The sequence below is a fragment of the Bidens hawaiensis genome, unplaced genomic scaffold (assembly GCF_021521415.1).
Source record: "Bidens hawaiensis isolate Kalapana, Puna unplaced genomic scaffold, B.hawaiensis_p1.1 tig00028978_1, whole genome shotgun sequence".
NCBI lineage: Eukaryota > Viridiplantae > Streptophyta > Magnoliopsida > Asterales > Asteraceae > Bidens > Bidens hawaiensis.
The window spans coordinates 10,810-71,757 of record NW_027494755.1 but is presented as its reverse complement, the minus strand read 5'-3'; the positions used below and the strand labels follow the sequence as shown (position 1 = coordinate 71,757).

Here is a 60,948-nt window from a genome sequence, read left to right as displayed (position 1 = left end):
TGAGAATTACTTGGAGTGTTGAAGACTTGTTAGTTTCGAGTTCGAAATTCCGGTGGTGATTGTTGGGAATTTCGCTTTAGTGGGTTACTTGGCATGCAAGGTTAAGTAACGGGTTTTAAGGAGTGGATAATTAATTATTAAATATGATTAGATCTAATTGCATCATGTGGCGTCCCGTCACTATAGAGACCTTCGGTTAAAATAGGTGTAGTGAATGGAGACTCCTCTAATCATTAGTTCATTATTATTTTTATTTAAAAAACAAATAAGTAAATAAATCAACCACCAATCATTCACCACCAAACTTCCCCCATCTGACGCTTTGTGGGAAGCGATCTCCACCATCAAAGAGCCCAAAACGCCTCGGGGGTGGTGTTCCTGGGCGCTTTGGGGCTTTTTGGGTGGCAAAGCGCCCCACTAAACCTTGTCTTATGTCATATTATTTATCAATCATAATTGTAGTCTAACATGTATAGATTAGATTATAAATATTGCGGTAAGGTCATTGATTGTAACCGAGTGTTTGTGAAACTTTTCAATGAAAACGTGTTTGGGTGTTTTCCTATATACGTGTTCATGTTTGATCAATACTACTTGGTACCAATTACATTATTACGTACTTTTGACAATAACCTTTTTCGTTTCATAAAAGCGTTATAGTTATATTTCACGAGTTTATACACGCGACAAGTGTGGAAACAAAAATAAACCCGTGAATCAATGGAATTTGTGCCCGTAACAACACGTGTTATTCTTGTACATAATACATGTTACCTAGATGTATTTAAGCCTTGAAAAGAGGATGATAGATCTGACATGCATGATAATTTATTAATGTTGTACCATCCGTTCAAAAATTAATGTTGTACAACTAGTGTTTTATCGGCGGGACAGGTCAGTAAAACACAGACAGTGGTAAAACCCAAGCGTCGAGACGGTAAGTCTATTCGAATTTTGTTGGTTTCAGTTATGTACGTTATGAGATCAAAACTAAAACAAAAAATATACATAATAATTGAGGTGGACCAATAGGGTTGCGTCGTGCGGTAAAACTCACATCAGTAAAACCCGAGCGTTGTCAATCACGACCATTCAGGCGTTGTGTCAACACAAATTCGGTCGGTCTTCATCACGTTTGTTACGATACTGAAACTAAAACAAAAACAAATTTGGCATTCGGTCGGTTTTCGCTATGTCGTTACAGTACCGGAACTAAAACAAAATACAGTGAGTTTACATGAATTTGATCGGCTTGCATCACATTCGTTATAGTATTGAAACTAAAAAAAATTGATATTCGGCCAATTTTCGCTATGTCGTTACAGTATCGGAACTAAAACAAAATACAGTGAGTTTACATGAATTTGATCGGCTTGCATCACGTTCGTTATAGTATTAAAACTAAAAAATTGGTATTCGGTCGATTTACGTTATATTCGTTATTGTACGATAACTAAACAAAAAAAATGTCGGCAACCACTAAGGTGCCACCAAATAACCCAATAGGGGTCTTATGACACCAAAGTTGTCTTTTATACCCTATAATAATTCCCTTCAAAAAAATATCAATGTTATACGACATAAATAGTTTTGATACACATTTCAAAGCTTCTTGAAGAGCTAAAATGAAATTTGTTTCCGCTAATAACAAATTTTTTTACAATAAAGGAAAATATATCACTTGTAAACTCATTTAAAATTATGCGAATTAATTTGAAAGATATCTATTTAACGACATATACATTTTATTAACATGCAATATATGTAAGTTACATCTACGAAAAATATACATGATTGATTACAAACGAATTTTCATGTAAATAGACGATTACATAAATTGGGATACTATCTTATCGATGAGATCTACCCTCCTTGGTCGACGTTTATGAAAACGTTTTCATTTCCCATCGAGACGAATAAAAAGATGTTCAAGAAAGCTCAAGAGTTGGAAAGAATGGATGTGAAGCAAGCTTTCAATGTTCTAAATGGAAAATGTGGTATTCTAACGCATGCGGGATATGAATGTATAGAGTGAATTTTGTGTGCGTTTTGTTGCAAAACATGAATAGGATATGAGGTACCACCCGTATACATAAGAGATCATTCGATCGAGCTCATTCTTGACGATACCTTCCTTCCGAAGTTGATGGATGAAAAAATACATTATCGACGTCAATTTGATCTTGTGGATCATCTTGCAACTTTAAATCTGGCGCGTCTCGACTCGGGCGAGGAGTAGTTTAGTTTTATATCTATGTATTTTTTTTAATTATGTTTTCCTATTTTGTTGCATGTGATTAATGTGCTTTAAGGTAGTTAAGAGCATAAATGACATAAAAATGCTTGATCAATAGAACTTAGGATATGTACGTGAAAGGAGCATCCCTCTGGCCCTCTCTAAGCACCTTACTAAAAAATCAAAATAGTAGGTTAATTTTAGTTTATCAAAAATACTTTCATGAAGAAATAATAAAGAAACAATTATTTAAAAAGTTATTACAATTTTCATAAAAACAACACTATATATATAGTAGTAAATGGGATAGTGAAGGCACTACAGCATCGACCGCTGTTCCACACCAAGTGGAAGAGACTAGAGATCTCCATCTTACACGTATGTTTCTCTTCCTTAACTTCTTCCAACTTTTTAATGATATAAAAAAACAAACTTCTGGGTATTATAAAATTTCGATATTTACTATGATTCATTGATACATACTAATGTAGGAATTATAACTTATCATTCTTTTTTTTTTGTTGGTTGATAAGGATACTTCTCTTTTACTATTTTCTTTTTAACATACTTGCCGTTATAGAATTACTTCATGAGTACGGGTGTAAACTCAAGTCGCTTATATACTCATGATCGACTTCTTAAAGTCGATCTCAAACATAAATTGAAGCTCGTGTAATGAACAAGCTTCGTATATCGAGCTTGATTCCATGAACAAAGCTTTATTCCAAGAATATAAATAAATCATAAAAGCACAAGTGAATAACTTGTAGACAGTTTTAAGTTAGATTTCGGTTGCACCACGCCACCACCTATTCCTTGTTGCTACAAAGATTCATGTTGCATGTACAATATTCTGGTAACATTGCAATGAAACTCTATAAAAAGTCTTATGGACAAAGGGTAGTTGACACTTTGGTGATCAAGCAAGTATATGCTTATGAGATGTGTTAAATATGCATCCTTAAATCATGATCAGTAAAAGCTAATGTAAATGTATATGAAGATGGGGAGAGAAGGGCTCCTAGAATGAGGGGATAATTTCCCTTTGTTATATACAAAATAAGTCAAATCTAATGGTCTAATGTGACGTGGCTACAATATTAGAGAGACCATTATAGTTGTGTTTATGTTACGTAATTGGCTTTTTGGTTCAATAATGGCATGGGTGATTGTTTTGAGGCTTTTGATTGCTATGTTTAAGTTTAAAACATGACCTAAGAGGGTTTGGTTTTTCATAAGTGGTGGATGTCTTGCTTGATAGTAGGGATGAGCATTTTGTCCCAAATACCCGTACCTGTACTCTACCGTACCTATAATCTACCGTACCCGTACACGTACTCGTACCCGTACCGATTTAGCTTATTCGATACGGGTATTGGTACTCATTTTTGTTGAATTATGGTATGGGTACAATCGGGTACAGGTCCGGTACGGGTACATTTGGTATTTTGTACTTGTTTGGATTATATAAGGGTTTAACTGAGATTATTCATATTTAATATATTAAATAAATTCTCCAACTATATTATTATTGAACAAGTACCAAACGTTTCTTTAAAACTAAATAATATAACATCCAAGACATGAGCCAACAAACAAATCACTTAAAATCGGCGACCGAGTTAGGGTTCTTCAATACTATCTTATCATTAAACAAATGGCCAATTTGGTACTTGTACTAATTTGGTACCCGTCATGTACCTGCGTAAGTACCGATACCCGGACTAATTCAGGGTGTTTGTTACTTGTACCGGTACCGGTTTCAAGATTGTCGAAAATTTGGAAATAAAAAAGTAAAGTGGTACAAAAACGGGTATTGTACCAAAATACCCGTACCAATACCCGTACCCGTACTCGTACCATACCAAAAAATTTGGTACGAGTATTGATACGTGTTTTTATTGATTTTTGGTACGAGTGCAAACGGGTACGGATACAGGTACTGTCCCACACTCATCCCTACTTGATGGTATTCCAGGTGAGTCATGTATGAATAATCAATCATTATTAATAGTTGACATTCCATCTTAGAAAATTTAAGATAGTTCCAAACTAATGTTAATGCTAATTTTTTTCTATACTAAGTTGGTTTTGTTTTACAATGTTTCTGAATTAAAAGAAATCATATTTATACATTATTCACTACTTACTGTTTTGAGTTCATGAAACCCAATTTTATACTTTATTTAATAGATTATTTATATTTACTAAACTCGAAGTCGAACTTCAAGAGAGAAAATTTTGATGATATTGTAAATCTGGGGGCACTTGTATCGGCCATGCATTAACTCGAAACACTTGTCCTATATATGAGTTAGGACCTTCAGAAAATGACAAGTGTTCTAAATCACACAGGAATATACCTTTTTTGACATTTTATAACGCTAGCTAGAATATTCCATTCCAATTTATGAACCAAAATCGAATTTCTTTTTCAGTTCGAGTAATTGATCAAGCCGAATAAGAATTGTACTTTTATCTTTTACATGTATAATAAGTTACATTAAAAAACCAAAAATATTTAATAATTATTTTATTCACGAACAAATACGCATATTCACTTGTGAATGCGCTATAATATGTAATCAACGTAGAAATTGTTAAGCGCTAGTCGAGCGACAGAGGTCAAACAGGGCTAGCAGTTCGTCGCGATTTAATCAGATTGAAATTTATATGTAAATTTTCAAATACACACATATATATATATATATTTCAGTTTTGACCGACTTTGACCAAATAACAATTAATCATCCACTAGTCGATAGGCACATCCTAGCGATTGATTAGGATTAATCAGCGTCAAGATAGGATTTTTACAACCATGCATACAAGGAAATAATATTAGTGTAATTTTTAATAGTTTAACACATATATTCACTTGTAAATACAAGTATTCATCTGAAAAGTAGTTATTGTTTGCTTTTTCTAAACTTCAAATTTGCTTCATTTTTTATTTTTATTTTATTTTTGGTTTAGTTATTCGATCGAATGCGAATTTGTTTCGTCATAAAAGAACCATAAATCAAAGAAAATAAAAAAAAAACTGTAAACCATATATAATTTCTTATTTTTTACATAAAAACTTTCCTAATGTATTAAACAATTGTTATTATTGTTATATATATGAATTTATGTCAACTTTACAGTTTGTACGATAAATCTATCTTTCTGCTATGGAAGTGGACGGTATTTCAACTTCGACAGTCGCAAAATGGAACTTTCCGATCCTTGTTTTCTTCAAAGATTCTAGGTACTAATTATGTTCTAGCATTTTACCAAACAGCCATTTGTGTAGTGTAACATGCATGTTATTCAAGTAGTTATGTTCTTTTTCTATATGACTCGTTTTCATAGGATTGCACTCAAGTTGGACAAACTCGGTCGTGAAATACTTTCGGTTGCTATACCCGTGACCATGGCGTTAGCTGCCGATCCTGTTGCTTCTTTGATCGACACGATTTACATTGGTCGCATAGGTATGCTTTTTCGTAGCTCATGCAATTGACCCATAAATTGTCACAAACTATTATTTTCTTATAACACATCCACTACTTTTATTGGTAAACTAATAACGTACACAATTGTTCAATATGAGACTTGAACCATCAGCTTTATGAAAAATGATAACATTATATACATATTTTGGTACCATCCTATTAAAAGTTCACAAACTAAAAGTTTATGGTTATATACGTACAGGACCGGTGGAGATTGCGGCTGTTGGAATATCGGTCGCGCTTTTTAATCAAGTTTCAAAAGTCGCAATATTCCCACTTGTTAGTATTACAACGTCCTTTGTTGCTGAGGAGGAGACGATAGATAAAATCAACGCAGAGGCAATGGAGGCTGAGGACATGAAGAACGGTTATGTTGATAAAGTTGACACCAAAGGAGAAACGCTAGAGATTGTGCAAGCTGTAAAAGAGGAAAATGGATCGACAGAAAAGGACGAAGAAAAAGAGTCTGCTACGCTTGAAGACGGTACGCCTTTGTAGTTGATTATGCATGATCTAGACCATTGTCCCATTGTTGGTTTGTTTTAGTAGAGGTGGTAAACTCTTTATATAAGTTAGATGGAGTTTATTAAACTTCAATTTGTGATCCGTGTGCATTAGTCACTTACTTTTATCATTAATCAGATTCCAAAACGAGCCCAGCCAAGCCTACCACTAATACGGATGGTGTCACAAACGCACCAAACGCCAAGCTAGCGAAAAGAAATATTCCTTCGGCTTCAACCGCGTTGTTGTTCGGTTTGGCGCTTGGTGTTCTCGAAACACTCTTCCTAGCACTTCTTGCCAAACCACTTTTAAGTTTGACAGGCGTTAAACCCGTAAGTAAATTCTATTCACTCCTACAAATACGGGAAATGTGAAATATAAATCTATTTTCCCTCCACATTCAAATTTTGTAAGGGTTCTCCAATGTTAAAACCGGCATACAAGTATTTGACTCTCCGATCACTTGGAGCTCCCGCGGTTCTTATTTCTTTGGCTACTCAAGGAATCTTTCGCGGTTTCAAAGATACTAGAACTCCTTTATATGCCACGGGTATACCCTTACATCCTTTTCTTTCTTTCAGGGACAAAACCAAGGGGGGCAAGAGGGTCTGCCCCTCATTCACATGATTTTGTCGGATATATATATATATATATATATATATATATATATATATGAGTTTTTATAAGAAAAACATGAGTTGTACCCCTAGTTCTGATAGTCAGAAAAGATAATCATATGAGTTATGATGACTAAAAAGTTCTAGTTCTGCCGCCACCACTACGGACAAACCTTTTTTTTACAAAAATGGATTCTTTTAAAATGAGTTGAAGTTAGAAGGGTGGTTTCTTTTTGTTGGATTTTAAATAAGCGGCGACTTTAAATGAGAAGAAAACGAGTTAAATTCGTTTTTTGAGTTAGCAACCTTAATAATGTCATCATGTAAATTTGTAAAAATTTTTTTATTGAAAATTCAGTTGTGCTTGATCTCTACTGATTAATATTCCAATACACGTTGTGTTATCCTTCAGTTGCAGGCGATGTTGCGAATGTAATCTTGGATCCGCTTCTTATATTCACTTGCAAATTGGGTGTTAGCGGTGCAGCCATTGCACATGTTCTTTCCCAGTAACCACTCTATAAGATTCATATACTATATGGTGTCACACCTTGATCATGTGTCTAAACACCTTTTATCTTTCACAGATACTTGATATCATTAATTATGCTAGTCAGGCTGATGCAAAAAGTTAATCTACTGCCTCTGAGTCTTAAATCTTTGCAGTTCAGCAAGTTTCTTAAAAGCGGTACACTCAAAAACTTGATTCAGTACATTTATAGTTGTTGTCACCATAAAATTAACTAATACTTTTGTGCTTTGTAGGTTCCTTATTGTTGTTTCGAGTCATAGCAGCAACCATCCCCGTGACACTCGCTGCATCGTTGGCTACAAGATTGGGTGCAACAACTATGGCTGCATTCCAAATTTGCTTGCAGGTTTGGTTGACCTCTTCGCTTCTTTCAGACGGTTTAGCCGTTGCTGGACAGGTTAACACCCTACGTGTTACTTTTCTAAAGGGATGTTTTTGGCAGAAGTAGGTTGTTTAGGACTAGGGGTGTAAGAGCATGGAATTTACTAGGCTTGAGTTCAACTCATTTAACTTACAAAAGCTCGAGCTTGGCTTGTGAGAATTTATTCATGCTTTAGCTCAACTCGTGTATTGATTTAATAAACTTATATTCAATTATAATAATTTTTGCACATACTTTAATTTTAACAGAATACATACTATTTAGTTATTTTTGTCATAACTTTATATTATAATTATTATTATATAAGAATATATTTAATATAATAAGTAAAAATTTTAAAAATAAGAGGCTCGTTTAGGCTAGGTTCGATTCAAGCTTTTAGCGAGCCAAACTCGTGTTTACACCCCTAATTAGGAATGTGACTGATACTTGTAGGTGTTTTTTTAGAACTTCTACTTCTAGACAATTCGCTGGGGTTGCAAACGAACTCAACAAGTTCACTATTGTGGCAAGCTAATTTTTGTAAACTTAATTAATTTCCACAGTAGCAAACTGCACGGAGTATTGGAGTTCGCTTGTCTCATTAGCGAACTACCTAAAAGTACCATAATATAAAAAAGAAAGAAAAAAAAATACACCCTAGAAGTATCTTGATCCTAAACAACTTACTTCCACAAAAAAAAATTCCAAAAAAAAACCTACACTCACTGGCTCGAACTCTGTAGGCCATAATCGCTTCATCGTTTGCTGAAAAGAACTACAAAAAGGCGACATCAGCCGCAACCCGAGTATTGCAAGTACATGTCCAGTTTACGTACAGTTATCATCTTTTACCTACCACAATGATGATTCTAGTTATTTCTTGACGGAAAAAATGCTTTTGCAGATGGGAGTTGTTATGGGACTTGCAGTCACACTTTTAATAGGACTTGGTCTACAATTTGGTTCAGGTGTTTTCACCAAAGACATAAATGTTAAACACATCATAAGTATAGGTGTCCCGGTAAATATTCTTTCGATTCGTGTTTCTATTATTTTGATTATGATTATCAGGGGTTCATTTGATTTTGTTGTTTAGTTTGTTGCTGGCACACAAACAATCAATTCAATAGCATTCATATTTGATGGAGTTAATTTTGGAGCATCTGATTTCGCTTATTCTGCGTACTCTATGGTTCAAAATCTTGTCCTTTTAGTTCAAAAACAATGCCCCGAGTCTTATAACACGATTTCAATTATATTACTTTTCTTTGTTAGATCCTAGTTTCAATGGCGAGCATCGGATCATTATTTGGTTTGTACAAAGTTGCGGGTTTTGTTGGAATATGGGTCACGCTGTCCATTTTCATGGGGTTACGTGCTATAGCAGGCATATGGAGGTAACACTATGACTAGGACTATGACTATTATTATTATTGATTGATTGATTAATATTTTGGTTTGCAGGATGGGAACAGGAACAGGTCCATGGTCTTTTCTTAGGAAGTAGAAAGATAGTTTGTGATTGTAGGATTTTGATAATAAAGGAACAAGTTATAAACTGAGGTAGAATAATCTGGTTTGCCACTTTTTGTTTGTTATATTAAATAAAGATATATGACATTGTGTGTTATTAGTTAAATAATGATGGTAACATCCAGGAAACCTTGAGTTTTAAAGCCTTGTGTTTATACAAGAAGTTAAGTTTTTAAAGCCGGAAGTGAATTAATCACACACCAAGTCTTTATTAACCCAACTAGACTATTGACGCGTGTGTCATACGCGCACTAGGGCATGACAAAAAAACATATGAGCAGTGTTTGATAAATTATGTTACATCATACGAGTAGATTTTAAAACTTATTGATAATTTACATTAAGACTATGGAAATGAGATATTAAAGTTAATTATAAAGATATGCATAACTGGTTGAGGGTCCACTTGCAAATCCCCATAAAACTCCCTTATTTTGGGTACTCGTTACCCGATAAGGGTACGTTACCCTCAAACACTACCCGCATTACACCCCTCTCACCCTAAACGAACAGCGGTGTGAATTAAACATTAAAGTAGTGGGCCCAGTTTGGTCTGCTGCCTTTAGGTCTCATTAAACACATTAAATGTTCGGTTCAATCAATCCATTTTAATTCTAATTTGATCGGGGTCTACCGTTCAAGGTAAATATAATAATCCATTAAGAATTATGTGTATGAATTGAATTTGATTCATTGTTGCAATTGTACATTTATTTTACCAAAAACATTAGTTTTGCATAAGAGACTACAAAATTGTTGTTACTACCAGTTCAAATAAATACAACCAATACTTCAAAAGGTGTTCTCGTAGCTGCATCGTTTATAGACCATCGAAGCACTGTTGATTTAACAAAGTGTTCCTTAATTGTGTATGAATGATTCAGGCATGGGACTGGTTAGGTGGTTGAACCAATTACCCCGTTCGGTGGTCGGATCAGCCCGACTAGTCAACCAAATTAATAATGACGCCATCCGGTTCTTGAATATAATATTCAAATTTTAAGTAATTTGAATATTTTTATTTAAAATGACGTCATCGGTCATTGAATCAAGGATCTTAACAAAAAACCAATAAGGTGCTTGGTTTGTTGTTCAGTCTAGTTATGAAAACATTGGATACAACTATTGGGTTTGTGTCAACTTTCAGCAATTGTAGTGTAAGGAAAGACAATTAACAATGATTCTTAAATTCTCTTCCAATGATTATTACGCAACGATGGATAGAATGGACTCACATGGTTTGTGACCCGTTGGATGAAATGGATGGAGTTACATGGTTATTCCCAAGACTCGTTCTTGTGGGTGATGAAACATACTCGAGCAACACTGTTAAACTTGCCTCTTCACCAAATCCGAACTTTAACCTCTTTGCTTTCGATCCTATTATCTTATCTAACCTTGTTGGCACACTACAACACATGACATTCAAATGTTCCGATATTGTCTACATTTTTTCAAAAAAGGTTTTCTTTTCTTGTACTATCCTACGTTTTCTAAAAAGGTGTTTTATTTTCATGTGCGATCCTTCTGAATCTCATTTTCATGAAATGAAGTATGTTCTTCGACATTTCATGGTACCATTGATCAAGGTCTCGGTTTTTCCACATCTTCTATCCGGTAGACAGTTCCATCTATTGACGTAGATTGGTTTTGTTACCCTGATACTCTGTTCTATCTCCACGTGCCAGCTTCATGGTTCTCAAAACACCAGCACGCCGTGTCTCGTTAACCTTATTATTGTGGAATAAAGTTGCTTATTATGTTGTTGGATCATCATTGTTTCAAAATCTTCTTCTTGAATCATCATATTCTCTAACTTTTAAGATAATGTCATAATAATTTACTTGTCAAGTAACTTTGTTATAAACCCATCAAACATGTCCCGTCCCGCCATTTTTTGTAGTTGTATCTTCGCCATTTGCCACGATCTAATAATCCATAACCCTAAGAAAGCCACTTGCAGAGAAGATAAAGAAGAAAAGGTTCAACTGCCAACCTTGAAACTCGTATCACTTTGTAACGTGTGAAAATATAACTGGCTTATGTTATGAATAATGTTTTTATGTGAGACAAACTTAGTATTTAGTGTGTGTGTGTGTGTAATTTATCATAGGAAAATTTGCTATAAAACATATGAGTGACACCACACGTGCATACTTCACTTGTTTGTTATACTTTCACCCAATTTAAGTACTATTAGTTACACAAGTATGTTAATGGAATTAAACCAATTATATAATTTTATACCTTCTTAAGCTAAACATACATAAATCACTTATACATCATTTTTATACACTTTAACATGCCTACGAGGGTGACACTTACGTATATCACTTCTTTGTTATACTTTTACCCAATTGAAGTGTTATGATTACACAAGTTAACATATGAAATTAAGCTAATTACATCATTTTATACCATCTTAAGCTAAACATACTTAAATCACTTAAACACCATTTTTATACATTTCTTTAACGTTTCACACACACTATACTTTACCGCCTTCAATTCCTCTCATAATCACAATGCTGCATGATGGACACCAAGAATACGTTGTGGCGTGTCTGAAGATCGCACATTCATGCACTAATAACTCCAGTCGATGCGAATTCAAAACCCAAGGTACTACTCCATTACTTTTTGCAACAAAAGTTGTTCTAGGTGCAATGGTTACTTTAACTACACGATTGATCGACACTTGGCAATCTCAAAGATGAACAGAATTCTAGGATTAGTTTAACAAAAACTTTGTTTGAGTCCGATGTTATGTTTATGTTACTTTCATTTGAAGTTACATTGATTGATTATTTAAATTCAAGTTGAGGGTTACTTGAACCGGGGGTTATCTGGGGAAGAATTTATATGCATGTGACCATTTGTTTATGATTTGAGTACTAGGGTCCGATTTTCAGGCAGGCCCATCCATTTCTGACAGTTTCGCATAATCCATGAATTGAAACATTGTTTTGTATTGTAAGAAGTTGTTAATTAGTTAGTATTTTGGGGAATGTTGACTGAGGGAGGTGTATTGATTAAGGCTATTAGTTTAATTAAGAACTTGTGACATATCAGTCTGTTTTCATAATTAATCACACGTCTTTATACGAGTATTTTAATTGCATATGTGGTGAATTTAGACCCATATAAGACAAATGTCAGGCACTCCTAACTCTAAATATATAATATTGTTATAGCTTTCTAGAAATCTTCTTAACCGTGTTTGCGTTTTAACTTTTTATAAGTGAGCCATTTCATGTTTAAACTATGCAAATTGTTTATTAGTGGGATATAACATTACTCATTAACTAATCTTTTAGCAGGCGGTGTAGTAGTAAGCGTCTGGTTTTGTCTACCTCGTGTGTTTTTGGGTTAGAAAATTAAGGTTTGTAGGAGACTAATATGTAAAAACAACCAAAGTGATGAAGATATGTAAAAACAACCAAAGTGATGAAGATATTATGAAAGTTTTTCAATTTTTTTTCTTGAGAGAGAGGTTGGTGTGTAAAACAGATAAGAGAGACGCGACTTATGGTTGTAAATAAACCAAGTTTGATTAATTGTACATAGAGTAACGCCTCATGTACACGATGCACGTACACACATCTTGCGACTCAGGTTTTAGGACCTAAACGACTCAGAGCGTCTCATACTTTTTCAAACAAAGCACATGACTCAATTTGAATCCAGTTTGCATTGAAGGTGTGTCCTTTAAGGGTATTAGCATTGGTTATCAGTGTATTAGTGACAAATAAAAATAGAGTTAATTTATCACAAGTACCCCATACGGCATGTCGTATGCTTCCCACCTTTCTAAAATTACACCTATGCACCCTGATATTCACTCAACGGTAATACAAATGGTCATTGGAGTGAATAAAGGTTGGTCATTATGTTAATTTTTTTAGTGACCATAAACAATATCCTTATGCGGTGGTTTATTACTAGAATTTCACATTTGTTCGATCATATGTTTTTCATTGTTTTCACTATCAGTGTAACTAAGGTAGTAATGAATTTGTAACTTATGTTAAACATGATTAAAGTTTCATATTATAGTTATGTGAGTTTCACATAATGATATGTGCACGAGAGCGTATGAAAACCGAAATGTGGCCATGTATGGAGATCATAAAGGAACCTTCATGGGAAATTTCGCGTTGGTACCGCCAGTCAACAGGAGACTATGGTTGTACCTATATAACTTAAATGGTACTTTGACTAGGGGAGGTATTATGTGCTTTTACAACTTTTTAAATTCATGTAAATTTGTCATTAAGCAGTGTCCCCTCTTTCCGCTGTTACTTCTTGGCTGGTTTGTCATTGCTGTGATTCCTTTTTAATATTCCATAAAGGCTTATAATTCTAGTAAGTCCATATGCGAGTTGATCTATGTTGACATTTGTTGTGTTTTTTTCTTTTTGAAGCGTTTACATGAAACTTTAGCACTTTAACTTCTTGTGGATTGTCCGATTTAGAGCCGTTTGTATGATTTATTAATCCATTCTACTACAATATCTATAGCTGCATTGTAAAAATAAATGCTTAACACACACTCATGTATGCATTTTACAGGTTTTAGTTCTTCTAGAAGCTTCCACTGTTAATCCTTGTTGCTATTATGGCTGAGGATGGTAGTGTCGCTCCCATGGAGCGAAAATGGAAACATCCGGTTTTTGTTTTTTTCAAAGATATTAGGTACGTATTTTGTTATTTTAAAGATAATTCTTCTAGTCATGAGATCTCATACTTTGAGGCACAAATTTGTTAACTTGTTTATTATATTTGTAGACTCGTCTTCAAAATGGATTCACTTGGAAAGGAAATACTTGGTGTTGCTGTACCCGCAGCCATGGCATTTGCTGCAGATCCTGTTGCTTCTTTAATCGACACCGTGTTCATTGGTCATATAGGTACCTAAACAAAATAAAAACTTATGTTATAACTTATACATGTATGCAAAGTTACTTCCTTTATAAACATATAACATTCTGCATATTGTAATCTCTCAATTGATATATTATTTGCAATTGCATAGGCCCGGTGGAAATTGCTGCTGTTGGAGTTTCTATTGCTATATTCAACCAAGTTTCAAAAGTAGCGATATTCCCACTTGTTAGTATCACAACTTCTTTTGTTGCTGAAGAGGAAACTATAGAAAGACTGAACAATAAAGTAGCAAAAGATGAAAGCATTGTGAATAAAGACGAGACCAAAGAGTTTATGAAAGATGATAATGATGATGTGAAACTTGAAAACTTAGAAAACGGATCAGTTATAATAACAAATGAGCAAAAGGAGTTGCCACCAAAAGAGGGTGTGTTTTCAGTATTCATGATCTTACACGTGTCTTTATCGTGTTAACTTTTTAATTTTTTTTGTGTAATCAGGTTTCAATACGAGTCCATGCAAGCATATGACTGTAACTGAAAGTACTTCAAATAAGTTGAAGTTAAAGAAACAAAAGAGAAACATCCCGTCTGCATCAACCGCACTTCTGTTTGGTGCGGTTCTTGGTCTTCTTGAAACATTATTGCTAGTGTTTCTAGCGGAACCACTTTTGAGTTTGATGGGAATAAAATCTGTACGTGTTTTTGGTTGAAATTTTAATGAGTAGTTCTTAATTAATTTGTGTTTAGTATAATAGTTATGATTTAAGTATAGTTTTCATCTCTGGCACCAACTTTGGCTGAAATGGTTAAGAACTTAAGATAACAAATCATAGGGACAAAAAAACAAACTTAATTATTAATCATCATTTTTTTTGTATGATTACAGGGTTCTAAAATGCTATTACCCGCACACAAATATTTAACATTACGTGCACTTGGTGCTCCAGCTGTTCTTCTTTCATTGGCGATGCAAGGTGTCTTTCGCGGTTTCAAAGATACTAAAACTCCTTTATATGCGACCGGTAAGTCACGTTATATGGTCAAACATATTTTCTTCTTAATGATCAAAGTATCAAACATATTTTCTTGTTGTAATGCAGTTATAGGAGATGTAGCAAACATAATCTTGGATCCAATTCTTATCTTTGCATGCAAATTGGGAGTTAGTGGTGCAGCCATTGCACATGTTCTTTCCCAGTAATTTTTTCATATTATACACTACTGCAAAGTTCAAACTTATGAATTGAGTTACTTGTGACTTAACTAAAGTCATAAACATCTTTTATATTTGCACAGGTACTTAATATCAATTATCTTGCTAGTCAAGTTAATGCAACAAGTTGACCTACTACCTCCAACTCTCAAGGCTCTGCAGTTCAGTCGGTTTCTTAAAAATGGTAATCGATTTTCAACACTATATATATCTTTTTAAGTTAATTAAGCCTATAATCCCCGTGTTTTGGGTAAAGTAGCAGGTTTGGGTGCTAGCACTAACTTTTGTTAAGTGTTGATAAAATGACCAAAATGCCCTTGAATAAGACATCACCATCACTGCGGCATTTTGGTCATTTTATCTACACTTAACAGAATAGTTAACAGAAGTTAACGTTAATACCTGAACTTGTTACAAAATTAAAACGTACACTAACCCGAAACAAGCAAGTTTTCAAAGTTAGTACCCAAACCTGTTACTTTGCTCAAACCGAACGCACCATCAATGTAATCAACTTTTAAATTATCAAGTAACCTTAATATCTCTACAGGTTTGCTGTTACTGTTTAAGGTATTAGCAGCAACTAGTTGTGTAACATTGGCTGCATCCTTGGCTACAAGGCTGGGTGCAACGCCTATGGCTGCATTCCAAGTGTGCTTACAGGTCTGGCTGACATCATCACTTCTTGCTGATGGGCTGGCAGTTGCTGGACAGGTAATAATGCATTAATGCCAATGCCTTGTTATTATATTCTTAATAAACTATAAATTCTAAACAATATCATTTGTAGGCAATAATTGCTACATCATTTGCTGAAAAGAATTACGAGAGAGCGACATCAACTGCATCACGAGTGTTACTCGTGCGTTGGTTTAACATTTTTCGTTCAAATGAATTCATATCGTCACTATCTTCGGTTTGTTAATATGAATTATTGTGATTTGCAGATGGGATGTGTGATGGGTGTGGGACTTGGTGTTTTTATCGGGCTCGGGTTGCAGTTTGGATCTGGAGTTTTTACAAAAGATATAAATGTTAAACATATTATCACCATAGGCCTCCCGGTTTGTGTCCATTTTTTATAACCTGAAACTATTAAAAAGTTAACTTTAAGTAATGTCTTCTCACTGTTCCTATATTTCCTACAATCAGTTTGTTGCTGGAACACAACCAATCAATTCAATAGCATTTGTATTCGATGGAGTTAACTTTGGGGCATCCGATTTTGCGTATTCTGCATACTCCATGGTTACACTTTTGCTACAAAACACCATTATTTTTGTTTATATTATATCTAGTTTTGTTCTCACAATGATTTAGTTTTCTGTAACGAGCCCCTCACGTATATATACATATATGTATGAGTGTGTATATATATAATTTTATTTATACTAGTTTGTTTTTTAGATCATAGTGGCAATTGGGAGCATTGGAACATTATTTGCTCTATACAAAGCTGCGGGTTTTGTGGGGATATGGGTGGCTCTATCTATATTCATGGGCTTACGGGCGATTGCAGGCATATGGAGGTACCCTTTGATGAATTATAATTGTTATTATTATTTCATGATTTTAGAGATCTTAGTAAAAATAAACCTGTTGATATGATGTAATTATTGATATTGTATTTACAGGATTGGAACAGGAACAGGTCCATGGTCTTTTCTTTGGAACTAGAAGACATATATGCTTGTTGCTTGCTATAATAATATACCACCTTTGTTTCTTGCTTTTAGTATCAGTAGATTTCATATCATGTGTCATAAATAACATTTATTCAATTTTCCATGTGAGTTACGTTGCATATTTTATTTATTTCAATTTAGGTGATTATTAGTTTATGATGGAATAAACGTGTTGGTGTAGGCCTTTCTTTTATTTTATTAATTAATTTATTTAGGTGGTAAAAGATTTAAAAAATACAGCGTTTATTATTTATTGTTTATTGTAAATTGATAAAAGATTGATATAGTTTGATTTTTTATAAAGTTACACAATTTAATGTGTTTAAATTAAGTTGTTAAAAAGTATAGCCAAATACACGGGGAAATAGATTACAACCATTTCTCGTGTGTTATAACGTTATATCATAACTTGAAGTGAAACATATAGTCATGCAAGTAGTAGCAGTGAGTCACTAGCGGAGGTAAGGCGATACTTTTAATAAGACTCATGGCACGAAATTATGAATTAACACTACTTTACGTAACGTAAAGTGTGCATCCAAAATGTACATAGTACTCATTTTCAACCTATCTACATACGGATAGCGTAGCGTTTGATACGATTGGAATATAAAGACGTCTCTCAAAACTATAGTGTAGCATATTGAACCCCACCAACAACCTCTTATTGCTAACAATTTACAAGTGTTATAGGCTGAGAGTTCATAAAATAAGACATGTCACCACTTTGCATGAGTAGTTGATCTTGAACTACAAATTAACCATGAGCAACGATTGATCTATGATACTAAAAACCTCTAATAATATTTTAGTGTCTTCCGTATCTAATATTTTATTTTGCACTAGTCTCCAACAAACCTTACAAACATCAATACATAATGATATTTCTATATGTGTTTTTAATCTTTATCTGTTTAAATAGTGAAATTGTCTATGGCATTCATGTTCTTATATAGCAAATAACGTTTTGTCATTACCAATACTCATGATTCAAGGAGTTATGTGAGCTTTGATGTGTTTTTCAAAGTATTAATTATGTTTAGGAATTTGAAATTGCTTCTTTAAAGTAATCATGTTATGTATAATCACTTTAATCATGTTTATAATACGAGCTACATGAAATTTTAATTAAAATATGTATGTATAGTTAAAATTAGGTAAAAGTTGATCAATAAATTAAATAAATTAACAAAACAGGTAAACGTCTGAAACCTAACTATTTTAGGCGCCACTACTTATATTAAGCAACATAGCTTCCTTGGGCGGCTCCACTAGCGCCAAGGAAGTATTTCCGGTATTACAAACAAAATAAGCGGGCACGTATAAATGTGCCCTAGATGGGCACAGAAATAACCAAAAGTGAATAATAAGGCTAAGATAGTACCTTGTCTGCCAATCTTTAATTTAAGGTGCATTGCAGACTTTGTGAGGCACCCTCCTAACTCAAGCAAGCCAAATATCAAGGCAACTTTCTAAGCGAGCTACAAATATCGTGGCTAGTCTATGGTGGTGCATGTCAAAGTTGGTTGGGCTATGAAGTTTCCTGGCCAATTATGTCACACCCCAGCCTACGACAGAAATGTCGGGACACAATTGATTGCATAATAGCTCGCAAGATACTATTAATATTAACGTGACAATATCCAATTATTTGAATTCAAATAATCAAAGTACATCACAAATTCAAAACAAATTTATTTATCCAAACAAAACATCAAAATAAATTGTTTATTTCTTCATTATCCTAAAGTCCATTTCTACTCATTTGTCTTCGCTTATATTATTAAAGTACCTGCAACATGTATAAAATAGATATTTGATCAACACAAGGTTGGTGAGCTAAATCACAGCTTGATATAATAATAATAATAATAATAATAATAATAATAATAATAATAATAATCTAATTCTCATGCGAATGCGTATTCACAACAATTAATTGCAACAATAACAAATAAAGTCTGTGTATCTTGACACTAAGTCAAGCTACTAAGACGGGCGTAAGATCTTACTAACTTACTAATGAGGATGAGGATGAGGTCACCAACAATAAAAAACAATAAACAGTTAACCACATTACATGTAACAATGAATTGAGCACTACATGTAAACACATGTATTAGAATTGTGGACGTGGATGATAAATAATAACAATAATGAGGTTTGTAATATACATGTCCCCAAAACAATAAAAATATAATGGGGTGTGGTTACTCACCTTAGAATGTCAAAGAGCGAGAGAAAAATAAATAATTAAAGAAGATTGACTTAAGCGAGTTGACCAAACCGAACCTGAGAATACCCTAAAATTTAAATTAATAATCCAAAGTCAAAATTAAACTAAACCAAACAAGAATCACTAACAAAATCTGAGATTTAACGTAACAATAAGAAAATCAAAACTTAAACTAAAGCAATTGTTCGGTTCGTAGTCGGTCCGAATGTCAATATGAGATCGGATTCAGGTCCAACATGTACAAAACATAATTACATACATAAATCATTCAAAATTAATAAGCTAATTCGGGTCAATTCATGGTGTAATTGAAAAGCCCCAAACTAGTTCATAATATAAGCCCTAAATTGAATCTGATTCAATTGAACATAAAATCGCTCAAATCTATTGAAATTAGATGAGGGGTTTCGTTCAAGGGTTGATAACTAACAATAAAAACCAAAACTTACCCGAGAATTGGATAATAAAGTAGATGAAAATAAGATTGAAAGACCCCTTTGACTTTTGAAAGTCAACCCGTGAAGAACAAATTGATTAAACCTTGAATTCGTGAAGGAGAGTGAGGATAATGAGTTATGTAGCAGACAATGAATGATAACACGCCTTTGTTTATATATGAAACGGATTAAAGAAAATATTTTTTCATTAAAAGTAAAAGAATAGTTTGAGTAAAAAGTTTATGCTATGAATGAATCTCTTAAGTTATTTTATTTTATAGTTACATAGATGTATGTATTAGCTAGAAGGGTAAAGTTAAAATACAAAATAAGATAAAACTGAGAATTGTGAGAATGATTTTTTACCACACAAAAAACCCCTTAAAAATAAATTCAAAAATAATAATAACAAATCATAACTCAAAATATAAATAAAGAAACGAAAAAATTTTAAAAACTAAAGGTTTACCCCATCATTCCCGTTCAAAGACATTTGACGAAAAGACACGATGCCGAGATCAAAGACACAGTGACGAAAATGAACAAAAGACACAATTATAACTAAAAAAGACACAATAGATCGCAAAATATAACACAATGCTGAACAAAATATAACACAATGTTGAGTAATATTACACAATATCAAGAAAAAAACACAATGTCAAGAAAAAAAGACGATCAATGATGAAAATAAACACAAAACACATTGATTTTTTTCACTCACCATTGTGTCTTTTTTTAAGAACGAGAAAGACGTTGGAAACATTTTGTGTTTTACTTTTTTCATTTTTTATTAAATTTCTAGTTATGATTTTTTTATTAATTTTTTTTAAAAAAATAAAGGTTTTTTGTGGCGGTATAAATCATTTTCATCCTTCTTATTTTCGTTTCACTTCGTAGAATAACTTGATCCTTAGGCTAAGGGGTATGGGTTAATGATTAACCTCACTGGTCTAACGTGGCTGCCTAAGTGGCTCCCCTCACGCGAGGGGTCTCCCCGGACCACCGCCCCGCCCAAAAATCGGTCATGTGTGGGCCCTCTCTTAGATGTTGGCAACGGTCCAAATTTAAAAAAATATATATATATATTTTTATTATATTTTAAAATCCATTTAAACCATTCTCAAACCATTTCAACCATTCTCAAACCATTCCTACATATTTTAACCAAAACCATATAATTTAAATCAAAAAATCAAAATGAATGATTCTTCTTCATCTTCATGCGACGAAACATATTTTTTCTACATGCAATGGAGTTTACGATCGAACATATTTTATTTGGTGACGACCAAACATCGCCTCGTCTCACAAGAAAAGCTCGGTTGAATCGAGATCGTAAAGGTACGCACGACCGTTTGGTAGCCGACTACTTTGCCAAAAACGCAACTTACACATGCGAAAGGTTTACCCCGTCATTCCCGTTCAAAATTTAACGAAAATACACGATGCCGAGATCAAAGACACAGTTGATGGGTGTCGAATCCAGCAAATAAAATAAACCAACTTAACACACTAAAAATAGTATAAGCGAAAGTAAGGTTCGTGTCCTCAAGGATACAGATTAACTAAATTATACCAAAAATATTTCAGGTCCAGACACGATTGTTTTAAAAGGGGGGTTTTGATTTAAACTTGAAATTAACGAGAACAAATTTAGAAAAGAAAAGTGAATTCAAATATATAAAAACTAATTCCAACACTAAGGCAATTACTTGATTTAATTCTAGCTTATGATCATTAACAATTATGGTGCAATGATTTTTAATTAAATGGTTTGTATCAATACTAGACGTCACGCCGTTCGGACATCCACTCTATCTAATGTCTAACCACACGTTGTTCGGTGATTAGAGCCAACCCGCTACTCCAATCTCACGCCGTTCGGATCTTGGTGTGCGGGTTGCGTGATAGAAGTATCGATTATAATCAAACACTCACGCCATTCGGAGTGTTTAACTAGATCATATGACTCTATAATAATTTTGGGTTCATAGACAAACTCAAAACATTATTTGTTCCTTTTATCAAAACTTAAAATCTGATTAGGATTTTAAATCTTAATGAACTTTATTAGAAAAATTAATAAGTTGATCAGGTTTATTAACAATCTAATACATACCGGAATGGAACCGGGTTAAAGATCAAGAATCACACAAACAAACCAATTAAAACAAATCACACAACTGTTTCACATGAGTTTCGAATTAAAATCAAAATACCATAGTGTTGAAACTAAAATTGATTTAGCCGGACATAGTTGCTAAACCAATCAACCAAAATCTGATAGAAAACATAAACTCACAAAACCAAAAAATAGTAATCTTCTTCTCTTCGCCCTCTGTGCTCTCTGCCGTCCAAAGAGATCCTCCTCATCTCTAATTGCTTATTCTCTATTTTTCTTCTTTCCATCCTTATCCATTAGTTTGAACTTTTGATGTGATGGCCCATTTTTCTTAACAATATTCACGAGAGAATTGGCAGAACAAAAGTTTATTTCTAGTATTATTTCATTCTTTTTTTTAGCCTTTAGTCAAATTAACTTGGACACCTTATAGATAAAAATAATGGCTTGAGGCTTAGACTTGTCAATCAATAGCATCTCGTTAAATCATGTTCAGCATAACCGCAACGCTCAAGGTCGTTCCTTTGATGATTAATCATCTCTCCAATCCCATAATCGCCTCTCGCAATCCCTCCCCACCTACATAATGATAAAAACGATCCAAAGTAGATTCCACTTCACAAAACAAATGTTTCACAAAATAATGTGATATATGTATAATAAATGCATTATATATGGCGAAAATTGAGTGTTTAAAGTGTTATAAAACGTGCCGAAAATGCAACTAACAAATCTCCCCAAGCTTAAACCTTTCCTTGCCCTCAAGGAAGTCAAGAATATAAATCTGGAATTAAAAAATGCTGGGGATTTTTTTCTTTTATTTTTCTTTCGGACAAACATATGCAAATATTTATTTATTTATTTTTTAAACCCTTTTATGTACCAGAAAGATTTGTAATGAGATCATAACTAGCATGTCATTTTTCATTCATTTGAGTCCAGGAAGTACCGACACATGTTATACGATTCTTAATATTATGTGTCCCTGAAAAAGTCTGATGCAGTTGGATCAGAATCGAAAAATTCAGTCTTAAAAACATATAGGTTAATTTTTAAAGCTTAGAAAAACGCAAAAACCGCGATCACCGATATTGTTGTCCACTTAAACCCATGTTTTAATCTCTACCTGGACAAATATGATCCGACATTAACATTACTCAGTGGTTTACACAATTAAGACCCGCTTATTTTCAGCTTTCACCGGACCAGACCACCCCAACTTGACTTAAACCTCAAAATTAGCAAATTAAAACTTTTGCTGCTTTATTTTTTAATGAATAGTTAAGACGATCAAGGGTATTGTTTATCCACCTAAGCTTAAGCATCAAAGTCTACCAAGCAGCCATTAGATACGATTAAGGTTCAATTAATTAATAGCTAGTGTTCCCCACAACATGACATACCCCCGTTATCAAGCAATACACCGAACCATTACCATAGGTGAGTATACAAAATTTCATCTGTAGGGATTACATGTGGCGTGTCCCTTGTGGTCCGTTTCTTAATGGTAATGAGACGCGAGCAAGGGGACCCCGCATGGCTAACAGCGTGGATGATCAAGTCTGTAATGTATTTTTACTTTGTACTTTTTGTGATCATGTTTAAAGACTTATGTGGCAGAAAACTGCGAGTTTGCTCTTTTTTAGCTTTATTTTAAATATTCACAACTCCACTTAGGAATTGTGAATACCCAGATGAATAGTCGGCATACAGACCCATAGTCTCCGGACCCGGGGCATCCCATCAATACAAGATTTAAAGTTATAGAACCATACGCCAATGATGTGTAAAACACTAAAGCTAAACAGTTTAAGATTTATATCACAGGCTACACGGCATACTCTAACGTTAAACCTACCCAAGCATCATATGATAACGTATTCAAATTTTAAAACTTTATAATATTTTCACTTTTCATACCAAGAATTGAGGCTTGAGTATGGCCTGACCTTTCATTACTTATCTTCCACGGACAAAACGTTTTACCCACAAGAGATTTCCGACCCATTTAATCAAATTGCCCTTTTATTTTCAAGGCTGAGCCTACCGACACATCCCAAGTTAAGTGTGTTTTCTTTTATTTATCTCATATTATTAGTAATTTGAAAAACCAATTTTCGATAAATATCATCATCTCCCACTTTAAAGCAAAAAACTATATTCAAGGAACATTTTTAAAACATTTTTCATTTTTTTAAACAAATATGGTACTAATGCAAATTATATACAACTTTAAATGCAATGCATGAAACGAAAATACCTTTTTAATCTCCCCAAGCTTTAAGATTTAGCATCGTCCTCGATGCTTGAAGTGAGGTGTGAAACGGAACTACTGAAGTGGCAGGAGCGGTCCGACTTGAAAAATATTTCTACAAACGAATAGCCGATGATGGCGAAATGGTTCAAACCAATCCTTCGTCTCTACCCATGCTTCCACAATTTATCCAACAATAGTCACTTGGTCTCTAACCAAAATCATCAAATTGCCCAACTTCGAACATATAGACTACAAACTCAACCAACAAACTTGATGCATATAGATTTTAATTTAGTTGACTTTTAGCAATTTGTGTAATATTGAATTTAACCAACAATTTCATAATTAACTGTTTAGCAAACTGGTTAAAAACAAATAGTGACAGATAGGTTGGTTCTCAAATTAATCTTCAATCCTTAGGTAGGGGTGAAGGCGTTGACAAAAGGTTGGTCGGAGGTAACTCAGACGGGTGAGGGAGATAGAAACTGTCACACCCTCAAAATCCACTAACGGAGTTTTACCGTCAGAGGGTGTGAACTGGCAGGATCGGAATCATCAGTTATAATCAAACCATAAATTAAAGTTTCAAAACCATGAAAACGTTTACGAGTAATTTAAATGCGGAAGCGTAAAAACCTTTAATCAAAAGTTACGTCACGCAGGACGACTTAAAACCAAAGATAATCGTTAAAAATAAGTTTGCAGGACAAAAGCGTTTTCAATCAATGCATGTTCCTAAACCGCGCGCCCGCCTCGGCTACCTGAGAATAACATACTAAAAGTGTTAACACAAGGTTGGTGAGTTCACAAGTTATATAAAATAAATCGTTTAGCGTTTGCGTTCAGCGTTTTACGTTAAGCGTTTTGCGTAACCACGTTACGGCGTTTTGCGTTAAGCGTTTTGCGTAACCACGTTACAGCGTTTTGCGTTAAGCGTTTTGCGTAACCACGTTACGGCGTTTTGCGTTAAGCATTTTGCGTTACCAGATAGTGTTATGTCAAATTATATATCGATAGGTAGCTAGTCTATACAACAAGTATTACTAAGTGTTCGACACCGAAGCTGACTCGTTTAGTAAGTGCCTTGTCACCAGGTCCTCCAGACCATGGTACGTGTTAGCCAAAATTACACCCGCTCGACCTCCAGTCGAGTTTAGCGTTGGGTGGGGTTTGTCAAACCCAGTAGTACTACTCAACAGTGACTCGCTATTCTAAATATTAACCGGTTCGATGTGTAGGACTTCAAATATTTCGTTTGCCACTTAGCCTTTACAAGTGATATATAATTTATAACAAAATCTTAAATGCGTTGTGGAGTATGTTATCTCCCCCAAGTGAAAAGCGTTTGAAAACAGTTTAAAGAGGGGAAAGTGAAACTCACTGTTTGCGAAGAAATTCCCAAAATAAATCACCAAGATGCGCGTCACCGAAAAACTCTCTCTAACGTTCTAAAACAACAAAGAGATTTTTCTAAGTGTCGGAATATTATCGAGTCTCTAGACCCGGCACATAATACCTATGCACATAACATGTTTCGTGTTTCGTTCGTGAATCGTGTGTGACTTTAACAAGTGTTTTTGTGACACATCACATGTGTAAGCAATCATATACGTGTCATGTATTCATAACGTACATTACTAGCAATTTTTCCCGGAAATGGCATTTTGGTTAACAAATAACAATTAACTAGCCATTATTCCCCATAAGGGCATTTTGGTCAAATTATGACAATCAATTAGCAGTTATTCCCCGCAAGGGCATTTTAGTCAAAACATGACAATTATCTTGCAATCATTCCCCTCAAGGGCAATTTGGTCAAAACACGATAATAAATTAGCAAGTTTCATATTTCATGCATTTTCACAAAACTCAACAGCTAGTTTCACCGAGACAGAAATCCTACTAGAAAGATTGTACTACTTCACCGATCATAGCATGTAAATTAATTTACCAAAAATCATCACAGAAGCACATATGTCTTAGGTTTCCAAAACATATTTTATTACATTTTTATTCTTCATAGTTTTCTCACAATCATCAAATCATTACAGCAAACTCATAACAGTCAGATTCATGCACAACAGAATGTTATTTGCAATTCCCGTTAAACGAAAACTCCAATAAATGCAAGACCACTTGGGTTTGGTTCCTAACTCAATGAGTCAACTTCCAGAAGTGGAACCAACCCAATTGGTCTCGTAGTTTATGAGATACAACATTTAAAACATAACCTAACAGCAGGTCTAACAGCTCAGCTTTGCACAACGTTTTTGTAAAATCATAAAAGTTAACTTCTACTTGTCCAAAAATTACAAACTTATACTTTATAGAAACTAGACTCAACCTAGTTTACTGCAGTACCCACAATCTCAACCAACTTTCACGTTTACACTTCGTTACAGTCACTTAAACATCGTATACACATTCTGTCCAGAATCTGTTTGCATCCAAACTCAACATAATAACAATCTATGAACTATCATGCATCCATATAACCCTCTAGACTCCATAAACACCATCCATGCACATCAATTTCACATTACATACAAGATTAGGGTTTGTGTTTGAACTCAAATCAAAGACACAACAATCACCATACAACAAGATTCAATCTAGTTATCAAATCATCATCCAAATAACAACAATCATGTTAGCTATGTACATACTCAAAATCGGCAGCCTAGGGTTTGTGGTTAACCCAACAAACATCAAAATCAAGCAACAAGAATGTAAGGGATGATCAATTATACCTTCCTAGCACCTAGTTCTTCAATCAAACACTTGATTTGATGGTTGAATGTGTGTATAGAGTGGACGGCAGCCAAGGGTTCACAAGGGAAGGAGGCCGATCGGACTTGAGGTTAATAATAAGGAGTTAGGGTTAAGTTATTAAGGTTATATTTATAGACATACAAGTTACACTCAAGTCCCTCCACTTCCAATTGTTGTTTTTCTAACTTAACTAACTTAGTTCTTGTTTCTTGTCTAGCATTACACACTATATAATCAAGTAACACATATGTTAACACATAATTATCCCATAATTATTATGTTGACGTTTTTCGTTTATTCCTCAATCGTTTGCGTCAACTCGTTTGCGTTTCGGTGCAAATCCCGAAAGACTACACATGTAGTAAGTGTTAAGCGTCATTTAAACCCTAGTTTAAATGTAATGAAGTGTGCGTTATAGATTCAATGATCTTTAAGTTTGAATTGACGGAGTTGAGTTAACGGAGTTAACCTGAAATTGACGATTGTCACAGAAACATACCTGATGGCGGCGATGGTTGGTGAGAGCAACGAGAGCGGCGGTACAAGGTAGCGGGAAAGTGGTGGGTGATTGAGGGTTGTGTGGGTAGTGCTTGGTGACGGAAGTGTAGGCGGTGGCGGCTAATGTGGGGTGGTCGGAATGGGTTATCGGAGATGAGGATAATGATTGTGTTGGTGGTGGATTGAAGGTATGAAGTTGTGGGTGTCTGTGTCGATGGGTTCGAGAAACAAAAAGAACCTTTATGTATATAAATTTATTTTTAGACCTTGATGCATTCTTGTCACAGAACCTTTACCCGGCCGGGTAACATTTTTAACACGCCCGGGTCAACGGTATAAATAATTTATTAAATTTCTAACACGGCCGGGTCACTTTTGTAGAGAATTTTAACACGGCCGGGTCAACGTTCTGACCAAAACTACTTTCACACCACCGGGTTGAAAACTTTTTTTTTTTATAAATTTTTTTATTAAAATTAAACGAAAATAAAATAAAAAAAATACGAAACCACGGGTTGCCTCCCGCGAAGCGCCTTTCTTTATTGTCTTTGGCTAGACTTATTCCCCGTTAGATTTTTGTTTAATCGGGTGCCACCATAAACGGAAGAAGCCTTTTGCCAATATTCGGTAACTTTAGTTTTCGTGCTTTCGGCCTTTCTTTCTTCCGTTTATCAATTTCCGTCAATTCCTCCCCAAGCTTGAATTTTTCATTATGTTCCTTTGATGCAACTTCTTTTATACTTTTGTTTAACACTAATACCGAAACACCACTGTTAGACAACTCAAAACATTTATCAATTAGTGGTTCAACGACATCTATATAATTCAAAGATGAGACATCACTTGGGTAACGTATAGCATCATCTATATTGAAATTTACAACCTCCCCGTCAAATTCCATAGAAAGAGTGCCATTATAAACATCGATTTTAGTCTTTGAAGTTTTTAAAAATGGTCTACCAAGTAAAATCGAACTGAAATTTGGTTTGTCATCATCTTCCATGTCTAGCACATAAAAATCAGCTGGAAATACTAGTTCATTCACTTGTACCAACACATCCTCTAATACACCTTTTGGGTATACTAAGGATCGATCGGCCAATTGAATTATCACCCCGGTCCTCTTTAACTGTCCCACATTAAGTGTTTTAAAAATTGAGTATGGTAGGACGTTAATAGAGGCTCCAAGGTCCAGCATAGCTCGAGGCAAAGTAATATTCCCCAATTTACAAGGAACGGTGAAAACACCTGGATCCTTGCACTTTGGGGGTAATCTCTTTTGTAACACTGCTGAAATATTTTCACTTACCTTGACTGTTTCAATACCTTTGAGATTTTTCTTTGATGTGCACAGTTGTTTTAGGAACTTTGCATACCGTGGAACTTGTTTAATGGCATCAAGGAGTGGAATGTTTACCTCTACCTTCCGGAACGTCTCCATGATTTCTTGTTCTTTCCGTTCTTTCCTTGTGCCTTGAAGTCTTTCAGGGAATGGAGGTGGAGGATAAAATTTTGCTTCACTTTTAACCGGCTTTGATGCTTCATCCTTATTATTATCCTTCTCTTCTATAACAACTTCTTCCTCACCACTTCTCAATTCTTCCTCACCGCATTTCAAGGTAATGGCACAAACATTGTGTTTTGGGTTTTTCTCGGTTTGTGGGGGTAATTTACCTTGAGATTCTATCTTGCTCACCGAGCTAGCAAGCTGAGCCATTTGTTGTTCCAAGTTTTTGATGATAGCTTCAGTTTTCTGTTGGAATGTGTGAGTGCTAGTGGCTAGGCTTTTAACAATGTCTTCCAAAGACATTCCCGAGCTACTCGCTTGTTGTTGTACGGGTGGTTGTTGTTGAGGTTGGAAGTTATGTTGTTGAATACGCATTTGAAATGGAGGTTGTGACTGATATTGTGGATGTCTTTGCAAGTAGCTCATATTAGAAGGATTTCCCCAATTCTGATTACCTCGGGGCTGCTCATAATGTCTTGAATTTTGTCCCGAGTAACCTCCCATTGCTTGTGCTTGCTCTACATCTTCCTGCAGTGTGGGGCACATATCCGTGGGATGCCCAAATTGTAGACATATACCACAAGCTCGGGCTTGTGGTTCTGCACCTTTGCTTTTTAATTGCATGACGACTTTCGTTAGTTCAGCAAGTTGAGTTTCAATGCGAGGAGTTTTCACCTCATTGACTCCTCGTGGTGTGTCATCATACCATCCGTCTTCTTGTGCCCAATGCTATCTTCTGCTATTGAGGTGATTAAGGCTCGGATCTTAGTTGGTGTTTTATCGAGTAGAGCTCCTCCACTAGAGGCATTTATTAAACGCCTCTCCATTGGTGCCAATCCTTCACAAAAGTATTGAAGGAGTTGATGCTCGGATATGCCATTATGGGGGCACCGTGCACATAATTTCTTGAACCTTTCCCAATACGTATGTAAAGCTTCCATTTTTTGCTTGTTTGATCGCGATAATTTCTTTACGTAGGAGTGAGGCTTTAACTTCCGGAAAGTACTTATCTAGGAAAAGTCTTGCAAGATCATTCCAAGTGGTTACCGACCCCGGTGGTAGGTAATAGAGCCACTCTTTTGCTGAGTCTTGGAGAGCAAAGGGGAATGCCCTTAGCTTGATTTGGTCTTCAGTAATGTTGTGTGGCTTCATGCCGGAACATACAACATGGAACTCCTTGAGGAACTTATGAGGGTCCTCATTCTCTAGACCTCGGAAGGAAGGCAATAGGTGAATGAGACCGGATTTCAGCTCAAAGTTCTCCATAGCTGGGTAGTTGATACAAAGTGGTTGTTGGGTGACATCATGGGTGCCCCATTGTCTAAGGGTTTGTTCAGCTGCCATTGTGGTGGTTTGAGTAGGTGAGTTAGGTTCTGGGGTAGGTGATTGTGGTGGAGTTATTTGTAGTGATTCGGTGTTTGAGGGGCTTGGCAACTTCTTTCGGAGTTTTGCTTGCTTTCTTAGTTTCTTTGATGTTTTCTCAATCTCTGGGTCAATATCAAGCGGTGTACCTGCACGTAAAGATCTGGATGTACCTGAACGAAAAAAACTTGGCATAAAACGGTTAAAATCGCCGTATCCCCGGAAACGGCGCCAATTTGATGGGTGTCGAATCCAGCAAATAAAATAAACCAACTTAACACACTAAAAATAGTATAAGCGAAAGTAAGGTTCGTGTCCTCAAGGATACAGATTAACTAAATTATACCAAAAATATTTCATGTCCAGACACGATTGTTTTAAAAGGGGGGTTTTGATTTAAACTTAAAATTAACGAGAACAAATTTAGAAAAGAAAAGTGAATTCAAATATATAAAAACTAATTCCAACACTAAGGCAATTACTTGATTTAATTCTAGCTTATGATCATTAACAATTATGGTGCAATGATTTTTAGTTAAATGGTTTGTATCAATACTAGACGTCACGCCGTTCGGACATCCACTCTATCTAATGTCTAACCACACGTTGTTCGGTGATTAGAGCCAACCCGCTACTTCAATCTCACGCCGTTCGGATCTTGGTGTGCGGGTTGCGTGATAGAAGTATCGATTATAATCAAACACTCACGCCGTTCGGAGTGTTTAACTAGATCATGTGACTCTATAATAATTTTGGGTTCATAGACAAACTCAAAACATTATTTGTTCCTTTTATCAAAACTTAAAATCTGATTAGGATTTTAAATCTTAATGAACTTTATTAGAAAAATTAATAAGTTGATCAGATTTATTAACAATCTAATACATACCGGAATGGAACCGGGTTAAAGATCAAGAATCACACAAACAAACCAATTAAAACAAATCACACAACTGTTTCACATGAGTTTCGAATTAAAATCAAAATACCATAGTGTTGAAACTAAAATTGATTTAGCCGGACATAGTTGCTAAACCAATCAACCAAAATCTAATAGAAAACATAAACTCATAAAACCAAAAAATAGTAATCTTCTTCTCTGCCCTCTGTGCTCTCTGCCGTCCAAAGAGATCCTCCTCATCTCTAATTGCTTATTCTCTATTTATCTTCTTTCCATCCTTATCCATTAGTTTGAACTTTTGATGGCATGGCCCATTTTTCTTAACAATATTCACGAGAGAATTGGCAGGAACAAAAGTTTATTTCTAGTATTATTTCATCCTTTTTTTAGCCTTTAGTCAAATTAACTTGGACACCTTATAGATAAAAATAATGGCTTGAGGCTTAGACTTGTCAATCAATAGCATCTCGTTAAATCATGTTCAGCATAACCGCAACGCTCAAGGTCGTTCCTTTGATGATTAATCATCTCTCCAATCCCATAATCGCCTCTCGCAATCTCTCCCCACCTACATAATGACAAAAACGATCCAAAGTAGATTCCACTCCACAAAACAAATGTTTCACAAAATAATGTGATATATGTATAATAAATGCATTATATATGGCGAAAATTGAGTGTTTAAAGTGTTATAAAACGTGCCAAAAATGCAACTAACGACAGTGACGAAAATGAAAAAAAGACACAATTATAACTAAAAAAGACACAATAGATCGCAAAATATAACACAATGCTGAACAAAATATAACACAATGTTGAGTAATACACAATATCAAGAAAAAAACACAATGTCAAGAAAAAAAGACGATCAATGATGAAAATAAACACAAAACACATTAATCTTTTTCACTCACCATTGTGTCTTTTTTAAGAACGAGAAAGACGTTGGAAACATTTTGTGTTTTACTTTTTTCATTTTTTATTAAATTTCGAGTTATGATTTTTTTATTAATTTTTTAAAAAAAATTAAAGGTTTTTTGTGGCGGTACAAATCATTTTCATCATTCTTATTTTCGTTTCACCTCGTAGAATAACTTGATCCTTAGGCTAAGGGGTATGGGTCAATGATTAACCTCACTGGTCTAACGTGGCTGCCTAAGTGGCTCCCCTCACGCGAGGGGTCTCCCCGGAACACCGCCCCGCCCAAAAATCGGTCATGCGTGACCTGACCGCACTTAGGATGGTCGGTAACGTCAGTGGTGATGGTGTGGGCCCTCTCTTAGCTGTTGGCAACGGTCCAAATTTAAAAAAATATATATATTTTTTTATTATATTTTAAAATCCATTTAAACCATTCTCAAACCATTCCTACATATTTTAACCAAAACCATATAATTTCAATCAAAAAATCAAAATGAATGATTCTTCTTCAACTTCATGCGACGAAACATATTTTTTTCTACATGCAATGGAGTTTACGATCGAACATATTTTATTTGGTGACGACCAAACATCGCCTCGTCTCACAAGAAAAGCTCGGTTGAATCGAGATCGTAAAGGTACGCACGACCGTTTGGTAGCCGACTACTTTGCCAAAAACGCAACTTACACATGCGAAGATTTTAGGAGGCGCTTCCGAATGAGTAAACGTATATTTCAATGAATAATCAACGATAAAGTGAGAGCGGATCTATGGTTTGAGTTATGTTCGGACACGAGAAGGAGAAGAGGTTTTACTTCACTACAAAAGGGCACTGCAACAATCCGGCATATGGCATACGCCACGACTTATGATGCTTTGGACGAGTATCTTCAAATGTCCGAAAGAACAGTGTGGGTTAGTGTTTATAAGTTTACAAAAAATATTATTAAGTTATATAGCAAAAAATATTTGCGTAGCCCTACTTGGAATGATATTCAAAAATTATATGAATGTCATTTGAAGAAACACTAAGCGACCCCGGGCAGATTACGGATAATCTGGGGGTTAAATAGATGTTTCCCACGAGGGTTAGGTCCGGCAAGATGGTTATTCCTCTGATGACCTGCAAAACAGACACCGTGAGCTCGTCACTGAGAAGGGGGGGTACCTCCTTGTGACCACCCTCCGGCGTGAGAATCAGACTAGATTGCTCTTGAATATAAGTGTATATTAAGAGAAATGACTAGAGCAGATATCAGATAATATATGGAGATATAAGATAATGATACCGTTCCAAGGTGTTGGAGTATTTATAGCCGAAGGTAGGTTTCCAAGCAGGTACAGCCGGCTGAATAGTATTCCTGTTCTACCAACTGTGTGCTACGCACGTTCCATGCTGGTGGTTGGTGGGTAGGCAGCGGCTGATAGTGACCAGGCCGGCTGTGTACTATTCCTTTCCCACCAACTGCAGGCTATGCACGTGCTACGACAGGGGTTGGTGAGTAGGCAGCGGTTGATAGTGACCAGGCCGGCTGTGTACTATTCCTTTATCACCGTGAGCTGTCGCAGCTTTGGTCAGATCTTTTGTCCATACCTTGGCAGGTACAGTACAAAAGATCCTCCAGTAGCGTACGGACAGGCTCATTTGGGCGGGAGTGTTCCCGGCTTTGGGCGGGAGTGTTCCCGGCTTGCTCATTCCTTCTTCAGGTGACATTACTGAATTATTTGAGAGTTAGTGCCTTGTGCGTGTAGCCTTGCTGTGCGGGTAGCCTTCCCTGATGGCTAGTATCCGTAGCTGCGGGAACAGGCGGAGTACGTCGACCATTGGGAGGCGTTTCCTGCGGGAGCAGCTTGCGTACTGCGCGTAAGGACGTCGCGTCTCTGAGCATGGTGGGTCCTGCGGATCCAGTTGGTCTTTGCGCAGACGTCTCTAAGGTGAGTCTTGCGAGTTTGGTCTTTGCGCAGACGTCCCTCTTGAAGGTGAGTCTTGCGGGTCCAACTGGGCTCTGCTGGGACCTACCTCTTCAAGTCTCCCCAGTCCAATGTTCTTTTCATGAATTGTTAATAAGTGAGGTGAACTTTTGGACTTAAGCAAAGGGGTTTTGAAAAGGGTTTAGTTTTAAGGTTTTCCATTGGGATTATTCCCGCGGAAGTCCTAATGTCACGTGCAGAAATTCCCGACTTTTATGCTTGATCTTTGGGTATGATGCGGATAGGTCTGTAACCTCCTCGCAAGTCAGGAGCGTTGAGTTCCTCTTGTGTAGATTCTCCATGAGGTTTTGGTAGTTTTAAACATAGTGATCAATTATGTTAAACAACCAATTCCATCTTGGATCTTCAACCAATCTAGTTCTCGACGTTCCCGCTATGCGGGGATGTTATTTTCGTTTCCGCAAGCATAGCCCAGAAGATCCTTCTTGGTTTCAATTCCCTGCGGAGTGCTAAGTATGTGAAGGGTTTCGCCTTGACACTGTACCCGCACTCGTCTTATAGTTACTTTACTTCCAAGGTATTCCTGGCTTCAATTCCCTGCGGGTGCTAAGTATGTGAAGGGTTTTGCCTTGACACTGTACCCGCACCCGTCTTATAGTTACTTGGTTGCCGAGGTATTTTTGGCTTCAATTCCCTGCGGGTGCTAGATATGTGAAGGGTTTTGCCTTAACACTGTACCCGCATCTGTCTTACGGTTATTTGATTACCAAGGTAAGGGGGTAAAGTCCCGCTTACTTTTGAATCTTTTTGAATCTTTTTGAAATTCGAAGAGTTGGTGAAAGGATAAGAACAGTCCAATTGTTAAAGGGACGCCAGCGTGGTCTGACGGTTTCTTCTGACAGTTTCAGGACGTGCATGAAGTTATGGCGACGTGACAGTATATGGTCATTCCAGACGCTTTTTCAGACGCGTGGGCGCGAGTTTTCGGGCGAGTGGCCGCGAAGTTTACGGCACGCGTCCTGTCAACAGTTGTTGCCAGCTTGCATATTCCACGTGTCATAGTTTCATTGCACCTGTGCTTTTCCGTCTCCCCCGCATTAAATTCATCGCATTTATTGCGATGAGTATATAAAGGGGGAAGAGGGTGCATCTCAACTCACAGTTTCACTTCTTCTTCTTCTAAGCGATTTCCGGCGAATACTCTAACTTTTCCGTCGAGCATTCTCCTGAAATCGTTTCTTTACATCCAAAACATGTCTTCTACTCATGATCCTGAGGTTACTGTCGAGGAGTCCGATGTATACCTCGAGAATCCGTCGTCCACGTCGGACAAGGATGACAAGAGTACTGCTGGCGAGTGCCAGTGTGCTCTTTCCGTCGACGCTTATCAGTACATCGTCAGGAAGTTCATGCTCGAGCCTTTCGAGCCTGAGTTTCCTGGGCCTCATCAGACGGTGTACGATGCCCCCAAAGGCAAGATAGGGGTATATGCTGCATTCTTCGTTTATGGGAATCTCAGGTTCCCATTGACGATGTTTGTATACCTTGTTTTGGAGAGACACGGTGTGCACCTGACGGAGGTACACCCAATGGCGATCGCCAAGATCCGCCATTTTGAATGGGTGTGCCTCATTCTGGGCGTGGAGCCCCATGTTGACCGCCTGATGACCTTCTACTCCTGGAGGTGCATCCAAGGCTGGTACACCCTGGTCACCCGGATCAAGGGTTTGAAGATCTGTGCTACCGAGCGCAGTCTTCGGTCTTGGAAGCGGGAGTTCTTCTATATATCTGCCCGTGTCGTCCCCATAGCGATGACATTCAAGAACGGGAGAGCACTCCCCAGCCTTCACGCCTCCAACTACCAGGAGGCTGAATGGTTTGCCAAGATTTCCCGGATCCAGTCTCCGGTTTACCGCTTTGCGGAGTCCGGGATGGTGATGCTCGGGATGAGCCGGGTGTGGAAGGATGCTGGGGCAGAGGCGCCACAGATTCCCATCGTCCTTGAATACGGTTTGAACTCTATCCCTTACGGTATGATTCACATCCTTTTGCTGATTTAGGGTTTTTCTTCTAACTGTCTCTTTTTATTTTCAGAGGGAAACAACTTGCACTCTCTCCTGCAGCCGCGGGAGAGCGGTGGTCCCGCTCGGCTGGGTACTCGTGCTCTTGACGAGAACGAGTTGCCCATCCTTGAGCAAACGGCGGGTCGGCTTGTGGAGGTTTACCCGCCAGGCCACGAGATACTGAGCGCCACGCGGCCAGGTAAAAGATTATTTAACCCTCGCCCTCTCAATGCTCAAACCTCTGACGGAATTCCTCTAATTTTGTCATCTTCTGATGAGGAATCCGCAGATGGTCCTTTCTTCACGAGGAAGAAGAAGGCTGCTGGTGGGAAGGGGAAGGCGAAGGTTGTCTCCACTGCCGATCCGGTGAATCGGTCTGACTCAGAGACCGAAAGCGAGGAGGCGGCGGAGAACCCTGGTGGTGGTGAGACAACTGTCTCGGAGGTTGAGACAGCTGCCACTTCCGCGCGACCAAGTTCCACGACGGTGACTGGCGTGAAGAGGCCAGTTCCATCGGGTTCGTCCCCGCCCGTCAGATCCTTCAAGATTAAGAAAACTCGTAAGTACTTTTTTTTATCTTACCCGCAATTCTTTCCGCCATTGTTTATAATATCTTGTCTTCATGCAGGCGTGGATGTCACTGCATTCCAAGGTGATGCGGGGAGGAGCAGTTCTGGACTCATGACGGTAGGTTTGGTCAACCTACCCGAGGCGACGACCCAGGCGGCTGCGCCTGTTTGTAGTATTGGTTCAGTTGCTCATCCTGTTGAGGCAACTGTTCCAACTGTAACGTCATCTCCGCCGACAGTCAGTGCCATATTCACGGAATCCTTCACTGAGCCGGCGATGATTTCTCCTGCGGGTTCTCCCGCAGCGACGGCCACGGTTGTGAGTTCACCTCCTGTGAGTTCACCTCCGTTGGTTTCTACTGCGGCGGCCTCCACCATGCCTCCTCCGGCGCCGGCGACTACGGCCGGTCCTTTAGGTATGTTCAGGGTTGGGGCGTCTAACCAATCTGTGCCTCCTTCCCGTCTCCATGACCTTTTGGATGGATATCCCTTAGGTTCAGGTGATGGGTTTGGCGGCTACCGGCCTGCTGTCGACCCTACAGGTGCGTAGGGTTATCTTGGCCTTAAATCCCTTTTATCATTTTTTGCTCTAACTTTTTTTTTTGTTTTATTGCAGTTCGTGATTCCAACGAGGTGTATGCTCCTCGGTGGAGTATCCGCCGGGGAACGACCCTCCGGACTGCTGCGGATTGCGTCGAATGGGCGCGCCACGCCGCCCCAAGCGGTGCGTTGGGGGAGGCAATGGCTAGCTACCAGGAGGGTAGGCTAACCAATGAACTTAGAATTCTCCTTGCCCGGATGCAGTCGCGCGTCGAGCTACTTTGTCGTGAAAACGACAAGTTAAAGACGGCGCGTAGCCTGGAGGCGGCTCAGGCGCGGGCTATCCGGGAGGAGAATAGTAGGCTTGCCGCCGTTGCTGCGGAGAAGGAGAAGGCCTTCAAGGCCCTCGAGGTTGAAGTTCAGGCCCGGCTCGAGGCCCGTTCCAAGGCTGCCCAAGCTGTTAACGAACAGCTTCGGTTGGCTAAGGAAACTGCACGGAACGCGACCGAGAGGGCCACCAAGGCTGAAGCCGTTGCTGAACCTCTGCGCGCCGAAAATGAGGAGCTTAAAGCCAAACTAGAGAGGCTTCAGCAGGCTCATGATGCTTTGGCTATGGAAGACGCCAAGAAGCTTCAAGAGATCTTGGATCAGAGGGGTATGCTTGACCATACTGAGCGTAAGCTGAAGGGCGTTGAAGAGGCTGCTGCTAAGGAAGTGTTGCTTGCCAACCTTAACAAGAATGAAGCCGAACGCGCCCGTGACCAAGCTCAAGCTGCCTTCCAAGAAGCTCTGATTACCAAGGAATGGCTTCTACGAGAAGTGTTGTCGCAGGTATGCGTAGCTTCATAATATCTTTACGCTTTTCTTTGTACTTAGAAAAGGTTTTGATACTTGTATTTTTTCTTGTTGTAGGTTGTGCATCGAGTCTTCACGAACACATCTTATGACGATGCCATGAGCGCAGCCCTCAACGCTTCTCATGAGGATGGGGAGAAGGCTGGTTTCTTGCTTGGTCTGGGGTTTGTTGAGAAGGACATCCCGCCTTCCAACTTCCCTCTTTATGACGTGGACACTGAAGGTGCCTATGACCAAGCAGTGAACCAGTATGCTGCCTTCCCGCATCCGGTAGTGGAGAAGGTGAACGAAGTTGCTGCTGCTGATGATGGGCTAACCATTCTCAAGACCTTTGTTGGTGCATAATGTCAGTAGTTCATAGTCTAGTGTCTGTAATCGAGTCTGTAATGATTAATTATGTTTTATATGTCTTAAGCGAAGTTACTAACAAGTTCGCTGTTTAGGCGAACTTGTTAGTCAAGCGAAGTAATGGACAACTCCGCCTGAACATGCCAGGCGAAGTTGTCGTGTATTTATATAGGTTACGGCTTAGCTTAGAAAAGGAGTTCGTGTGATCATTATCGAAGTTACGAGAGCTGTAACGTGAGGACGAGAGTTCGTGTCTGTAATAGTGATATTGTATCACGTGTTTTGGTTATAATATAACGTGTTTGTTTATCGTATCGTGTTTGATCTATTCGTGTCTTCTACGCTCGTAACGACCTACGCAAGGATTCCGCACCTACGTAGATCGAGATATCTCGTGTTGATCCATCCAGGAAACCTACAATTGGTATCAGAGCTTTTGCTCGATTGTGTGGTTCGGGTTATTCACGCGGGTGTAGAAATCGTCCCGTTTCGACTATTCGCGGGACGTGTTTTCTGTGTTTTTGTGTCATTCTTACCTCCTACCATCGTATTCAACCCTTTACACCGTCAAAAACCTCGAAAAACCCAGAAATCAGATCTGCAGAAACTTCGTGTTCATCAGGCGAAGTTGCCGTCACTGTTCGTAGGGTTTCGGCGAAGATATAAGGTTAAGCGAAGTTATCAACAACTTCGCCTACCTTCTCAAGTTCGCCTAACTCAAGCGAAGTTCTCTACAACTCCGCCTACCTCCTAAGTTCGCTTACCTCAAGCGAAGTTAAGAATCAGCGAAGTTCTTCAGCGAAGTTAAGACTTGAGCGAAGTTATCCGTAACTTCGCCTACAATACTTTTCAGAAAATTTTTTTTTTTTTCGGGTTTCTTAGTTTTTGAGAAAGATGTCGTCAATTAACATCTCAGAGTTAGTTAAGATGGAAGTAGAAGCAGGGTCAGCTACTAAGGCCCCAAAGTTGCTTAAAGGAACTAACTTCGTTGCTTGGAAGGATCGGTTCGAACAATATGTCAAGTACCAGGATGCGAAAATGTGGGTATGCATCCAGGATGGTTATATTCCACCAACTATGGTGTACGAAGGTCGTGATCAGATCAAAAAGTACAGCAAAATGGAAGAAGAAGAGAAAAAGATGTATGAGGCCGAGAGCAAGGCTCATGCTGCTATCACTATGGCTCTTCCACAAGAGATCTTTCATACTTTTAGAAAGTACAAGACAGCAAGAGAGCTTTGGGAAGCTCTTGAGAACCGGTTTGAAGGAAATGTGGGAATCCGTGCTTCGAAGATCAAATTGCTCAAAACTCAATTCTCGGTCTTCAAGTATCTGAAAAACGAATCACTTGATGATATCATCACCAGATATTATCATCTGATGACTGAACTCAGCAACTATTCAATTGCATACAAAGAAGATGAGATTGTTGAGAAGCTTCTTGTTGCTCTCCCACCAAAATGGGAGATGTATACTGTGTTGATGAGAGAAGATAAAGACTTTGCTGACTATGACTTTGAGACAGCAGTTAACAAGCTCCGAACCTTTGAGCTTAACATGGTTAGAAAGGAGACACCTACGGATCAGGTTCAAGATCCAGGTATGTATGGTGCTAAAGTCAACTCTAGTTCAGGTTCGAAGACTGAATCAACTGCCTACTACTCGAAGGGAGAGTCGGGCGCCAACTCATCACATGAGGGGCATGTGTCAGTCAACACGAATGGTGATGTTTGCTTTGTAGCAGGTGGATCTAGTGCTTCTAAACCGCAAGCAAGCAAGAGTAGTTGCTCTCCAAGTATTCCTAGCAACAACTACTCTAAGATGCCTATGAGTGTCAAATCTGCTGAAGAGCAGTTTGCTCTCTATGTTTCTTTTATTGCTTCCTATGAGAACTACATTCAGGGGAAGATTGTTGATCCAGCTATGTTGGATGAAGACTATGACCAGATTGATGCTGATGATCTGGAAGAAATGGATCTGCAATGGCAGATGGCTATGATCGTGAGAAGAGTGAAACGGTTTATGAAAAAGACCGGAAGAAAGTTTGTCGGTGGAAGGCCAGGGTTTGACAAGACGAAGGTAAGATGCTACAACTGTCAGCAAAACGGCCATTTTGCTAAGGAGTGCAGAAATGAGCGTGTAGAACGTGGTCAAGGCAAGTCTACACAGCATAATGGGGGTAGTAAAGATTATAGTGCTATGATTTCCAGAGAAGATGGTGAATACAACTAGAACCTGAATTCTGAAGAAACTTTCGAACAGGCCAATTTGGCGAAGGTTGAAACTGAAGGAAATGAGAAGGTTACCGGAGAAGAAAAAGCTCTCATGGCAGATGTTAAAGACCAGCTCTCCGAGGTATGTTCTAAACCTACTTGTTCTAAATGTGAAAACTTGTCTGAGCAATTAGCAACTATAACTGATCAGTATGTTGGTTTGGATGCTGAGTTTAAAACTTTAAAAGAAGATCATCACTTTACTAAAGCAAGAGAAAATAGCTATAAAGTTAAAATAAAAGCTTGTGAAAAGGATATTAAAAGTCTAAAAGCAAAACTTGCTGAAAAAATACAAGTGATTGATCTAAGCTATGAAGTTTTGGAAGAAAAAACCAAGCTAATAGCTGAAAGAGAAAAACAGATTGCTGATCACCAGGTGAAAGTGGTGGAACTGAATAGAAAACTTGAGCAGTTCAGAAATTCCTCTGCTATTCTTGATCACCTTGTTAGTGATCAAGGTTCCTCTGTTAAGAGGGGAGGAATTGGTTATCATGAGGTTCCACCACCTTATAATCACAATTACACTTTTAATCCTAGTGTTCAGAAATCTGTTGACTTTGAGGTTGTTCAGACAGTTCCAATTAAAGTAACTAGTAAAGAACCAGATGTTAGTAGAGGCGAAACAAGTTCGCCTGTTTCAAGTGTTAAAATTTCTGATCCGAGTCCAGTCTCATCAAGTTCGGATAAGTCATCCGAGCCTGGTAAGGCAAAAGAGGAGGCGGTATTGCCAGATAGTGGAGAGAAAGATAAAACAACTAAAAAGAGTTCTTCGCTAAACCCGTATGTCCCACCTTATGTGAGACAAACGGGCGGTAATAATGCCTCGACATCTAAAACACCTGTTGATAAAAAGGTTGAACATAGGTGTGTTTTAGGTGTAATCAATTAGGGCACCTAGTTGCAGATTGCCTCTGAAGCAGAGATTCAGAGGTGTGAGGCCTACTAAAACTGAGAATAAGTCTAATGGTAATAATAATACTGGTAAAAATGAAAACCATTCAAAATTCAGAAATGTGACTAATTCAGGTTTTCAAAGAAACCAATCTCAGTTTTACACTGCTAATAACCAAACCACAAGCTATAATTCTTTCAATTCACAAAGGTTTGGAAGGCCTCACAATCAATCTACAAGGAGGTATACTAATAGGACTTACAGGAATTATACAGAGACTAACTTTGGAAAGCCAAAGTTCGGGATGTATAGATCCAAGACCAATTGGTCTTGGGTCCCTAGATTCTAATCTTTTGCTTTAATCGTGCAGGAACAGTTGAACAGGGCTGCCAATAATCTTTGGGTTGTGGATAGCTGCTGTTCCCGGCACATGACGGGTAACAAAAACTTGTTACACGATTTGAAACCTGTTCAAGGAGGGAGAGTGAGCTTTGCAGGAGAAAGTGGAGGCAAGATTACAGGAATGGGAACGGTGTCTAATGGAAAGATGACTCTAGAAAAAAGTAAACTTTGTCGAAGAATTGAAGCACAATCTGCTGAGTGTGTCGCAGATCTGTGATAAGGAGTACACCGTACATTTTACAAAGAATGAGGCGATTGTGTTGCATCCTGGTTTTCAGATACCAGAGGAGTGGATTGTGATGAAGGCTCCACGTGAGAGGAATACGTATATTATGGATATGAGGTCGACTGAAATGGCCACGGAAGAATCATGTCTTATGTCAAAAGCGAGCGAATCGGAGTCCGAATTGTGGCATAGGAGAATGGGGCACATTCATCTTCGGAAGATGAACCACATTGTCAAGAATGGACTTGTGCTGGGCGTTCCCTTGAAAAGTTTCAACTTTGAAGACAAATGTCTAGCGTGCAAGAAGGGAAAGCAGCACAAGAAATCCCATCACACCAAGAAGGTCAATTCTATTGTCAGTACTCTAGAATTGCTTCACATGGATCTCTTCGGTCCCGTGAATGCAAAAAGTCTAGGAGGTACTTCTTATTGCTTGGTGATCACTGATGATTACTCACGATATTCGTGGGTATATTTCCTGAAATCAAAAGATGAAACGGCTCAGATGGTGAAGAATTTGATTACCAAAGTTGAGAACGTTATGGATAAAAGGGTTAAGTTCATCAGGAGTGACAATGGAACTGAGTTCAAAAATTTTGAGATGGAGATCTTCTGCCTTCAGAAAGGGATTGAACACCAATACAGCGCTCCGTATACACCGCAACAGAATGGAGTGGCTGAAAGGAAGAATAGAACGTTAATTGAAGGAGCCAGAACTATGCTGGCTGATTCGAAGCTACCTGTGGTGTTTTGGGCTGAAGCTGTTGCTACAGCCTGTTATATCCTTAATAGAGTCTTGACTGTTAAAAGACTTAATAAAACGTGTTATGAGCTTATGCATGGGAGGAAGCCCAACTTGAGTGGTCTTGAACCATTCGGGTCCCCTTGTTCGATTTTAAAGACAAATTCTAAATTTGGTGAAGTAGCCGATGAAGGAATCTTAGTCGGTTATGTTGTTGGGACTCCCAACAGACGTGTCTTTAATACATCGACCGGCAAGGTTGAGGTGGTGTGTAACACCAATATCACAAGTTACAAACCGCCAAAACCAAGCAACGGACCTGCTGAGTTTTTCGACTATGATAGACTTTTTAAGTCTTTTAACATACCTTATTTGGATAGTGCAGAACTAGAAGAAAGAGTTGCTACGAAGATGATCCTTGATGAGGAAGAAAATCTAGTGCAAAGACAGCTGTTTGATAAATGTCAACCTTCCTCATCAAATGCTATCGATACCCCTGCTGCCTCTCCTGAAGAAGAATTTTTCAATCCGTTTCACTCTCAGCAAGAAACAACCATTGACGAGCTCTCTTCTAACTTGGAAGACAATTTGCATGTCGGTTCTGTTCCGACCACGAGAATTCATAAAGATCACCCTTTGGAGAATGTGATTGGTGATGTGTCCTCCGGTGTACAAACAAGACGTAGCTTGAATGAGCACACCTGTGTTTACACAAGCATTAAGGAGACAGGCATAATCAACGAATGCTTGTACACCTGCTTTATCAGCCAGATTGAACCAAAGAATTACCAAATGGCTCTAAAGGACAGCTCGTGGGTCGAGGCCATGCAAGAAGAGCTGGCTCAATTCAAGAAAATGGAAGTTTGGACTTTGGTTGAAAAACCGAAGCATGTGCATGCGATAGGCACAAAATGGGTTTTTAAGTGCAAGAGAGATGAGAAAGGGATTATTATAAGAAACAAGGCGAGGCTAGTCGTTAAAGGTTTTAATCAACAAGAGGGGATTGATTATAATGAAGTGTTCGCTCCTGTGGCAAGATTGGAAGCCATTAGATTGTTTTTGGCATTTGCTGCTTATAAGAAGATGAAGGTATTTCAGTTAGACGTGAAAAGTGCGTTCCTAAATGGGAAAGTTGATGAGGTTGTGTACGTTGAGCAACCTCCGGGTTTTCCTGACCCAGACTTTCCAGACCACGTGTACAAGTTAAGTAAGGCGTTGTATGGACTACATCAGGCACCTCGTGCCTGGTACTCAACCTTATCAGATTACTTGCTTGAAAATGGGTTTGAAAGAGGGAAGATAGATAGCACGTTGTTCTTCAAGAGAGAAGGAAGCGACTTCCTGCTGGTGCAAATCTACGTGGATGACATTATCTTTGCTGCATCAAAAGTCTCCATGTGTCAGGAGTTTGAGGCCGTCATGAAGAAAAGGTTTGAAATGAGTGCTATGGGTGAACTAACTTTCTTTTTAGGATTGCAGGTTGATCAGAAGAAGGATGGGATGTTCATTCATCAGACCAAGTATGTCCATGATGTGCTCAAACGCTTCAAGATGGAGGACAGCACTCCATTCGATACTCCAGTCTGCGTCAATCACAAATTAGGTGCTGAGACAGACAATGACGCAGATGTGGACCCAACTCAGTATCGGGCTATTATAGGTTCTTTAATGTACTTAACTGCTTCTAGGCCTGATATTATGTTTGCAGTTTGTCTTGGTGCTCGTTTTCAGGCAAACCCAAAGGAATCTCACATGAAGGGTGTGAAGAGGATCTTGCGATATCTCAAAGGTAAACCTAAGCTGGGGTTGTGGTACGCGAAGGGAGGAGACTTGGAATTGGTAGCTTACACAGATTCTGATTATGGAGGGTGCAATCAGAGTCGGAAGTCAACTACTGGAGGATGTCCGTTTCTAGGAGGCAGATTAGTGTCCTGGCAATGCAAGAAGCAGACATCAGTCGCCATTTCAATATGTGAGGCAGAATACATGGCAGCATCCAACTGCTGCTCCCAGGTTCTGTGGATTCAACAACAGTTGCGCGACTATGGTCTGAATTTCTCACTTACTCCTATTTGCATTGATAACACAGCTGCTATCTCAGTAACTAACAATCCCGTGAAGCACAGTAAAATTAAACATATTGACATACGTCATCATTTTATACGGGATTGTGCTGAGAAGAAACTGATTGTGCTTGAAAAGGTGGATACGCTTGATAATTTCGCTGATTTATATACTAAAGCGTTTGACAAATCAAGATTTCAAAACCTTGTTGAGTTGAATGGGATGATCAATCCCGAGTAACCATGCTTTTTGTGAATATTAAAAAAAAAAAAACGTCACTATCGCTTAGAACAATGTCGGTTACCTCAGTTTGATGGACATGTCTTAGGATATGTTTGGTCCTCATTTCTACTTGTAGAATATGAGGATAGCCATTAACCAGACGACTGAAAGTGACCGGGGCGGTTTATGATGAGTTTTCATTCTTTCGCTTAAAATTAGTCGATCATACTTAGTTAGAAGGACACATACTAGTATGTGGTCGGTCCAGCTGATCCATTGGATCTTCGGGATAGCCGTTGACCTGAAGACTTTGATTTGGTCGGGGCGATAGAAGTTAAACTTTTCTTTAAGGGAAATGAAATTATTTTTCAAGTCTACTACTTCGTAAGAAGTTCTGTTACTATGTTTTAACAGAAAATTGACCCAACCTTGGAAAATGATAGATTTACTGATTCTGTGTGCTTAACTAGTGAAGTTATTAGGCTTAAAAGGCTTTAGAACAGTCATTGTATGTCATGGTAGCTTTTTATGGTGATTAAAAGTAGAAGTGATACAAACTAAATCTACTCGGTTTTACGTGGAAACTCCTTAAGAGTTTTGCATGTCTTCATATATATCTTTCCGAATGATAGGCAGAAAAGCGATTACCCAGTCATACACGAGCCCGTAAGTGTTCTGATTCCCGTAAAGATAGTGTGTGAAGAAACTGCAGTGATCCAGATTCGGGACTTGCAGTTGTTCTTTATATGTTTATCGTAAAAAAAAAAAAAAAAAAAAAAAAAAAAAAAAAAAAAAAAAAAACCTTATGAGCTATTGAAACATTCTAGAGCTGACAATGTCAAGACTTCTCAATCATGATGTAAGAAAGAGAACAGGAAGCAGATGAAGTGTACTTACAAACTTAATCAGACACTATGGGTCGAAGTCAATTCGGGGTGACTTGGGGAAAGCCAAATACGCTTTGAGAATAGATAGGAGGCATCATAATCTCTGAGTTGTTGCCCACTTAATTTTTGAGCATAATTGAACTTAACTCGTATCACAGAAACGATGAAAACCATCTTAAGTTATTTACCTGCCTACAACCTGTTTCTTTATGTCATAATACAGCTAAACACGGATCTATGTGACAGTCACGTAGTTAGTATGATTCCTGTTCGGATCTTTTCTAAAACGCAGTAGTCCCTGTCGAGACTGAAATTTGATCTCTTGTACTTTAATTTTTAAAAGTTTTTCGTACTTAGGTAGTTTATGATTTTATAACTGGTTACTTGGACTTGATCGTGTCATTTAATTCTTTAAGGAAGTTTTAAAACTTAATTGCAAATTGTTCAAATTATAGGGGTTGATTTTGTAAAATTTGATATATCGGCGAACTTGTGAATAACTTCGCCCTAGGCGAAGTTATCCACAACTTCGCCTGTATAACTCCGCCCCTATATAAAGGACTCTAAAGGTCAAACTGTTCATTAATTTTCAAAACAAGCGAACTTATTCTCTCCGTATTTTCAGCGAACTTATCCGATTAACCAGCGAACTTGTCTTTCGATTTCATCTTTTTTCTTTTTCTCAGTTTCCGTTATCGATTCAAGGTTCGTAGTGTCGTCATAGCTAATAATCTTTGTCATTGGTGTTTTATCAAAGGTCGTTTAGACCGGTTTCGTGACCTCGGTCGGTCGGCCATTATTAACCGTTTTTTTTCTTTTAAACTTGTTTTTACGTGGTTGTGAACAACCTGAACGTCTAGACCATCATAAAATCGAGTTTTACGGAGTCCACAATCGTTTAATTCACCAACTGCACGTCGTTTCGTAAACCTAACAGTCGCCGTTTCAGATTCAGGCGAACTTAAGGAGTACGCGAAGTTATCCGCAACTTCGCCTGAGGTTTAACTTCGCCTGAGGCGATGTTGTGGTGAGGCGAAGTTATCATTAACTTCGCCTGGACCTTTTTACGTATTAGTTATTAGACGAACTTAAAGATGAAGCGAAGTTGTTCCCAACTTCGCCCCACCTTTAACTTCGCCTATACAGATTTTATCACAACTTCGCTCATGGTAACAAGCGAACTTGTGTTATGCTTTAACGTTATCTAACTTGGTTCGTTTGTTGCAGATATGGTTGCTATTGCTGGAGTTGGTGGTGCAGGCGGTGATGATGGAGGAGATAATCAAAGGCAGTTCTTCCCGGGTCATAATATGTATATTACGTTAGACCCAGATGCGAGTGGTGTGGAGGATTACCGCGAAATTATCACTTTCCTCCTTCGCTCGCGGATATTCCACGCGATCACAACTACTCTGCCGATATCCTTACCCAATATTGAGGATTTTTGGCAGACGGTGGAATACGATTGCCGCGTTGAGCCCCCGGTTATGCGAGCAACCGTCAACAATCAAGAAGTTCAGTTCTCTTCTGAACAAATCCGGGCGGCTTTACGTTTCGGGAATGAGACCAGGGATGACCCGACGGACTTTGTGGCTCCTTTCCGAGATGGAGCGTTTTTACGAATGGGCTATTCGGGCCCGTTGGGCGATACACAAAGAAGGAAGGGTTTCCTACTCGATCAGTGGCGCTTCCTCATGCACGTAATGATTGTCTGCATGTCAAGGAGGAAGGCGGGTACTGACGGGATGGGTGCGACCATGCAGTCGGCGATGACTGCTCTGACTTATAACAAACGTTATAGCTTCAGTCAGATGGTCTTCTATGAGATTGATAGACAAAGACGGGCAGTGGCGCGTGAGAGGTTCATTATGTATCCAAGATTCATCCAGATGATCTTGAACCATGTGGCTCCAAATCTACCTCAGCGCCGCCCGATCAGATACGTGGAGAGTGTGAACAAACGTATCTTCGCTCAGTGTAGAACTTCGAGTGCTAGAAGCAAGCCTGAACTGCGTCCTAGGCATACTCCACTCTTTGGGTACTTAATCAACCCGGAGTATGTGCCTGCTCGAGGGGATGAGTTTAGGGACCCGGCACCACAACAGGCAGGAGCACCTCAAGCTATACCTGCTGCTCCTGTTGTGTCACCGGAGGAGGAAGTGGACCTTGATGCAGAATTTGGTGGTCAAGGCTTCTTTGATATGGATCGGGTGGATCCAGAGGAGAACGTTCAGGTCCCTGTTGAACGTGCCTCGACTGTGCATGTTACTAGGGCAGCTACAACGGTGGCTGACTCAGATTTTGATGATGTAATGGATGAGGCAAGACGTATGATGGTGACTCAAGAGAGGACGTATGGGAAGAGAAAGTGGACAGATGACGACAGTGAGTCAGAAAAAGAAGAAGACATTCATAAGTTGATCAGACGTTCAAGAAGGGACAGGACAGGTGCAGGTAGGGGAGCCGGTGAAAGCTCTAGGGTGGTACGTTTCGCTCCGCCCGCACTGTCAGGTATGTCAATTGTCCCTACACCATTACAGGTCACAAGGCCAAGCGCCACGGACGTTCCCGTGGTGGCTACATCATCATCTGTTGGCCTCCCATCCATCACACTCCAGCTGACGACTCCAGATATTGTATCGTTGCCGCCTCCAACACTTACTCCGTCGGAGGTTGTTGTACAGGTTATTGAGTCGACAGTGGTTCACACTGCAGGGTTGTCGGTCACGATACCACCTGCGGTTACGTCCACAGCTACTTCTGATGTCCCGGTTTCATTCGAAATCCCTCCTCAGTATACTCAAGACATATCTCACATGAGGTTCGATTTCGATGCAACCCTATTAGACTCGGAAAGAATAGCTGCACTTGAAAGGGTCGTGTCAGAACAATCAAAGGTGAATCTTATCCAGACCCAGGCTATTCAACGCCTAGTAGCAGAAAATCAACTACAGTCGTCCCTCCTGGTTGAACATGGAAAAATTATAGATGCTATGAAGGAGTTCTTGGCATCTTAAGGGGAGACGAGCTGTAAAGGCGACGAGCTCAGGACAAAGAAGAAGAATGACAGAGACGATGATCCCAATGCATCGAAAGGTGCAGGTGGTGAGTTGCCAAGAACTACTCAAGCTCTTGGGACTTCCACAGCTCAGGGGGAGTCTGCAGGTGCAGCTGGCGGTTCTGGTGGTAATGAGGTGGTGATGGTAGATGACGAGGAGATGGGAGATGATGTGATCGATGCCTTGAAGGAGTTGGATGATGATATGTTGGATGATGAATTTATGTGTGAAGATGATGTTCTACCAGTCGAAGAGATTGAAAAGATTGGTGCAGAAATTGTGATAGAAGATGATGTTGAAGAAGGTGAAATAGTTGAGGAGAATGTTGAACACGAGATCCCTGAAGTTGAAAAGTCAGATGTATGTCAAGATACAGTAGATGATGATACAGAATGGGAGGAGCAGCCTAGATGGAAGGAAGGCTATGCTCATTGGTTTATCAAAACTAAGAAGCCTGCTGTTCCAACCATGTTCAAGAAAAGTTAATATCAAAGGCTATGCTGAATTAAAGAAAGGAATTATCTGTTGGCTATATGATGAACAGTTAAAAGTGTTCGTGGTGAAAAGATATGATGGGATCTAATACTTTAAGAGGATGTTGAGATCTCTCAATACATTGCCTGAATGTGAGGTGAAGGATTTGGCTAGATTGGGGTTGATTAATAGAAGCGACGACAACATGGCCAGAGTTATTGGGAAGATCGTGTGGAAAGAAAGTATTAAAGAAAAGAAGTTTGAGTTATTAAAGCCACAGAAGGGAAAGCTAGTGGAAGATAAGGAAAGAGGAATGAGAGCAGATGGCAAGCCATGGATGGTAATGAAGTACAAACCGATTCGATGCATGAAAGAGGTTCCAATGAAGACTATGCCTCAAGATGTGTTGAAAGATCTTAAATGGTGGTATGTTAATTGCCAGACTGCTGAAGCCGTGATGGAAGACGAAGACGAACAAGAAGTGCTAAGAGTGTATGATCCGATGCATCTTGTTAATTTATCGAAAGCTGATCTGCAGGTGTTAAATGAAAAGAAGATATTTTATATTCCTGCTTGGAAAGACGAAGCGAGGAAATATCAGCGAGTAGTCACGGTATGCGTGAGAGAAGGAGTACATGCATGAAGACCAAGAGATTGAAGATTACAAGACACGTGCTTGAAGATCAAGACATGAAGCTACTGCCAAGGGGGAGTCTGTTGGTGCATAATGTCAGTAGTTCATAGTCTAGTGTCTGTAATCGAGTCTGTAATGATTAATTATGTTTTATATGTCTTAAGCGAAGTTACTAACAAGTTCGCTGTTTAGGCGAACTTGTTAGTCAAGCGAAGTTATGGACAACTTCGCCTGAACATGCCAGGCGAAGTTGTCGTGTATTTATATAGGTTACGGCTTAGCTTAGAAAAGGAGTTCGTGTGATCATTATCGAAGTTACGAGAGCTGTAACGTGAGGACGAGAGTTCGTGTCTGTAATAGTGATATTGTATCACGTGTTTTGGTTATAATATAACGTGTTTGTTTATCGTATCGTGTTTGATCTATTCGTGTCTTCTACGCTCGTAACGACCTACGCAGGGATTCCGCACCTACGTAGATCGAGATATCTCGTGTTGATCCATCCAGGGAACCTACAACCTTCCTTGAACCGCCACAGCCAACTGATGGTGCGTGTACAAGTGGGTTTGGAGGGAGTGGTCCTGAAGCTTGATCTTTTAGGTCCCTTCCCACTGTTAGGATAGATTTACGTTGTATAGATTTATATTTCTGTAGGCGGGTAGATGCCCGGCCATTCTTGTAATGTTCGAATTTTTTTATGAAATATAAATATTTGTGTGGGTAGGACCGCCACTTTCACTGGATGACTTGCTTTATAAACGTTATATGACTTGCTCATGCATATTATAGGTTAATTTGGCACTTGTTTTGCCGCATAAACAATATATGATTCGCTCGTGCATACTTTAGTTTAACTTAGCAATTTTCCAAGTGTTTTGAATAAGTTAACCGTTCGACGCGCGGTAGTCAATAGGTTAGTGTTCAGTTTCCTCTATCATGATTGTGCGGGTAGGACCGTCACTTTCATTTAGTGGGATGACCAATCTTCACATATGACTGACCTGCGTGAAGGTTTGCCGTTTTTTGTGTTTATGCGGGTTTTGCCGCCGTCCACACGCAACGACTTCTTTTCACACTTATTTATGCGATGAATACCGGCATACCAGTGTTTTGAACAAGTTAAACCTTTCGACGCGCGGTTGTCAATAGGTTAATGTTCAGTTTCCTCTATCATGATTGTGCGGGTAGGACCGGCACTTTCATTTAGTGGGCTGACCGAACTTCACCTATAACTGACCTGCGTGAAGGTTGTCCTTATCTGTTAGAAATTTTTATCGTTTTTTGTGCTTATGCGGGTTTTGCCGCCGTCCACACGCAACGACTTACTTCCCCACTTATTTATGCGATGAAAACCGGCATATCAGTGTTTTGAATAAGTTAACCGTTCGACGCGCGGTTGTCAATAGGTTAATGTTCAATTTCCTCTATCATGATTGTGCGGGTAGGACCGTCACTTTCATTTAGTGGGATGACCAAACTTTACCTATAACTGACCTGCGTGAAGGTTTTCCTTATCTTTTCTTTAGAAATTTGTCGTTTTTTGTGTTTATGCGGGTTTTGCCGCCTTCCACACGCAACGACTTGCTTTCCCACTTATGTATGCGGTGAAGACCGGCATATCAGTGTGGAAAGTTCATAAGTATAAATGTAAGACCATCAGCGTCAATGTGATAAGGAGAAACATTTCCATTAGAAGTGGCTCTGGGCCTTTTCTTTACAAGTTTGGAATTGATCTACATGCAGACTGTGTAATTGAGCTCCCTTCCATGTTCTTGGGATGGGAGTGTCATCGAGCCTTTCGAGCCGATATGCACTTGGTTCGGAATTTCGTTGTTTACGCAGTATGTAGTCTCCAACATTGAAGCTGCAGTTTTATTCGTGTTTTCCCCAACTGGGGTTCTACACGCATTAGCCTGCTCAGCGTTCATTACGCCACGAGGTGCGTGAGCGTCCCATCTCTGACAAATGCTTCGACGATGTCCTTCAGGTCTAAGCATTCCTCGGTGGTGTGGCCTCTTGTCCTGTGGAAGTCACAGAATTTGCTTTGATCAGCGTTTGGACGCTGTCGGATAATTGGGGCCTCTGGCCATGGGAGCCTCTCGGTGGCGAATATCTCGGTGACGCTTTTGGTGAGTGGCGTCCAACTGGAGTTCCGGTTCGACGAGTGCATGTTATCCTTTCCACCTAACCGAGGGCGAGAGCTGGATGAGGTGTCAAAGTTTACTCTTGACTGCCAAATGCCTAGCTTCCTCTTTTTGTTTAGTCGGGCGGTGAGGACGTTGTCTTCTCTTGTTTTCTGGGTGTAGAGGTTTGTGCTCTGGGGAAGATCTCTACCCAGTTGCTTTTCCGTTTCCGCGAAGCGTTTAGCTGCTGTCATGATGGCATCCCACGTGGATGGCATGCCGTCTTTACCCGTTAAGGTGCGGATGAGCTCTGGGTCCTTCGCGCCCTGGATGAAAGCAGCGCGAACAAGATCTTCGCTAACAGCGCCCAGACTTAGCTTCTTTGAATTGAAGCGCGTGATGAAGTCTAGTAAAGACTCATCTTCCTCTCTGATGCAGTTGAGGATTGTCCATTGCTCTTCGGTATATTTTCTTTGTTGACTGAAGTGTTGGCTGAACTTCTGCTGGAAGTCCGCCCAATCGTAGATGTGGTGGACCGGTAGACGGTCAAACCACGCTCTGGCTGCTCCAACCAACGTCATCTGGAACATATAACACCACGTGGGTTCCGTCCAGTTGCTGACGGTTGCCCCCGCTATGAATCTGTTCAAATGATCGTCTGGGTCGGATATACCATCATAAGTGCCGATGTTGGACATCTGTTTGGCACTTCTCGGGGCGATTGCTTCCGCAATGTCCCTTGCAAACTTGGACGTTCCCGCATTTGCAGCAGTTGGTCTAAAGGTTTTGGAGAAGTCACGTGGGTTTCCCCCCGCGTTCCTTGGTTTGAAGGTTTCTTGGAAATTCCTTCTCGGTTGGAAGTCCGTTTCCTTACGCTTCCCTTTCGCCCTATGGCGAGGGTTTGCGTCGGTGTCGGATTCCTCCCGATCATCGTCCGAGGACTCGCACTCACTGCTCATGTTGAGCTGTTGTCGAGTGCTTCCGAATTCGTCAGCCTGTTGGAGTGAACGCAAGCGTTCATCCAACTCAGCTTGGAATTCCTTCTGACGTGCTTCGGCCCACGCTTTAACTTGATCGAGTGTTTGGCGGGGGAGCTTCGTTTGTTGTCTCTCCAACTGGGCATCGGTGAATCCCAGTGAAAGATTGTTTACTGCACTTGCCCCGGCTCGGGTAACCGGGGTAGTGTTCGTAAAATTTACTGCACTTGCCCCGGCTTGGGTAACCGGGGTAGTGTTCGTAAAATTTGTGTACTCGCGGTATTCCCCCCAGTAGCTGGGGTCTTAGTTACCGGGGTTTCTTGGTTACTTGCTGGCCCTGTGACCGGAGTAACGTTAACCATCTTTCCAGAAGTTTTGAAAAAACTGAAAAAGAAGTAGTTCTAGCTTTTATGCACGGATGGCGCCAATGAAGAAACACTAAGCGACCCCGGGCAGATTACGGATAATCTGGGGGTTAAATAGATGTTTCCCACGAGGGTTAGGTCCGGCAAGATGGTTATCCTCTGATGACCTGCAAAACAGACACCGTGAGCTCGTCACTGAGAAGGGGGGGTACCTCCTTGTGACCACCCTCCGGCGTGAGAATCAGACTAGATTGCTCTTGAATATAAGTGTATATTAAGAGAAATTAGAGCAGATATCAGATAATATATGGAGATATAAGATAATGATACTGTTCCAAGGTGTTGGAGTATTTATAGCCGAAGGTAGGTTTCCAAGCAGGTACAGCCGGCTGAATAGTATTCCTGTTCTACCAACTGTGTGCTACGCACGTGCCATGCTGGTGGTTGGTGGGTAGGCAGCGGCTGATAGTGACCAGGCCGGCTGTATACTATTCCTTTCCCACCAACTGCAGGCTATGCACGTGCTACGACAGGGGTTGGTGAGTAGGCAGCGGCTGATAGTGACAGGGGTTGGTGAGTAGGCAGCGGTTGATAGTGACCAGGCCGGCTGTGTACTATTCCTTTATCACCGTGAGCTGTCGCAGCTTTGGTCAGATCTTTTGTCCATACCTTGGCAGGTACAGTACAAAAGATCCTCCAGTAGCGTACGGACTGGCTCATTTGGGCGGGAGTGTTCCCGGCTTTGGGCGGGAGTGTTCCCGGCATGCTCATTCCTTCTTCAGGTGACATTACTGAATTATTTGAGAGTTAGTGCCTTGTGCGTGTAGCCTTGCTGTGCGGGTAGCCTTCCCTGATGGCTAGTATCCGTAGCTGCGGGAACAGGCGGAGTACGTCGACCATTGGGAGGCGTTTCCTGCGGGAGCAGCTTGCGTACTGCGCGTAAGGACGTCGCGTCTCTGAGCATGGTGGGTCCTGCGGATCCAGTTGGTCTTTGCGCAGACGTCTCTAAGGTGAGTCTTGCGAGTTTGGTCTTTGCGCAAACGTCCCTCTTGAAGGTGAGTCTTGCGGGTCCAACTGCGCAGACGTCCCTCTTTAAGGTGAGTCTTGCGGGTCCAACTGGGCTCTGCTGGGACCTACCTCTTCACCATTAAAAAAAACATGGATTTCCGAGAATGCTTTGTAGTATTGATTGTATGTATTGGGAGTGGGCAAACTCCACAAATGCTTGGCACGATCAATACATGCGAGGTGATCATGCACACCCGACTATATCTTTGCAAGTAGTTGCTTCAGAAGATTTATGGATTTGGCATACCTTCTTTGGTGTTGCCGGTGCAAAATGATTTAACGATCCTCCATCAGTCAGGGTTTTACAATAACATACTAGAATGTACGATGTCGGAGTCAAGTTCTTATGTTTCAGGATTCGTATACAAGCACGGGTATTATCTTGGTAATGGGATATATCCGTCGTGGTCCATGTTTATAAAATCCTTCACGTGCCCATAAGATGAAAAACGAAAGAAATTTAAGGGAGCTCAAGAGGCGGCAAAAAAAGACATTGAAAGATGTTTCGGTGTCATAAAAAGAAAGTGGCACGTAGTCAGGGGCGGATCCAACTTATAACTAGGGTGGGCCGGTGCCCACCGTTCGATTGCCGGAATGCCGCTGTGTGCAGGTACGTGTTTGTATATTATGACTCAACACCAGTCTGTGCCCACCGTCCGGCAACCATCCGTGCCCACCTTTGGTTACCGTCATAGTCAAATTTACCGGAAGACTTTAACTGTGGTGGTCCGGCAAAGCTCTTGAAGAATCTGAAGACAAAAAGAGAAGGAAGAAGACGCAGAGTCAAATGCTTTTCTTTTTTTCTCTTTTTTATTATTTTTTTTCTTTAGTAAAACATGAATTACTTTTATAATATTATTTTAAATATTTTTTTCTTTTAAAAATGAACTCTCTGCTTTTTTTTATATATTTTACGTAACAATTGTATGATTTATTTGATACATAACTTTAGTTTATAATATTATATGTAAAATATTATATGTAAAAAGTTCTTTTAGAAAATAAAATTTGTGACCAATCTATCATTATAAACTACTTTAACTAAGTTCGTGAACCACATATAATAAACAAAAAGTATTAAAAAAAAAAGAAAAAAAAAGACCAAGATAGTGTGTAAAAAGACCAAATTTATCCACTCATGCAATCATGCGCCCCGGAAGCTCATTCCGCTTTGTGCCTCTAAAATGGTCGGCCGACCCTGTTCTCATTGATCTGGCCCATTTTAACCCGATTCATTTTGTGCACCCCGTAACGAAAATTCCTGGATCCGCCTCTGCACGTAGTGGCCAACCCGACATGAACATGGACACAAAAAAATAGACGGATGATGTATGCAATATGTATATTGCATAACATGATTATTGAAGGCGAGGGACGTGCGCTTTACGAGTACAACGAGAATGAAGACAACGTTCAATATCAACCGGCTGACAAAACACAGAGAATATAATCGATCGGCTTTGGAAAATCAAGATACGCATGACGCGTTGCGTTCGGACTTGGTCGAACATATATACGTCGCTTCAGGCTCTTCCCGACAATGAAGACTATATATATATATATATTTATTTACTTATTTTAGTCTAAGTTTATTTGATAATGTTATTTCTAATGTTTGAGTTTAAATTTTTTATGTTTTAATATTATATTAAAAAAATAGAGAATGGTTGAGAATGATGGAGAGTGTTGTATATCATTGGTTAAAGGGTGATGTTGAATGATGAGAGGAAAGCTGACGTGACGCATTTGCGATGAATAAGGGGATGGTGTTGAGGAGTGTGTACCTCTTAGCCTTAGCTAGAATAAAAACATTGTTGGTGGTTAATTATTATTAAATTAATAAAACATGTTTTTTATTTGTGATCCGGCCCGACAACCCGAACCAGCCCAAACTTTTTTTTTCCTTTCTAATATTTAGGTGCTGTTTGTTTTTGCAGACATAAACTGTCTGCAAGCTGATTTCATCTGTTTTCATGTCTGCAACTGAAGATGTGGTCTGAAGATCTGCAAGCTGAAAATATAAGACTGTTTGTTTTTATAAGCTGATACTGTCTGCATAACTGTCAAACTTATCTCACAAGATAGAAGTCATTTATTCAAGTTACATAGAAAATATAATAATAAAATTGTGGCGGCGGACGGTGGGTAGTGGCGATGGATGGTGGTGGTGGACAGTGGGTGGTGGTAATGGACGGTTTTGGTGGGTGGTGGACGGTGGTAGTTGACGGTGATGGCGTCCGACAGTGGGTGGTGGTGGTGATGAACGGTTGTGGTGGGTGGTGGACGGTGGTGATTGGTGGTGGCTGTGATGGATGGTGGTGGTGGTGGTGGTGGCGGACGATGGGTAGTGGTGGTGGATGCTGGTAGTGGCGGCGGACGGTGGGTAGTGGCGGTGGATGGTGGTGGACGGTGGCAGTGGGGGATGGTGGTGGTGGCGTACGGTGGGTGGTGGTGGCGGACGGTGGTGGGAGGAGTGGATGAGAGGGTGGCTTCAAAGGGATAAGAGTATGATTTTTTTGCGAAGATGTTTTAAGCAAGATTTCTTTGCTTTTCTTTTAAGATGAAAGAAGATAACTTAAGATCTGTTTTAAAAAAAAACAAACAGTCTTCAAGGGTAATGTATGCACGCGTGCAGACATTAGCTCCCTTGAAGATGTTTGAAGAAAAAACAAACACCCCCTTAGTAACTTCCGACAAAAGTTTCCATCCGATGAAAATTATTTCCATGCCCACTTCCATAAATGAATTTTCGTTCAAACCCGTTATGGTTACACGTCATCATGTCCACCACTCTAGTGTAGCATGATCCACTCATGTCATGGTACACTTTTCTTGTTTTTCCTTCATGTTTTGTTTGATGTTATTCCCCTCGTGTCATTACTTTATTTGTGTTTAATGCTTTCAGTTTTTGAAATTCGACCGTTTAATTGGACTTAAAAAAGGACATCGTCATTGTCACTATATAATGAAAATTCATGGAGTTTGTGGGTAAGAAATCATAGAGAACAAGTGTATGGATGTTAAGAGATCTCACAAAATGTACAAATTAAGAAAATACAAAAATTGTGTGTCGATGTTTAATGACAGTAACACCCTCATGAAAACATTTGTTTTACGTGATTAACCAAGAGTTTGTTTAATTTTTGAGAAACCCGATATCATGAATGTTTGAACTTTGAACTTCTTATCCGAAATTATTCCTTGGTGCTTTTAATCTCACTTTTATATGTAACTAGTGCGTTTAAGTAGGCGTGTAAATTTATTTAAAAAAAACATAATGTTAAAACGTTTTATTGAACTCGTGTGTCAAGGGGCCCGTTAGACCCACACTTTGCGGCTGAACTATTAAACTGAGCAAAAACTAGATGTCAAAATGTTCAACCACACACACCTGTTGCAGTGCGTTAACACGCAATAATTATACCGAAATCTGAAATATAGAATAGAGTAACTAAGTCGACACAGGACCAGCACACTGTGACAAGGTCGTTAAACATGAAAGGTATACGTAAAAACGTTGAACCACACACGCGAGTTGCAACGTGTTAAATTGCCAAATTTAGACTGAAATTTTATACGAAAAGTTTGTAAAAGATGAAGGGTATTGGGAAAATTTGAAGGTGGAAAAGTGTTGACATTAAAATGAAAAATTGTTTTGTGACAAGCTTGTAAAAGATGAAAAGTATAGGGTTAAAAGTAAAAGATAATAAGTAAAAGGTTAAAAAAATTTCTTAAAAAAAGATAACTAAAAAAACGTAAAAAAATAATGTGTACAAACACTTACATACATCAATGTTTACATTGACAAACGTATCTAACACCATGTGTTTAGGCGTTTAGCAACATGATGTTAATTCTGTTCATTTTCTATTACTTTTTATATCCATGTTATTTCAATGTCACTTTAGTTTTTTCATCATTATTCAGCTCTATCACTTAATGTAACGCCCTGGAATTTGACTGGTAGACAAAAATCAAGGAATCATCGGAAACTATACACTTTGGGGTTCTGGACGATAAGTTCGGAACCCATATCATTGGAGAAATCTGCTTTTATCATTTGAAATGTTTATTTTATAAAACGACATTTACGCCTGGAAAATATTAATTTTTATGCTTTTGAAAAATAAAATGTTCTTATTTAAAAAAAAAAAAAAAAAAAAAAAAAAAAAAAAAAAAAGATTTTAAATAATTATTCGGAAAATGGTTTATAAAAGTTTTGCTGAAAAAGTTTTAGTTTGTTTAAAAACTTATGAACTCGACTAGTCTTGACCCGTCGGTAGCCTAAACCCGAACCCGAGTCACCCGAGTATTTAAGCGGAAAATCAAGTATTCTTACACCATCTCTTTCATTTCCACCAACACTTCCCACCCAAACACTCCCACTTCTAGAGAGAGAGTAGTGAGAGAAAGTCATCCAATCTAAGATTCGAGTCCACCAATCTGTTTATCGTTGTTGTCGGTAAGATCTTCTTGAAAATCATACGTTTTTACAACCAAAACCCGCCCCGAATCGAGCAAAAACTCCGACTTTTGTGTCAAGTGTGTTCTTGGTCAAAAACCGTCATTTTTGGTGTCAAAATGCAAGCTTTTGTGTTTAAAAGTACTAGGAATCGATACCCCTTTCAATCCCGAGCATTTCCATGTCAAAAACTTCGATTTTGGGTCAAAAAATCTGGAAAATCTGGAAAACCCGTGGGTATCTCCGTCGCCCAGCTTTCAGTCGATCGAATCAGTTCATTCGATCGAACCAGTCGATCGAATCAGTTCATTCGATCGAATGTGTCGATCGAACCAGTCCAGTCGACCGAATAGGAAAGCAACCGAATGGTCTCCAACTCATTCGACCGAATGAGCTTCGTATTCGATCGAACGTCTGTCTATTCGATCGAATGTGTTTCTATTCGATCGAATGTGTGTCTATTCGATCGAATGTGTTCCTATTCGATCGAATGTGTGTCTATTCGATCGAATGTGTTCCTATTCGATCGAATCAGGTCAGAACCAAGCTGCTTCGTCTTTAAAACCTAGTTTTTGCTCGAGATCGTGTAAGGCTTACACTCTTAGACTTAAACTGCGTTGTTAACTTATTATGTCCTTGTCTAGACTTAGAGGATCGACGTTTGACAGCACCCGACCGCCCTAGCAACCACACCTAGTCAACAAGGTGAGTTCATAGCCCCCATTTTTCTTTTAAAGCCTTTCAAATCATTGGGGGTGAAAACATGGTAAATGTACACGTTTTGACAAAACACATTTATTCAAACATTACTTATCATAAACACTTGACAAATCTTTTGCAAACAATGAACATTGGGAAAACAAGTAATCATGGCAGGTTACGCGTACCTTAACTTTCTCGGAAGTTGTGTATGCATAATCAAATATTCAGGAGTAAATATGGGAATCACTCAGCGTTTAGGGAACATTGGACGTTTGGAAATCAAAGTCATGTACCCGTTATACTTTATCATGAAAACACATTATTCATTGGTCAGTCTTGTGATCGTGTGAACAGTGGCAATATAGGTCACAATAGTGCATAGGTTTGATCTCCAAGTGGTCGATTGGTAGACAGGCCGTCACTAGATGTGGGATTCTAAAGTGATCGATTTAGAATACACGTGACCTATGGGGTTCTTAAGTGTTCGATTAAGAATCCGAAGGATCTCTTAAGTGTTCGATTAAGGATCCGAAGGATCTCCTAAGTGATCGATTAGGAATCCAAGAGATACTAAAGTACGCTTTAGAATTCTCTCATGGTACCCAAAGTGATCGATTTGGGTTACCATCAAGGAAATCAAGTAGCATAGTGTGGTCTTGTGTGGGGTCGATGTCAGGTCTTGTGTGATCATTATGCATCATTATCATTTTTCATCATGGCATGGTTACATATGATTCTTGGGTATCTTATACATATATCCTTGATACCGTTCCTCCTGCATGCATGGAAACAATAATTGGAATCTTTATCCGAAACTCTTGCAGATTCAGTTGAGATGATAAGCATACCAAGCATAGTAGGATAAGTTGTAGGAGTGGTGGGTTAGCCGATGGTACACCCTATATATAAACCCCTACAACTTAGCCTAGTATGCTTGTGTAGGGCTTATCACTACAGTATTAGTTAACCTATGAATTCACTC

The 60,948-nt window shown here is 39.0% G+C and overlaps 3 protein-coding genes across 3 annotated transcripts; 2 read left to right on the top strand and 1 right to left on the bottom strand.

Annotated features, from left to right (window-relative positions):
* The first annotated feature begins 5,347 nt into the window (after window positions 1–5,347).
* On the top strand, window positions 5,348–9,374 carry LOC143577936 (protein DETOXIFICATION 42-like). The gene is made up of 13 exons (XM_077061646.1): window positions 5,348–5,486; window positions 5,591–5,712; window positions 5,936–6,217; window positions 6,376–6,569; window positions 6,652–6,787; window positions 7,267–7,363; window positions 7,442–7,542; window positions 7,620–7,783; window positions 8,494–8,565; window positions 8,655–8,771; window positions 8,847–8,942; window positions 9,026–9,147; window positions 9,215–9,374. Exons 1-13 carry the CDS (start codon window positions 5,410–5,412, stop codon window positions 9,255–9,257), a joined length of 1,623 nt encoding a protein of 540 aa, XP_076917761.1. The 5' UTR covers window positions 5,348–5,409; the 3' UTR covers window positions 9,258–9,374.
* Window positions 9,375–13,833: 4,459 nt separating this feature from the next.
* Window positions 13,834–17,150, top strand: LOC143577937 (protein DETOXIFICATION 43-like). The gene is made up of 13 exons (XM_077061647.1): window positions 13,834–13,978; window positions 14,072–14,193; window positions 14,319–14,597; window positions 14,671–14,864; window positions 15,059–15,194; window positions 15,273–15,369; window positions 15,469–15,569; window positions 15,936–16,099; window positions 16,176–16,247; window positions 16,333–16,449; window positions 16,538–16,633; window positions 16,793–16,914; window positions 17,020–17,150. The coding sequence occupies exons 1-13, from the start codon at window positions 13,902–13,904 to the stop codon at window positions 17,060–17,062; spliced, it is 1,620 nt and encodes a 539-aa protein (XP_076917762.1). The 5' UTR covers window positions 13,834–13,901; the 3' UTR covers window positions 17,063–17,150.
* Window positions 17,151–27,975: 10,825 nt separating this feature from the next.
* Window positions 27,976–29,526, bottom strand: LOC143577943 (uncharacterized). Its single transcript, XM_077061652.1, has one exon. It carries the CDS (start codon window positions 29,524–29,526, stop codon window positions 27,976–27,978), a length of 1,551 nt encoding a protein of 516 aa, XP_076917767.1.
* Between the last annotated feature and the right edge of the window lie 31,422 nt (window positions 29,527–60,948).

Coding starts and splice junctions, on each gene's coding strand:
- LOC143577936 (XM_077061646.1), top strand. CDS start 5,410: ATGGAAGTGGACGGTATTTCAACTTCGACAGTCGCAAAATGGAACTTT. Junction 5,487..5,590: donor GTTTTCTTCAAAGATTCTAG/GTACTAATTATG, acceptor TCGTTTTCATAG/GATTGCACTCAAGTTGGACA. Junction 9,148..9,214: donor GCTATAGCAGGCATATGGAG/GTAACACTATGA, acceptor TTTGGTTTGCAG/GATGGGAACAGGAACAGGTC.
- LOC143577937 (XM_077061647.1), top strand. CDS start 13,902: ATGGCTGAGGATGGTAGTGTCGCTCCCATGGAGCGAAAATGGAAACAT. Junction 15,195..15,272: donor AACTCCTTTATATGCGACCG/GTAAGTCACGTT, acceptor GTTGTAATGCAG/TTATAGGAGATGTAGCAAAC. Junction 16,450..16,537: donor TTATCACCATAGGCCTCCCG/GTTTGTGTCCAT, acceptor TCCTACAATCAG/TTTGTTGCTGGAACACAACC.
- LOC143577943 (XM_077061652.1), bottom strand. CDS start 29,526: ATGCAATTAAAAAGCAAAGGTGCAGAACCACAAGCCCGAGCTTGTGGT.